This window comes from Setaria viridis, chromosome 2, assembly GCF_005286985.2.
Source record: "Setaria viridis chromosome 2, Setaria_viridis_v4.0, whole genome shotgun sequence".
Lineage (NCBI taxonomy): Eukaryota > Viridiplantae > Streptophyta > Magnoliopsida > Poales > Poaceae > Setaria > Setaria viridis.
Genome location: NC_048264.2, coordinates 27,104,716 through 27,176,090, shown reverse-complemented (window position 1 = coordinate 27,176,090; position 71,375 = coordinate 27,104,716). Strand labels below are relative to the sequence as shown.

Genomic DNA, 71,375 nt, shown 5'->3' with positions numbered 1-71,375 from the left:
CTTGCTTAATTAAGCCATGTTTAAATCCTAAACAAGTCATTAGTACATAAAGAAGAACTTTGACAGTAGTGAAGGCAAGTGAAAGTACACTTTTGCCCCTCACAAGCTATAACACTGTTTGAGCAGTAACCTAAATTTTTGCTTGAAAACATAAACATATGTCCAACTAAGAGTTGTAGAAATCAACTTTCCTAACAACTTTTATTTATGGTGTTCTGCTTGAATCTGAGCAGAAGCCCTTCAAAAACCCAAAGTACAAATCTGCGTCAATTAAAGAAGAACCAGGAAAAATCCCAATTTTGGGGCTCTGTATTTAGAAATTTCTAATATAAACTCAAGCTGAGCTCTATACAAAAGTTTTAGAGCTTTATGCCCTTACCAACTTTGGTTAAAGGAGCAAGGTTGAAATATACACAGAAGGCTTTCAAAATTTGGGTCAAAGTCACCTAGTTTGGTCAACTCAGCCTCTTTTGGCAATCCAGGTTAAGTCTGGAAATCAGCCCAATCTGGCACCTTAGTGCGGGTTTATCTCTCAAAAGTTGAATCACACATCAGAAAAATCCTTTATAAGAGTTTGAGAACGAAGCTTATATAAAAACTTTGTCAATTGGACTCTAGTCCAATTCGCCTCTGAAGCCTTTCAAAATCGAAGCTCAAGTCAGCCAAACACCCAGAAAACAGACAAGCCGCCGTTTTTCTCTAAGTCCTGAAAATCGGCGTTCCTTCAAACTTCGGTGCTTTGCATCTCCAAATTTACTATGATTTTGAACTTGGTCCAATTAACAAAGTTGAACTCCGGTCTGAGGACTACAACTTTTGTAAAGGGGGTTAAGGTCGCGCAGTTCAAGATTTGGGGGATCTAGATGCTTGAAGATAGGCCCAGCAGAAGGATCCCGCGAATCCTTCGGCTTAGAGCGCGCCGTCTCGCCTAGTCGCTGGCCACGACAGGATGGGTCGACGCGCCCCGTTCCCCAGTCGCTTGCGACATCGCCCTGCTGCTCCTCCACCCCGTCTCGTCTTGCCCGAGGCCTCGCCAGCCACGCCAGGTGCTCTTCCCGCAACCCCACCGCCGTCCCGGCCACTCGCAGCCGAAGCCGATTGCCGCCACGCCTGGTGCTGCCTCGTACCCCGTGCACAATCCGCCCCACCAGGATCTTTGGCCGCGTCCCGACGCTCCTCGCCTCTCCCATCAAGACCTGCCAGGCACTCTGCCCACTCGCGCCCCGCAACGCCGCCGCCTCCGCCAACTGCCGCACCGGCCACGACAGCTCCTGCCCCACCTCGCCAGTAGCATGCCCCGGCAAAGCCGCTCGTCCCGCGCACGCTTGCGTTGCTTTGCCTGCACCTATCACCTCGCCTGCCGCGCCCCTCTTTCCCCTCTGTCCACCAGTGGCGTCATCGCCATTAATGGTCGCGACAGCACGCGCCCCGCTCTCCTCTGGCCCACCGGCCAGCCGTGAGCCCCCGGCGCCTATATAAACCCCCACTGGCGCTACCGCGCTCCCCTTCACCTCTCTCCCTACTCTAGCTGACCCTGTCCATACCCTCACCCGCTCGCCAAAGCTCCGCCGCCGCAAGCTCCTCTGCTCCACCTCACGTGCCGCCGCAAGAGCTCACTGTGGAGCTCCCCCTTCCGCTCAACCCCGCACCTCACCGACACCAGCAGCCGCTTCGCCTCCCTCCCCCGCAGCTCTAGAGCCTGCTTGTTGCCCGCGAAGAGCGCCGCCGCCGTCGGAACACCACCGAACTTCACCGCCACCCGAAGCTTTCTGCCCTTCCGCCGTTCCGCCCTGACCGAGCCTCCCCGTCGCCCCCAACTACTTCAAACCAGCCCAAGGTGAGCCCGTAAGCCCTCCCGGCCACTCACCGTTCCAAGGCCGCCGGCGCATCGTCGGGATTTTGCCCACCCGCCGCCGTGCGCCGTCGAGGACCCAATTGCAATTGGGGAAGTTGAATCAAGGGCCTTAGTGCTAAAACTCAGGACCTTTGCGCGATTAAACCCTAGACCTAGGGGTTAGACCGTAAGTCCACCTCAATTTTTTTATATCTGCAGGATATATATTTAACCTTGAAAAATTCACCAAAGTTTGTAGAAAATTCAGAAAAATGTCAAACCAATTTTACTAGGCTCAGAATCAAGAGTAGTTTTTAATAAAAATACTTTTGGCACATGTCACTGCTATAATTAATGTTATGTGTTTTAATTCTTATTTAAGCTATTTAAATCATAAAGTGTTTGTTTTAGACAGTAGAAGCTTGGAAAAGTGATTTGGAGCTCAGCTCAGATGTTTAATCCTCTATTTTAGTTTTACCATGGGAAATCTAAGCTTGTTTTTACCTTTTTGCATAATAATTAAAATAGAACTGAGAAAAATATGAAACCTTTTGGTTTAAGTCAGTGGTGTAATGTAAATTGTGGGAAAAATATGGAAACCACCAGAGATATGAGGCCCTTACCTGTTTAAAATGAATTTCCTCCACCTGGGTTGGCAGAATTGCTGCTCCCATCTCAGTAATCGATGGCGGCAGTTCACCAGAAGAAGAAGATTCAACAATAATCGGCTCTCTGGTAATAGCTGGTAAAGTGGTTGGGCCAGCCTCCTGAAAAGTACAAGGGAAAATACTTGTGAGTATAAAAGAATATTAGATCTAAATGTGGGTCTGGGTCCTCCTACCTCTAGAAATTGCGCAGCCGATGGTTGCTCAAAGGGGATGACCGAGGTGCTTGGAGCATCCTGTGCCAAGAATGAACCGATTTTAGTTAAAAATTGGGAGACTATGTGAAAAGCACGTTCTTTACCTCAATTGGAAGGCTTGCTGGTAGTACAGTGTCTACTTGAGGATCGGTCGATTGAGGAACAGTTTGCTCCGAAATAAGTTGTGCAGCATGATAAGGGGTGAATTTAGTGTTGGCAATACACTTAAAGAAGTCAGAGTAGAGAGATTACCTGTATAGCCTCCACTAGGAGAGATGCAGCTGCCGACCCAACTTTTGATGCCGCTTGGGGATTGATGTTCTGGATCGTTGGCAGGGTGTCTGTTTGGACTGGTGCGGCTGAGGGTTCAGCTGATGTCATGGCCAATTGGTCAGCTGCCTGAGTTATTGCCAATTCGGTGCGGGCACGTACCCTGCGGCTCGTTTTCTTTGTTGTGGACATCTTAAGCTTGTGCTTTAATCAGCCGGTGGCTATATCTTCCATCGATGGAGCATGATAGCCGATAAGAGGGTACGGCGTGTACGGGTGATTAGTCTCTATCGGCTGGCCGCTCCGGCTGTGCATTGGGGGCACGTGGCTATCAGCCTACGCGAAGAAGAGAAGATAGTGATGAAAGTTCTGAGGCATAAAAGTGAAAATGAGGAATCAGCCAAGAAAGTTTTGTTACCTCTGTGTTTGGATCGATGCGAGCACGGTCCAGCTGATTGCAATATACCGCAGGAGCCGCACAGAAAAGGTGTTGTTTCGACTCAGCACACCATAATTTGTATCGCTGAGTAGAGAAGGGTGCTACTAGCCAAGTGCTCAAGTTAATAGTGTTGGAGTCCGGTGTCAGATTACATAATCTATTATATTCAAATCCTCTTGAGACCGGCTCTCAGAATTTCACCCGGCCGACGAAGTAAATTCCAATAGGCATTTGTCCTAGGCCAAATTGTCAGGATGCTACCGACGGGTTGTAGAATTCATACATCGTAGAATCCTTCCCAGTGAAGAAGTTTGCCAGCAGAATTCTAGGTTTGATCAAGATGTCCATAATCCTGTCGTCAAAAGAGTTGGTGTTCGAGTTAAAGCAATCAGGATTTTCAAAAATTGGACTCTCTCTCTGGTATGAGTACCAACTCGTGGTTTCTTCACTGAAGCCGATATAAAAGCATCTGAAGTACTCGGCTGTTCTTGAGGGAGTGAGCTTACTACCTGGAAAAGATGATACGACTTCTTCGAAAGAGGTATAATGGCACCTTGCTGATGGGTCAGTTTCTGATTCAACGTTGGGGAAGGTCTTGGTTTCGATCCGTTCTCTGGAGATTTTGCTCATATATAAATTAAGCCAGAGGTTGATAAACCACCAGGGACTACCAGGGTTCCCAATGGGCTCCCCAAACGATAGCTTCACAGTGATATGATGCATCATATAGTAAACTAACCCCAGCAAATGTTTTCCCAAAGGAACAGTAGCGCCTCTTGCTAGCGCTTTGGCTAAGGCTTGCGTGTTGGAGGTAGGGCCGGCTGATTTGCTGCAGAATAGGTGTTTTTCCAACCACGTCATCAAGAAGGCTCTATGCTCTCTGTTTGTGATGGGCCCAGTCTTTATGTTCTTCTCAATGAAGCCTTTCCATCCGCCGATGGCTTTTGTTTCCAGCCGGTGAGTCGGTTTGATTAGAAGGTCAAAAGGCGTATCGGCGGAGGAGATATCGAGGCCAGTTAGCATCAGAACATCAGCCAAAGTGGGAGTGATCGGACCGTGGCCAAAAAGAAATGCATTAAGGGAGTCGGACTAGAAATAAGATGCCGCAATGAGCAAAGAGTTTTCCCATATGAGATAGGGACATATTTATATACAGTGGCCAATTTTTCCCTCATCCCAAAAGACTCTCTCCAGCCGGGGGTTTCATTCGGCCAAGACCTAAATGTGCCTGTCCAATTATCCAGGTCCATAGTTGATTGTTTAAATGGGATCCTATGTGTTTCCAAATTGATCAGTTCGGTTGGGTCAGGATTCCCCATAGGGCTAAGTTCAATGAGTCCGAGAGTGTCAGCTATGGGGATGGTGATTCTTTGCCTATGTTCCTGAGAAGATATGAGAAAGACTAAGAACAGATCTAAGAATCATGAAACGGTGAAGATTAAAACAGGGAAATGTTTCAGGAGATTTACCTCCGGGATGAAAGCCATGGTGGCTGAAGAGACCGCCATTAGGATTTGAAAGACTGGCGCAATTGATGAAAGCATGGGAGAAGGTCATCAGAATGCACCTGGAGGCAGAACAAGCAGAGGTGTTGGTGTGCGTTGGAAGATAATTCAGCGGAAGGGAAACTTTTTCGCTCGGAGAAGAAGAAGCGGTGGAGGAGATGAGTATTTAGAGGACGGTTCGAGAGAAGGATAAATGCGGAATTTTTACCGCACCGTCCACGCAAATTTCGAAAAGAGTGGTTGACGTGGGCGCTCTGTTCGAAGAAATGCAATCATCAAAGAGAACACTCCGGAGCGAAAAGGGTTTTGCCGCATTTTGTTGCACTTTCTCTGGAGGAAGGAGTTGGAGTTGAGAAAGTTTCAGAGCAAAAGATACGTTTCACTCCGAAACTGGGGGGCATGTGTTGACGCCGGTTTTTAACACGTGTTAAGGTTGGCGTCAAGGAGAAGAAAGAGGTCGATGCGGATAAGCAAGAAGCTACGGCTGGGGGAATCGGCCGATAGAGCTATAATGTTTCGGCCGATTAGGTAAGGGAGTCGATGAAGGCTGGCCGATTGGGAGCCAGAGCAGCTCGACTGATGTGGGCCTAAAATGGGCCAAGGTGGTGACCAGATGAAGATGAGGATTTGCCCATAGAAAAGATGAATAGTTTTCAACTCCAATGCGAGTTGTATCCGTATGTGAATATTTGTTATTTTTGAATTAGAGAGAAAATCATAGTCGGTTAGGAAATCAGTTGTAGCAGGGTATAAATAGGTGTCTCGCAAGGCTTGTAAAACAACACAACATTCATCAATACAAATCTACTTTTTCATGTAACTTTACTTTCAAGTCGGTGACTTCGCCAAATACGTTTTCTTTTCACGAGTTCGTGCGAGTTGGTAGGGCTACATCAACACGATCTCCGGCCAATTTGTAAGTTCTACATATCGAGTAATATCTAAGCTTTAACTTCGAGTGCATCGCTGTTGTTTCATTTAGATTTATTCACCAGTTATAGATATTTACTAGAATTATAGGTTTTACCTGTTATTTTAGTTTTTATCACCAGCTATCTAGCTTGAAACACGCACTGTCGGCTTTGTCAATATTTTGTTCATTATCATACAACCGATTAGATCTGTTCCAAGTGTTGTCGCTGTGGCATTGTTTAGGTTACTCTAGTAGTTTCTTTCACGACTGCTATGTGATCATCGGCTATTTCATAGCCGGTCATCTTTATACTAATTCAGCCAATTCGCTGATACATTCTTCGAAATAGATCGAAACTTCAGCCGATCGAACCTTTAGAATTTAATATATTTCTTTCCTTGTCAATCAACAGGTCAGATTGACTGGCACGCCGCGTGAACCGCACCAGGGCAATAACCCGAACAGGAGTTAAGCAGATTCTCCCCGATCGTGTGTCCTTCGCTGAAGCCGGAGCCATCGTCCGATTTTTAGTGTCAACCAACCCGGGCAAATGTGTCTTTAGTGTCCTATTTTGAAAGCTCCTGGGCTTCATGGTCAGCCAGCGTGGTATCGAGGCCAACCCGATCAAGGTGGACGCGATGAGAAACATGGCAAAACCATCTAACAAGAACGATGTCATGAAGCTTACTAGCATGATGGTGGCTCTCAGTCGCTTCATTAGCAAACTTGGAGAAAAAGGTGTACCCTTCTACAAGTTGCTTAAAAAGGTGGACAAGTTTGAGTAGGACGACGAGGCTAGCAAGGCACTCGAAGAGCTCATGGCTTTCCTCACCACTCCTCCCGTCATGACAGCCCCGGCCGACCAAGAAACTCTGTATCTCTACATCTCTGCAAGAACGCACGCTGTCAGCATCGTGCTAGTTGTGGAACGCCAAGAGCCCGGCCATACACACATGGTGCAATGACCGGTGTATTATGTCAGCGAGGCCCTCAATGACTCCAGGATCCGCTACATGCAGGTTCAGAAATTGCTCTACATAGTTCTGATCTCATCAACAAAGTTGCACCACTACTTCCAGGAGCACAAGATTTGGGTGGTGTCATCATGCCCCATCAGTGAAATCCTCCACAATAGGGGTGTTAACGACCGAGTTGTCAAGTGGTTCATGGAGCTCACCGAGTTCGACCTTGATTTCTGCCCGTGTCATGCGATCAAGTTACAAATCTTGGCCGACTTCATGGCCGAGTGGATGGAGATCTAGAAGCCGTCCTCTCTGGAGCGGCCAGAACACTGGAATATGTACTTTGACAACACCCTCAACCTTGAAGGAGCCAGCGTGGGAGTCCTCTTCATATCCCCCAAAGGTGAACAACTCAAGTACGTGCTCCAGATGCACTACAAGGCTGCCAACAATGGTGCCGAGTATGAAGCTCTCATCCACGGCCTCCGCATCACTGTTTCCCTCGGAATCAAGTGCATCCTTGCTTATGGCGACTCTAAGGTTGCCATCGAGTAAGTTAACAAGAACTGGGACTGCACCAAGGAGACCATGGACGCTTACTGTGTTGAAATCCGCAAACTTGAGGCCCACTTCGATGGTCTTGAGTTCCATAATGTCCCGAGGGATCACAACATCACCGCTGATGTCCTGTCCAAGCTCAGCTCCAAGCGCGCGCAGGTTCCGGCTGCATATTTGTACAAGATCTTCGGAAATATTCTATTAAAATCCTAGACCCAGACTAGGTCAATGATGCTGGCGCTCAGGCCCTAGATGACCCAGCCACTGCTGACATCATGATGATTGAGGTAGAAGAAGACTAATGCCCCCCGTTCATAGCCTTGATCACCAACCAAATGGTGTGAGAGGACAAGATAGAGCATGAAAAATTAGCTCAGCACAGTGCAAACTACATCGTCATCGGCAAGGACCTCTACAGGAAAGCTGCATCCACAAGCATCCTGATGAAGTGCATTCTCTGCAGTGAGGGCCTCGACCTCCTGCATGAGATCCACTCAGGAACATGCAACAATCACACCATCTTGAGCACTTTGGTCGGCAAGGCCTTCTGTTCTGGTTTTTACTGGCCAACGGCGGTAGCCGACGCAAAGGAGCTTGTCCAAAGGTGCAAAGGGTGTCAATTCTTCTCCAAGCAGCAACATCTACCGGCTCAGGCCCTGCACACCACCCCACCATCCTGGCCCCCACATGCTAGGGGCTGGACATGGTCAGACCCTTCAAGATCGCTCCGAACGGCTACACGCACATCTTCGTGGCAGTTAACAAATTCACCAAATGGATTGAGGTCAAGACTGTCACTAGCATCGAGTTGGCTAAAGCCGCTTAGTTCGTGGAGGAAATCACACACCATTTTGGAGTGCCAAACAGAATCATCACCGACCTTGGCAAGCAATTCATAGGCTCCGAGTTCTGGGATTTCTACCAAGACAACCTCATCGATATGTACTACTCCTCAATAACACACCCACACTGCAATGATCAGGTCGAACGTGTGAATGGGATGGTCCTCCAGTCCCTCAAGTCACACATCTTCGATGACACGTCCAAGTACGCACCAAGTGGCTACGCAAGCTAGCCCATATCATTTGGGACCTCCGTACACAGAAGAGCCGGTCTACCAGCTACACCCCTTTATTTATGGTATACGGCTCCAAGGCCGTCGTGCCATCCGATGTGGCCTTTCGCGCTCCACACATCCAGTACTATGAGGAAGGAGAGGCAGAAAAGAATCGGCAGGTTGACATCGACAGCCTTGAAGAGCATCACGTGATGGCCTCATCCAGCATGCACGTCATGAGCAGCAGATACGGCGCTACCACAATCGGAACGTCAGGGAATGATCCTTCAACATTGGTGACCTAGTGCTTCGCTGGGTCCAATCTACCAAGGACATGCACAAGCTGTCCACCCCCTGGGAAGACCCCTTCATCGTCAAATAAGTCATCCATCCTGGCACCTATTGACTACAATGGCCGGACAGCTCCAGCGTCCCCAATTCATGGAACATCGAGCATCTACGACGTTTCTACCCTTAGATCTAAAAAGTTATGTACTCTTTTTTCCCTTTGTTATTGAATAAATAAAACCTCTCAGGTTCTTTGTGTAGCTATTGCCTTACTGTTCTATTTCCCGAGCTGTTCCTAACACTCGAGGGCTGTCCGACCTAGTCAACAGACCGCTCGCTCTCTAGCTTGGGGGCTACCCCCTGGCGCCTACCTCCAGGTCCTGCATCTTTCTCCTCCCCCACTCGAGGCAATACGACTAACTCGTGTAGTCGGTGTCCTAGGTCGCGAAACCTAGACAACCTTATGTTCACCCCTTCTACAAGCTCGAGATCCGATCTTAGCAGGACGCTGGTCAGGCAAGGCTAGGCGCTTAGCGGCTACAAGCCTCAGCTACACGTTGTCCTATCGTATACACCAAGGGAGGGATGGAGACCTTTTTTTCCCCATATATGATTAAGATAATTACATCGCTTGTCTTTCAAGCCAGTTTAATACACCACAAAGCTTAATTTAATAAGTCCAAGTCATTTACAACGCTCTCCGCTACATCTTGATACTGGTCAGCTAGCTCTAGAATCAAGTCCACGTCAAAGTCGGCCACGACTCATGTCGCAGCGCACTCGAAGGGCAGCCGCGGGAAATGTGACACCAACAAAGCGAAGGTGTTCTTGACGTATTCCACTGCAGTGTCCTTCAGCAGTGCCTTGAGCCGACCTAGTGCGGCCTTGAGATGATCTAGCAGTGGTGTTGGCGCGGTTGGGTCGGCGTCCGATTGGACCATGTCCATCACATAGCTGGCCGCCTTCCGCAAATCCTCCAGCTCCACTTCCAGCCCTGCAATCAGATGTTGGTCATTCTGAAGATTACTTACAGCAGCCTCTAAGTAGCACTCGGTTTCCTTGCGTGCGTTGGTCTCATAGGTCAGCTTCTGCATTACTGCATACTCACGGTTGACCGCTGCATCATGCTCTTGCTAGAGGCGCACATTGGAGTCCTCGCACTCCTTGAGGTGTCGCTGGAGGCTCTGCTCCCTCATCGCAGCTTCTGCTTACCCAATCAAGTCTACATTAGCATCACGGTTACAAGGACAAAACTTATTAAAATAGGCCGGCACAGCATACCTCTCATGTGCGAAGCTAGAACATCCTTCTCCAGGTCCTTCTGCAGGAGCTAGTTAGCAGCGTCCTCCCTAGACTTCTTGAGCTCGACCTCAAGGCGCTCCGCCTTTAGGTGATAATGCTTGGCCCGCCGGGTCCCTTTCGCCTTCTTCTGCACACGCGGCAAGACCCTGTTTACATCTCAACATTCAGAGTACTGCACATAAACTGGAATTCAAATACAAGTCGGGTGGCGTACTTACAAACACCAGCTCGCCGACATCCAGGGATGCTTTCCGAAGCTTGAGAAGGTTTCCCTTATAATTTTTTAGGTTTTAATTTGGCATTGTAATTTGGGATGTAATGTGATGTTTACAACTTTACATAATATAGACCATCCTGTTTTTGCAAAAGAGAGTAGGAACTCCTCGTATTTAAAAGGAAGATCCTCTTTGGGGTTGGGGTGGGGGGACGGTCATTATCACAATACTGATTCTTGCGGCACGTGCTATCACGGTTCCTAGCGCGCGACTCAAGCTGCCTGCTGGGGCCAACCACCCACGTGTCTAGTGCTGCAGTTGCGCGGAACGCGCCGCTGCTGGCTGCCTGGCTGGGCGTGTTATTTTCTTTGCTATTTTTTCATCCAATTTTTTTGACACTATCATGTACTCAAGTGAATATTATTTATGCGTGTTATACGTGCATACACTGTTTAAAATACTCTCATAAAATTTATGATAATATTATGCTTATAAGTTGTGTATGTAATAAAAGTTGCGCTATAAAAATTATCATGTAAGTTTCTGTTAGGAAAAAGTTATGTGTATAAATCGTGTGTTTAAGTTACAATCTTCTAAAAATGAAAATTTGAAGTTGTTTTAGAATTTGATGCAAACTTTGTACGCATAAATTTTTCATGCCATCAAAGTCGTGCTAAAAAATTATCTTATAAATTTTTGTTTGTATAAAGTTATATGTATAAGTTATGATATTTTAAAAATGAAAAGTTACGGGAATTAAAACTTTCTAAAAATAGAAAGTTCAAGGAAAGCGAGGTGGGCTGTTGGGGATGGATCGCTAGGAGGCTTTCTAGTGCGCGTGCACTCGTTAGCATGGCACGGTTCATTATTATACATATGCATGATTTGCTTAATGGAGATAGGTTTTCATCATGTATGTGTCACCTCACCATTTGGGCTGACAAGCATCCATGGAGGAGGAGATGGGTAAATTAACTCGCTGGCGTGCATAAATCAAAAGTAGCACTACTTTCCCAACCAATTGATGGTGAGTCCACTATCATCGGATAACTAAGATGATAGTAATTGCTACACCGTCACTAGTGGAAATGTGAGCATTAGTCCCGGTTGGTAAGCCTCGAAAAACCAACCGGAACTAATCATTCGGGACTAAAGGTCCCCCTCTTTAGTCCCGGGTCATTCACCCGGGACTAAAGACATCCTTTAGTCCCAACCGGGACTAAAAGGTTCCAAAAAATAAAAAAAAATAGGCCCCCTGTCCCTGCTCGCGCCGCCATCCCCAGCTCCGCCTCGACCACCGTACCACCTCCTTGAGCTCGAACTCCACCAACTCCTTGAGCTCCAACTCCACCACAGAGATAATCAAAACAATTAACACTTCACAAATTGAAGCAAGAAACATATATGCTCATCTCACATGACCATCACACAAGTGAGAACACACAACCAATCAATTTGCACAAGATCTGATTCACAACACATGAGTTCGATTTGATTCACAACACATGGAGAATTCACCAGCACAATCGCAAATGAATCATTCACAAACATATCACAAACTACAGAATCACTCACAAACAAAACATTCACCAGCTTCTCACACGCAAAAGCTCCCCCGCCTGCCATCTCAACCGCACACGCACCGGCGGCGCCGGTGGGCCACACATCGGTGGCAGCTAGCGCCCTGGGGCCCTGACATTGTAGGTACGCTGAGCGTCCTGGAGAGTCATCATTGAAGCTTGACCTGCAAAAAGAGATGCATACATTATGTAGCATATTTGTTGATTTTGAAGATACTATCAAAATTTTTTCAGTGATGTAAATGTTTTGTGTCCTGCTCTTGTTTTGGCCATATTTCTCCCGAGTGGTTAGCCTGTTACGTTTAGGCTCTCAGTCTCTGTTTAGCCATTGCCACTACGTGTGAGCTCTTTGTCTCGTGTACACGTCCTAGCGTTTAGGCATGATAGAAGATCCGAGGCTTTCACGAATTAAGGCGTGTTCAGCTTGAGTAGATTAGTGACCACTAAGACAAGATAGTAAAAATAAGTAGTCGACATTGTGACAAAAACACTACAAGATTGCGCGTAAAGAAGTCATTGAGACCTTTCTACCTTTTGGCGAGGAGAGCGCGTGTTTCCACACAAAGAATTAGTGCATCCATATGGTGTAGTTGCTGTGAACCTCCAGCACTCAATGCATCAAATCCGTGGCCATAGCCTCCGTAATTCGAGGTAGTAAGCCCGTGGCGGAGCCTCTGAAACACAGTGCTTCAAACCCATGGTTGTAGCCCCCGTAATTTAGTGAACCAAGCCCGTAGATGTCAGTCAACATACCCTAGGAGCAATCAGCGAAGTGTAGCTCTAGAGGGTAAATCCTGTCGAGAGGTGTACACAAATAAGTACTTAGCGCGTTGCCTGCCATGTGGAAAACAAGCTTGAAAAATTTATATGAAATAATTAAAAAAGTGACTTAGCTTGATTCATGGACAATTGTCGATGAAGCCGTGGCGATCGTCGATGAAGCCGCGACGGTTGTTGAAGAAATGACCCGAATTCCCATTTTTGAGAATTCAAGCCTACACACCTCCATGATAGTTCCAGGAAGGCTATCACGTGCAAATCCCTATATCAGATAGTACAAATCCATACCAACATAGAAATATAGAATATCAATAGAGTATCAATATCATAAATATCGAGTATATCACTTCGGCACATACCGATACAAGTCCATCAGGACTAAATCAAGAAAGGTAAAACATCTACGCAGCGGAAACATAAGCTACGGCGAACACTATCTCCAGAGGCAACTTGAGAGAGGGACCATTCCTAGTTTTCCCATCCGTCGTTGTCGAAGTTGGAGTCGGGCTCCGACCTTGAAAAGCCACCATCTACCCAAGAAGCGGGTAGGCCATGTCAACTCCCAAAAGCAGCAAGCCAAGGAAACGGGGGAAATACTACGATATGAATGGATCAACCTATATATGGTTGTAGAGGTATATGCAGCAATAGCAATCATGGAAGCATCAAGTAATACCATCTCCTAGGTCAACACCTCAAATCAAGGAAGTTCGCACAAATCACCAGATCCTTCACCCAAGGACCCATCACCCAAACACACTAGGCGATGTGAGAGCTCCCTTCCCTCACATCTCAACGGCAAACACCAACCTATCTCAAAAAGGGGAGGTAGAAGAGTGAACAAAGTCTAGTTAGAAGTAGCAGTAGTCAACAACATTGTCCATAACCAGTGGACATGGACTATAGCTATAGGTTTATACACTCTGCAGAGGTTGTCCAACTGTACCCGCATGGAGGGAGCCTGAATGGTAGCAATCCGTCCAAACCCCACCTAATAGCTGGAGCCCTAGTAAGTGGATATCACTCTCCTATTTTCTCGAGTCTAGAACCGTCCTCAACTGCAGGGCACGCCGCCACCAGTTGAGGACCTTATAGCTGTGAAACCTATCCACACCGGGCTGCAGTCTGGTTAGAGAAGGTCAACGCCTCGAACTCCTTACACTGATCCTCCAATCTGCATACAGGATGAGCACTATCCACCACTAGTGTCGGACTGAACCCCCGCCCATAACAAGGCGAACGGTATCTACAAAAATATATGTTGTGACTAATGGTAAACTGACTCAGTCCTTAGGCAAACAAGGTACAAGTAAACCACCTGCTCCTCATTAACAAACAAGGTAGCACCATAGGTAGAAGGTGTGGAGATGGGGTGGAGAGAGTTCAGAATGCTCTCTCCAGGCAAGGCACTCCTCAGTACCAACTGCGGCTCGCTCCCGCCAAAATACGTAAAGGAATCACACTCACCCAAAACACACGTGAGAGTGTACAGGAAATCCCATCACCAAAACCATGGCATATGCCCATCCATAACTCAAAATCTTGCATATGGATATAAGTGTGGTGGATTAGCTAGGGGTCTGTACCTAGTCCACAAGTAGGTAACAAGGAAAACAGGATAAACAATTATCAAGGAATGGCTAGAAACATAGGCTATGCAATCTATCATCATCCAAGCATCATAATTAAAGCGCTAGAAACTAAGCATGCATAGGATCTATATGATTGGAAGTGACATGACACCTTGTCCATAGTCACTGGGATCCTCCTCCGTGTAGCCGGGGTCTTGAGAGTCTTCCGAGTCGTAGCTCGGATCTGAACAGAATGAGATACGGCGCAATATAAATTAATCGACATACATCTAGGCAAAAACTCCAAGAAAGCCAAATTTAGAAGATCCAAATAACATCAAACTAGATACAAACAGCACGGGCTCAATTTTGCGAATTTAATGCAACTGGTTTCATATTTCTCGGAGTTCAAATGAACTAGTTATGAATTTTTAAAGATTAAAAGATTTATTTAATTATTTAATTAATTTCAGAAAAACATTTAATTAAGGTGGCATGTGTCAACTCCTGGTTGTGCCATGTGGCAGGACGGGAGGGTGGCACGTGTCGGATGACGTCAGCATGACATCAGTGTTGATCGGGTCAACGGTCAACGCTGTCGGGTCAACGATCAACTAGGCCCCACCGGTCAGCCGGTGGGCCCTACTGGTTTGTGGGCCCTTTTTTCAATCAGTAGGCCCCACGAGTAGGCTCGGCCCATGCCTCATCAGACCACATGGCTCCACGTGGCAGCCACGTGGCAACCCTATTCTACGTGGCACTGCCACGTGGTGCCCACGTGGCGCACACGTGCCCGCATAGGTTAGCTCGGGATCCGTTGTGCCGGCAAGATCCCGGGCACCACGCGTGTGAGGCCTTGCGGGCAGCGTGCGCGATGTCATAGTGGCGGGTGCGTGGTTACCACGCCCACGACGTTGCGACACAGCGTGATGCAGACTAGCGTGCTGCGAGCAGCAGGCGATGCGGCCGGCACGCGGCGAGGCTATGTTACAGGCGGGCTGCACGTGTGCGGTCACGGGATAAACCCCGGCCGTGGCACGTCCGGCTACACACGCGGTGTCCAGGGATCCCAGCGTCGCGGCGAGGGCACGATAGCTTTGGACGGCAGCGGCGGCACCTGCATGGGATGGCGTCATGAAGGCCGAACTGGTGGCAAAGGTGGCAGCTCAATGGCCGGTCTGGCAAGGATATAAGTGGCGCAAAGGCTGGTCTGGCAAGGCAAGGGAGGCAACAGCGCAGCTCACCGAGGGGCAAAGAAGAAGATGGATGCCAGCATGAGGTGGACTTGCGGTACGGCAGTGGCAGCGTCGGTTGCCTCAGCTCCAGCTCCTTGGCGACAGCAGCACTAGCGGTAGCTCCAGCTCCTACTTGTTGCAGCGGCTCCTCCGGTGCGACCTCCTCCTCTTCTCTTCTTCTCCTCTTCTCCCTTCTCTTCTGCACCCTCTTCCTTCCTGGCACGCCAACTATCGGTGTTTAAACCTGACAATCTACCGAGGGGGCACCCGAGGTAGTGTTTTGTGCGTGGGGCTCGCCGAAGACCAGGAATTGGAAGGTGAACTCGAACACACGATTTAGACAGGTTCAAGCCGCTTATATCACGTAATACCCTACATCCTATGTGTTAGTTGGATTGTATTGATTGATTGTGTTTGGACGGGGTCCCTACCTCGCCTTATATTGCCGGGGGCAGGATTACATGTCGATTGTGTTACAAGAGTACTTGTTGGATTCGACTAGAGAGTCCTACTCTAATTGCTATGAGAAGTTTCCTAATCTTCGACTAGTCCTTGTCCTCCACGTACACCATGCCGCCTTGCACCATAGTCTCCATGTTTGAAACGTCTCAGTGTACAGCTCCATATTGTAGGACTCCAAACCTGCCGGTGGGCCCATAGATGTATGGCTGACAAGCCCTCAAGTACTTTTTAGTCAAATGTAGCAGTCCCGAGTACTTCTGTTGACGTCGCCGACTAGTTGGTGGTGCTCTTTTGAGTATTCCATCGGATTGAGTCTTGAATTGTGCTCGAGTACTGCCATGCGGCTAGAAGGTGCTCAAGCCACACTTAACTTAGTCCTGAATCTTGAATCTCCAATCTTCAATTTTATATGGACGTGTGATGAAAATTGTAATTCTTATGTAGTAGCCTTCGAGCCTTAGGTTGAATTGAAGGATCAGGCTGAGCGTCAATCTTGTAATTTCACATCTTTTTTCGCCTTAAAACTCAAAGAATTTTTTTTTGTCCAACGGGCACGTGGCACACAGCCCCCAAGCCATTACACGACTAGTTTGGGTATAAGGGTCATCCACTAGTCAATGTGACCGTTCAGCTTGAGAAATCTTATCTCTTCTGAAATAATTGGAAACCACTCCATCGACAACCAAGGGCTTTAAAAATGGAATATTATCGTAATTCTTGCCGCTAGGTTAACTGTGTCGCGGTTATAAATATCGGAGGAACTTATCCCTTCCATTTACCCGAGCTAGTGCGCCCGTTCATCTTCTCATTGTTGCCCTAGTGCCACCGCTTGCCTTCCCTGAGCATTGTTTCCTAGCGCCGCCGCTTGCCATCCCGGAGCGCCGCCACCCCCCGTTGTTTAGCCTTCCAGCTCATGCACCAGAAGACCATCGGAGCAATGGCGCCCAAGAAAGCATCCTCTAGAAAGGTGGCAGAGACCAAGAAGTGCAAGGCCACCAAGAAGGAGAAGGAGATCCAACTGTCAATGCCCAAGTACGGGAAGACCGACCAAACAGCACTACCGACTCAAGCCTGCACCTGGTAGAAATCTGTCTTGAAAGAGGCGGATGTCCAAGTATTGGTGAATGCGAATCTTCTTTGGGAGAAAGAGTTTGCCGATTGGAGGGAAACAGCCGGCAATCCGTGGCCTCTGGAGAGCTACCCGGATGACAAAGTCATCTTCGCGCACTTCGTTGAGCGCGGACTGGCTCTGCCATCGTCCGACTTCTTCCGGGGTCTTCTGAGGTACTACAATCTGGAGCTAGTCCACCTCAACCCCAATTCTATTTTGCACATTGCTATCTTCATGCACCTCTGTGAGGCCTTGCTAGGCATTCAACCCCACTTCCAGTTATTTCGAAAGTTCTTCAGAGTGAAGCCCCAATGCTGGATGGACCATATAGAAGTAGTCAGAGGGGCGAGGATCTAGCTTCGGGAGCAGTTCAAGAGCCAGTACATTGAGTATGAACTCATAGACTCCCATCCTGGTTGGAAGCAATGGTGGTTCTATATCAGAAATTATGAGCCCGGTCTTCCCAAGGTCACTGGCCACCGTCCAGTGTGGAACAAGCACTGGCTAGCGAGCCGAGTACTGCCAACGGCTTTCAGAAGCTGGATTTAATTGCAAAGGTCACCCACCTCAAGAAGAATGGCCTGACCGGCATTGGTGTGGCCTTCAGTTTCATGAGGAGGCATGTCCTGCCCCTGCAGCTGTGTTGCACGGTAGGGTACAACTACTCGGGTCTCAACGACCTGTCACAGATGATGTCGGAGGAGTTACCCCCTGACGAAGTGCTGGCGCATCTGAAACGCTTCTTCAAATGCGTCAAGGGTATCTCGGTGATCTTGCGAGAGCACTGCGCCGCTAACCCACCGAATCCTTTAAGTACTCGTGGCTTGCAGCCCCCAAGTACTAATTTTGACATTTGTCATTTTGCTGACTAGTATTTTGTTTGCAAAATGAACTAAACTTATATGTCTCCAACCCTCCTCTGCCTGGTGCCTATGTCACGCCCCATAAACAGTCCCTTGTTGCTGTGTAGAGGGTGCTCAGGGAGGAGGAAGAGGAAGAAGAAAGGGAAGATTCACCGGATTGGTCATCCTTCAGCAGCTCTGAATTAGAGGCTGCTAAACAATATGTTGTCAAGCCCTATCTTTTCGACAAGGCGGGGTCATCTTCTAGAATGTCCAAGCGTGCAGTGAAGGACATTCAGGAAGTTGAAATGGCACCACCCCCGAAGAAGACGCGTACTGCCGCCGCCAAACAGGTGGCAAGAAGTCATTAGCCGATGAAGTCCCACCTCTGGTAAGTTTGTTTGACAAGATCCTAAGGATCGAGTACTCCTAATTTGCTTGCTTTACTCTCAACTTTGACTGACATGGCTGATTTGCAGGTAGTTGAGGTGGAGACAGAGGCGGAAGAACCGACTATAGTAGTAGTGTAGCAGAGGCTACCGACTATAGAAGAAGTACCGGCGCCGAGTACCCAAAGGGAGAAGATGGCAACTAAGGCTGGCAAGGATCCAACTATGATCCGGCGAGCCACGCCAAAGAGGCCATCGCCTACCGTCAAGGCACTGCGTCTGTGAGCCGAGCCCTTCATCAAAATAAAGTGGTCGACCTAGTAAGTATCCGTGTACTAAGTGTAATTTGATGTCATTGAGTAGTGTGTTGTGACACTTGTCTTGTTGTAGGAGATCCACCAGCATGGAAACTGAGGTCCCGAGTACCAAGTCTAGTGCTGATGGTAGTTGTCGCTCAGCCCCCGAGCTTGCCTTGGAGCCTGTAGTTCCACTACCAGAGGAGCAGCCTGCGCCCAAAATTGTTCTAGGTGCGGTATCCCTTGTCGCAGCTCTTATGCATGATGTGTTGTCATCGCTTAACATGTCTGCAGTGCCAGGTCCCGTGTTGCCAAAAGCCAATCCCATCGCGGAGAGTACTTTTGTAGTGGTGATGGAGTTGGTAGCCTTGATGCTGGATCCAGAGGCCAAAGTGGAGCCAGAGGCCGAGGTGGAGGTGGCGGCCATTGGTGATGTCAAGTCTGCGCATGTAGCCCCCGAGCAAGAGGCTGGTGTGAAGGCTGCTGGGGCGTTGCAAGTGTTGGCAGTTGACCCGTCGTCAGAGGTGGGGTCGTCGACTAGTCAAAGGGTGACTTCCTCCTTGCCTCCAGAGGTTGGTCCATCGACTAGCCAGGTGATGGTCCCCCTCGGTGCACAGGAGCTCACCAAGGAGAATAAAGGTCTCCAGGGTCGTGCCATGGACTAGCATAACTCGTACTACCGAGTCACGGATGAATATGACAAGGTGACCAAGAAGTACGAGACTCTAGAGCATAAGCTCGAGAAGCAGAAGAAGCTGCGCAAAGACGGGGAGGTCCAACTTGTGGATCTGATGGTGAAACTCCAAGCACAGGAGGCTGAGTTCATGGCCAATGATCTTGCTCTCAAGGAGTTGACAGAAGCCGCTCAGCCCATTGCTAACATGGTGGAGCCTCTGGAGGAAGGTGCGGAGCCTTGTCCCTTGGCAGAAATACTTTAAAGAAGTACCCAAGAAGATCACTGGCTATATGAAGAAGACTGCGGAGTCCATCTCCAAGCAGCTGCTGGCGATGGTGAAGTCGTTCTACCCACGAGCCAACTTGGCTCCTGTGGCAGAAGGCATTGTCGAGGACGGTTCTGATGAGCAGTTCCAGCAGTATCTGGAGGAGAGGAGATGGCTCCTGTTGCTCAAGAAGTAGCCAGCTAGATAGACCTTGAGTATCTGTAAAAAGCAATAAGTTATTGTAATATAAACGAATCATAAATATGAAATGTAAATTATTTTGAAGTCTTGTCGCAATTTTTTTTGCTTATCGACTTGTTTGAATTCTTTTGGTTTAGTGCATCTTGTGAACTACCCTAATAAATGCTCGTGAGGTAGTCATGAGTGTCTGCGCATAAGGCTGCTCTTGTGAGCCTCTTCAAATACACAATGTTGACTATAATAGGGACGCAACCCTTTCTGTGGGGTGCAAGCACTCTAGTATCTGGGTAGTCAAACTCTTTAGGCGAGAAGACTCTTCATGACTTCATCATTTGGATCCTACCTTTGCAACCTCTCTAGGTTGTTTGGTTGGTGTGCTCCGAAGGCCTGGAACTGCAGTCTTGTTTTTACAAGTTGCGACTAGACAGACTTGTCTAGATAAGAACTTGGGTAGTATAGATAACTCCCAAGTTGCTTGATGACTTCTTTTGCGAAGGCCGTCGATGGACAGACTTGTCCAAGGAGCTGACAAGCTCATGATTGTGTGTGTAGGCTTGCTTTGTGCAAGTTGCTGTTGTCCAACGAGTTTGATAACCCGAAAGACAAACGTGCAGACTTGTGAATACAAGTTGCGAGTGGGCAGAGACTAGTCTTTTGCGATAAAAAATAACTTTGTTTTATTAAATTGTAACTATACAACTGTGGTCGAGGGCCAATTTACACGAGTATGTAAACTATGGGTAGAAGCGACACAAGTGTTCAATGTTCCACGAGTTGTCGACTTCTTCACCAGTGAGAGTTTGGAGCCTATACGGTCCAGCTCCAGTGACCTTTGAGATGATGTAAGGACCCTCCCAAGGTGAGTTTAGCTTGTGCAACCCCTTGGTGTCTTGAATACGCTTGAGGACCTTGTCGTTTGTGTTGAACGAACGCTCTTGACGTTGTGATCATGATAGCGGCGAATTCCTTTAAGGTATCTTGCTGACTGGACGTGTCGGTGCGAAATCTGACCGACTAGTAAATACAAGTAGTTTCGTCATGCGTTAGTTCGGATATAGCCTAGCACACAATGAGACAGGATTTATACTGGTTCAGGCAACAGGCCCTACGTCCAGTTTAGGGTCGGTCGGTCGACTGTATTCCTGAGCCTAGGTGATCAAAGTTTGCAGTGGGGGTACAAACGAGTGAGTGGAGAAGGCAGGTGTTCGAGGCTCGGTTGTGCTCTGGTCCGAGTGGAAGAGAGTGACGGGGGCCTTGAATCGTGCGCTATGTGCTGGAGAGAGTTAGAGGGTTTCTGATGTGCTTAGTGTGTGTCTAGGAGAGAGAGGGCCCGCCCCCATTTATAGTCCAAGGGGACGGCCTTACAAGTCAGAGAAAGGGAGAGAGAGTGCACGGGCACTGCCTAGTCTTGTCGTTGCCCACGTCGCTGGGTACTGTATGGCCATCGCCTTCTTTCCCTATTCATGCTCTGTTTGACAGGCAAGTAGCACAGTATCCATCTGACACGGCACGGCAGCACTATGCGATGTGTGCATAGGGCGTGGTAAGGTACGGTCCTCTATATGGTGGTTGACCTAGGTGTTTTCCCTTATCTGCTCCACCTACTCCCCAAGCCCACACTGAGCGGGCATCCCCAGTCGGTTGACCCGGCCGATCCCGACCGTGTTGGTCGGGAGGAGCAGTGTGTGTCAGTTCAGCATACCCCAAGTCGAGGGAACTTGATTGGGGTCGGACTATGGTCCTGGCCCCGACCAGGACTCTTGGTCGGGGCGCTGACTAGGCTTCCTGGTCAAAGGCGCCAATCGGTGGTCGCATCAAGGTCTCAACCTGACATCGCATATCTGGGCTGGCCTAGGCGTGCGTTGTCGCTATGCCTCTTGTTGGGCCGAGCGTTGCGGAAAGGTGGTCCCATTGGGGACCCCAGGTCTATGGACCCGTCAGCAGCCCCGAGCCTCTTTGGGATTTTTTGAAGCCGTGAAGGGGCTGTTGGATTTTGACTAGCAGGTTGCTGCCCTATCAGGAGGGACATACGGGAGCACCATTTGGCTTTGTTTTGAGCCGCATGTGAACACTAGTTCAGGATAAGCTTCATGCACATACCGTACCGTCACCTCATGCCCAGGTACCTTTATTGTGCAGTCACGCATACTGTAATCCTCCTGGACAGTAGCCGACGCCCTGACTATAAATAGGACTGCTTCTGCATCTGGAGTCCTCATGACTCGAGTTATAGCGCTGGTTGGCTTGAGGCTTTTGCTCTTCGCCAGGGGTAGCTTTGGCTATACTTCATGATGCTAGAAGATTTCTCGTAATGGGTGCCCAGATGCTCCTTCCCTTCGTAGTCTCTTCGGGCATGTTCGGGGGCCATGATGCTAGAAGAATTCTCGTAGGGAGAGAGCATCATGCATCCCAACCAGGTCTTGTCCCGGTCGCTGCAGAGGGAGGAGAGAACTTTGTTCAAGCGCAGCTTTCTTGCATGCGCTCTTTCTTCTCCTACCGTTCCAACACTTCTTGCTCCAAGGTGTAGAGCAGTCCTAGGGCTGTTCACGCACGCTTTGCGTGATATTGTAAAAGCCTTTTTTCCGGTGCCCATCGCGCCGTGGAGGTGGGTTGTCATTAGGACTTTGGCATTTTCCCCCTTTGTTTGCGGTGTTGTGTAGGATTGTCGAGTAGGATCAGGCGCCCAGCCCTCGAGGAGAGAACTAGCGAAGGCCGCGAAGGCACGCCCAGTAGATATAGGCGCCCAGCCCCCAAAGGGGGGACTTTGCTGGTAGTCCATCTTCTGCCAGGTTTGCGCGAGCAGACCCAGTGGATCTAGCCCCCGAGCCTACGATCGACTGGGGAGTCAGTCGGAGGCTAAATCTTTCCAAGGTCGCGGACTCCTGTGTCCCCATCAGGTCGGTATGAGGCAATCCCAATTGTGGGTTGGCGCGTCCGTCTGTGCGTGTTCCTAACTGCGACTTGTGTCGCCGGTCGGATTCCCGAGTTGGGATCTGGCGGCCTGAGCCCTCGAGCCCCGTTGGGCTCAGTCGGGGACGGCCTGAGCCCTCGAGCCCCATTGGGCTTAGTCAGGGTCGGTCGCATCTTTTCCTGCGTCACCCCGTCCGCGATTTCCACAACCGGAGGGGTTGAGCTGACGCCACTTGCCTCGATGGCTCGAGTGGTGAGCTCGGTGAGCTCCTAACGGGCATGTCCGAGTGGAATCCGGGTTCATCGTTCATGACAGGGTCGCCATAGCCCTCATGTGGCATTCCACTGCTCCTTGACATGCCTCCTGACAAATGCCCGAGTCGTCTGATCAACTCGGGAGGCCCGTTGGCCTCTCCTTGATGGAGATTCTGTGGGCAACACTCGAGGTTTGGATCAAACAAGAACTTGAGGTGACCCTATCCACTTTTGAGCGGGTCAGGTGGAGGCCGCTAGGGCTCATCTGCTTTTCCCTTGGCTTCATTTGACATGAGGCGACCTCGAGTCCTTTGCGAACCGGCCTTCAAACCTCGATCGGTCGCGGCTTGTTTCAATTAAGCCGGCTATTGCTTTGTGACGCGACGCAAAGCAATGTAATGTGATGATTGAATGTATGAGATGAATGTATCAATGAATGTATGAATGAATGCATGCATGCATGAGATGGATAAATGAAGTGAATGAATGCTCTTGCAATGGGAAAGAAAATGGAGGGTTGGTAAAATTACATTGGTTGGGTTTCTAGGCATCGCCCCTTCCACGGTTTTCGCAATCGGAGGAGTTGAGCCGACGCCACTTACCTCGACGGCTCGAGTGATGCGCTCGGGAAGCTCCTAACGGGGCATGCCTGAGTGGAAGCTGGAAACATCGTTCGTGATGGGGTCAGCGTAGCCTTTGTGTGGCATTCCGTTGCTCCTTACCCGTCTCTCGACAAATGCTCAAGCCGTCTGACCAACTCGAGTGGCCCGTTGGCCTCTTCTCAATGGAGATTCTAATGGTGGTCCCCTCCAAACCCTGCTTGGGAAGGCAGAGGGTCGTTTGAGTCGTGGTTGTGCCTATTTTTGCCTTTTACTAACTTGGCTTCTCGTGCAGCCTTGGAATCGGACTTGGAGACGACCCGAGCAGTGGCCGGTTGGAGTGCGGAGGTGCTGGCCCAGTCCCTGGAGGAGCGAGCCACCCTTGAGGGAGAGCTCAACCAACTCCACAACGTGGTGCAGGTGGTGGTTGCTGAGGTGCTCGGGTCGGGGCCCGAGCACCAGCGTGCCCACCATCCAGCTCGCGAAGATCCCGGTCGAGGTCCGGGCGCTCATCTTTGAAGGTGTGTTCTACCCAGAGGTTTAAACTTGTTGGGTAGAACCATCTTGCGTACTCATTTGGAGAAGGCAGGAAAGCCGTTAGAATCTTCTCCCAGGTAATCAACTTCTGGCTCGCATTCACGGTGACGCCCTTTGATGATGTTACGAGTGTTGCGATTTTGGTTGATCTGCTGACGAGGTCGCGAGGTTGCTCAGATTTCAGGTAGGGCCAACGATGGCCAAGGCCTCCAGAAGGTCTTGTCCGACTACCTTCTGGTCTGCATCGACTTGCTCTGGGGTTCTCGATCCTGAGAACCTCATTTTGACTAGGTCTAGCAGCTTCGTTGCGACTTGGATGCCTGCCACTGCTGCCATGATGGGAAGAGGTGTGTCGAACCAAGTTAATCGGGTTCTGTCAATCGAGTTGTTCATACGCATGCTCTACCAGTAGAGCCAGTTGTCTGATGTACTTCTCATGTGCCATCGCGTGAGTGAGTAGGTCGATGGAGGCGATGGTGGCGAGAGGAGTTTGGTGGTGACGCAATTGAACTACTTCAAATGCGTGATCCAAGTTCATGATCGGTAGGTCAGATGCAAGGCAGCGGTGATGATCTGCTCGTGCCATGTTTCTTGCTCACCGACGTGTCCTTTGACTTTCGGTCTCTTCTCCTTGTACGTTGGCGAAGAGCTCATCAACCGACACATCGTCTAGATGACACTCGCGTCGCGGATTTCTTTCTAGTGGCTCTTCACCATCGCCTCCTTGAGGAGCGACGATGGCAAGTAGTTCCCGCTCTAGGGAAAAATTAGCCGAGCTTGATGTGATAATCTCTATGGGTTCGTCTTCTTCATAGGTAGGAGACAGAGGTGTTCCATCCTAGTATGGAAGGTTGTCGAGGTACGCGACAAGGCGTGACTCGTTGTCCTTGGTGAGGGTAGAGGGTTTCATGATGGACCAGTAGATGAATCTGCCTTGTGGAGTAGATGTGATCACCAGGCCCAACTGTGGACTTGATAAAGGAATCTCCTCGTCCAGATCCAATTAGCAGTCAAGGTCCTCGATTGAATCCGAGTTGAATTGGGATCTAGATAGGGAAGCTTGGTAGACAGTGCCCGTGTTTGGAGTTCGAACAGGAACCGACTTGTATTGTAGACTGATTTGCATCAGGGCTACAGTGCCAGCTCGTGGGAACCAGTCCAACTAATGGGAGAAGTTGAGTTGTACTCAGACTCGTCCCTTGGGCCTCAGAAGAGGTCAAAAATTTTGTTGAATTTTTCTACGAAATCCTCCAAGGCTTGTCAATGGAGGTTAATGTCGTAGTGCTTCTCCTCCAAGACCAGCGCAATGTGGTGGTGGAAGTTCCTAGCGCCATCCGTGACATAGACCCAGGAGCCGAAGAAGAACGTCGTGCCTGCTTCCAATGCGACGGCGGGCTTGATGATGACTGGAGCCATCAAGTTCGCCGGTGGATCTTTAGCGAGATCCCCTATGGCATGCAAACTATCGGTGTTTAGACCCAGCAACCTACCGAGGGGGTACCCGAGGTAGTGTTTTGTGCATGGGGCTCACCGAAGACCAGGAACTCGAAGGTGAACTCGAACACACAATTTAGAAAGGTTCAGGCCACTTATGTCACGTAATACTCTACGTCCTTTGTGTTGGTTGGATTGTATTGATTGATGATGTTTGGAGGGGAACCTGCCTCGCCTTATATTTTCGGGGGTAAGGTTATAGGTCGGTTGTGTTACAAGAGTATTAGTCAGATTCGACTAGAGAGTCCTACTCTAATTGCTATGAGTAGTTTCCTAGTCCTCGACTAGTCCTTGTCCTCCACGTAGACCACACCACCCGGCACTGTAGTCTCCATGTCTGCCATGTCTCAGTGTACAATCCCATATTGTAGGATTGTTCAAACGTGCCGGTGGGTCCATAGATGTATGGCCGACACCCTTCCCTCAACTGGCGGTGGTGTTGGGGAGAAGCCCCGAAGTTTGGATGGGTGGAAGGGGCTGCCGGCTAGGGCTATTTATAGCTCGCAGCTGGGGCTAGGGCAGCGGGTAGCACATCAAGGGCTGCGCACCGTCAATCTTTAACAGGCGCGCCCGAGCATGGCATGGCGGCCATCTAGCGGCTCAGCACTAGGGCTTGGGGGCGCGACGCGGGGGTAAAGCGGGCATTTCCCCATGGCAAAAGGCTCCAAAACGGTTCACGCGCACGAGGAAGAAGATGGGGTTACAAGGTCGGCTGACAGGTGGGGGCCACTTGGTGGTGAGGGAAGAGAGAGGGTGGAGGTGCGGTTGTTGGCGGGCCGGCTGGGTTGGCTAGCGGGGCTGCCTGCTGGGGTGGTTCGCGAGAGAGAGAGAGAGAGAGAGAGAGAGAGAGAGAGAGAGAGAGAGAGAGAGAGAGAGAGAGAGAGATAGCGTAGCGTGCCAGGTCGGTTGGTTGCGGGCTAGCCTGATGGGTTAGTTTAGATTTAGTTTTTTGTTTTTATTTATATTAAGTTTGAATTTTGAATTAGATTCAAAATTCAAACACACTCTTTTGAAATCCAACAAAATTCCAAAAAGAGCTAACTCAAACTAGCACACATGTTTTGAAATTAAATTGAGATTTAATTAGGGAATTTCTAGATGAGAGTAGAATGTGTCTTCCATTTTCAAATAAGCACACATTTCAATCAAAAGTTTTAAATTTTTGAAAATTTCACTCAGTTTAATATTTCAAAATTTTGGAATATTACAGTCTCCCCTCCACCCCATGGGAATCTTGTCCTTGAGATTAAGCTTTGACCTCCGCCTCAAACAAGTGCGAAAACTCCTTCTTAGACCCAACTCTTTCTCCCAAGTTGCCTCTCTCGGTATGGTTGCTCTAGAGAATCTTACAGTAAGGAACAGATGTCCTTCTCGTCTCCTTCTCTGCACGATCCAAAATCTTGATTGGATATTCTGCAGACTCCAAAGTGTCTTGTAGGTCTAAAGCTTCAGTGTAAACTTCCTCCTCGTGAACTCTCAGACAAGTCCTCAACTGTGATAAGTGGAACACCGGGTGTACCCCAGCCATGTTTTCTGGTAGGGCCATCTTGTTAGCGAGATCTCAAATTCGCTTTACCACTTGGTACGGACCCACAAACCTCGGTGCAAGCTTTCCTGTAACTAGAAACCTCTTGGTTCCACGAAGCAGTGAGACCTTGAGATAAACGTGATCCCCAACTTCAAAGGATAAGTCTCTCCTCCTCTTGTCTGCGTAGCTCTTCTGGCGACTCTAAGCAATCCTTAGGTTCTCCCTAACCTTGCTCACGTTCTCTTCAGCCTCCATAATAGTTGTTGGCCCGAAGAGGGTCCTTTCTCCAACCTCAGACCACATCAACGGTGTTCTGCACTTCCTTCCATAGAGGGTCTCAAAGGACGACATCTGAAGACTGGCCTGGTATCCGTTGTTGTAGGAAAACTCAGCAAAAGACAAGCTACTCCCCCAGTCGATGCCATAGGTAAGCACACAAGCTCTGAGCATATCTTTCAAGATTTGGTTCACTCTCTCAATCTGTCCATCGGTCTGGCGGTGAAATGTTGTACTATACTCCAAGGTTGTTCCCATAGCCTTGTGGAAGCTCTTCCAAAACTTGGCAACAAATTGTGGACCCCTGTCGGATACAATACTCTTAGGTGCTCCATGCAGCCTCAAGACATTGTCCACGTCTAGATCTGCGACCTTCTCGGTGTGGTAGTTGCATCGCACGGGTATAAAGTGAGCGACCTTGGTGAGTCTTTCCACAATAACCCAAATTGAGGCGTTCCCCTTCTGAGTCCTGCGCAAGCCCACAATGAAGTCCATGGAGATGTCCTCCCACTTCCAAACCGGTACCTCAAGGGGTTTAAGCAGTCCTGCCGGTCTCTAGTGCTCGGCCTTCACTCATTTGCAAATGTCATAGCAGGCGATGTACTTGGCTATGTCGACTTTCATATCCTTCCACCAGAACCTCTTCTTCAAATCTTAGTACATTTTGTACATCCTGGGTGGATTGAGTACCTAGATTCATGGGCTTCCTTCAGGATGATCTCCCATATAGCTTGATTCTTGGGTACACAAATCCTATCTTTCAGCCAAACGGTGCCTTTGACATCCATTCGGTAATTGGTTGCCTTGCCTTCTTTCATCACCTCCTGTAGGGCCCCAACCTCTGAGCATCGGGCTTGTGCTTGTATGATCTGATCTTCCAGGTCAAAGGTCACTTGTAACTCACACAACTATCCATGCTCAACGATCTCCAACTTAAGCATCTCCATCTCTTCATGCACGGCAGGTTGCTCTTCTTTCACCATCAAGCTGTTGCAGTATGCCTTCCTGCTTAGGGCATCGGCCACCACATTGGCTTTACTGGGATGGTAGTGAATCTCCAACTCATAATCCTTGATTAGCTCCAGCCATCTTCTTTGCCTCATGTTTAGCTCGGATTGAGTGAAGAAGTACTTCAAGCTCTTATGGTTAGTGTAGATCTCAAACTTGTTATTGATCAGGTAGTGCCTCCAAATCTTGAGATCATGAACTATGGCTGCCAACTCCAGGTCGTGCGTCAAGTAGTTCTCCTCATGATTCTTTAGTTGTATAGATGCATAGGCCATGACTTTTCCTTCCTGCATTAACACACATCCTAACCCTTGCTTGGAAGCATCACAGTACACCACAAAGTCCTTCTTAATGTCCGGTAAGGTTAGTACTGGGGTGTTGGTAAGTTTTGAGTTTAACTCCTGAAAGCTCTTCTCACAAGCTTCCGACCACACAAACCTCACATTGTTCTTAAGTAGCTCGGTCATGGGCTTGGCAATCTTGGAAAAGTTCTCAATGAACCTCCGATAGTATCCCGCCAATCCAAGGAAACTCCTGATCTCTGACACGTTGCGAGGCTGCTCCCACTCTGTGACTGCCTCAATCTTAGCGGGGTCAACAGCTACTCCCTTAGCCGACAACACGTGCCTAGGAAGGCAACTTCCTCCATCCAAAACTCACACTTGCTAAACTTAGCATAAAGCCGGTGTTGTTGTAACCTCTCTAGAACGATCCGAAGGTATTCCTCATGCTCTTCTACTATTTCTGAGTAGATCACAATGTCGTCAATGAAAACTAACACAAACTTATCCAACTCCTCCATAAAGACCTTGTTCATCACGTTCATGAAGTACGTTGGTGTGTTGGTCAAACTGAAGGAAGCCACGGTGAACTCAAACAATCCGTACCGAGTAGTGAAGGCGGTCTTGGATATATGTCACTTTCTCGAATCTTCAGTTGCTGGTATCCTAACCTCAAGTCAATTTTGGAGAAGTACCTAGGTTTTCTGAGCCGGTCAAGCAGGTCATCTATCCATGGCAACAGATACTTGCTCTTGATGGTCATGGAGTTGAGCGTCCGGTAATCCACACACATCCTCATCGAGCCATCATTCTTTCTCACGATCGAGTGAATCCCTGCTGCAACAACTTCTTCAACTGCTTCGTTAGTTCATCTAGCTCGTCGGCTAACATCCTGTACAGCCTCTTTGCTACCGGTCCTACGGCGGGCATAAGCTCAATCATAAACTCAACATCCCGGTCTGGGGTTAATTCTGTCAACTCTTCTGGAAACCCATCTGGGAACTCACACACCATGGGTACTTCCTCCACAGCCTTGGGGTTCAAGTTGCATAGCATAGGGGCTGCCTTGGGGTATAGCAGCTCAAACTGTACTTGAACTCTGCTTGGGTGTTCCAACCTAACAAATCGGGGATTACGCGAGACTAGTCCTTTGTGCTTGGCCATCCAATCCATCCCCAAAATCTCATCAATGCCTGAGGACTTTGGTACTATCAAGTCTACTAGGAATAGCTGCTTCTCAATTATCAACGGAACTACCTTGCACTCAAAGGGTGCTCCTTACTTCTCCCAAGGGGGAGCTGGTTATAATAGGCCTTGGTCGAGGCATAGTAGCGAGAGACCATTATTTCACAAACTTGGTTGAAACATATGAAAACTTGGCACCAGTATCGAACAAAACTGTAGCTTTACCTGGGTCAACAAGGAACCCACCGAGGGCGATGTCTGGGGCTGTCGTAGCATCCTTGGCCATCAGGTGGTTCAGGCGTCCTCGGGTAGGTGCCAGTGTGGTCCTTGCCGGCTCTTCTGCTGGGGTCCTCCGGGTGCTGGTGACTTGGCTGGCGTCTAGTACTGGTTGGTGCGGTTCTGCCTTCTGACTTGAGTCTTTTGCGGACACTCAAACAACTTGTGCCTAGGCTGGTGGCACGAGTAGCAGACAACTAACTTTGTGCCCTCAAGAGCGGTAGACTGCTAGGGCCTTGTCTTCCAAGTGCCGGAACTTCCACTTCCACCTCCTGCATTCCTGTACTATTGTGGTTGAGTAGAGTAGATGCAGGGTTTCTGCTGCTGGAACTGTGGGGGCCCTGTCCCTAGCCTCTGAGATTATTCTAAGTGTCTAAACTGATCCTGGTGCTTCCTCTTGTTTCCTCATACCTCCTCGTACTCAAGTCTCAACTTCTCAACTTGGAGTGCCTTGCTTACTAGAGCGTGTAGGGTAGGACAATTGTGGGCGGACAAATGCATCTCCATGCCTGGAGCCCTTTGCAAAACTAGTACATTTTCTTCTTCTCAGTATTGGAGTCGTCCAGAGTGTACCTCATCAACTCCTGGAACTTGTTGGAGTACTCTTGAACTTTCATGTTACCTATCTTCAGGTTGCGAAACTCGTCTGCCTTCCAGTCCATCACTACCTTAGGGATACAATGGTCGCGAAAAGCTTCAGTGAACTCATCCCAAGTGATGTGCGCTAGGCATGCATGAGATTCACAGAAGCTGTCCCACGAGGTGCGTGCAGTTCCAACCAGCTGGTGGGTGGCAAGCACCACGCATTCCTCGTCAGTGCAGTCTGCCCAAGTCCAGCTTCTTCTCAATCTCTCTCAACCAGTCACCTACGTCTAGAGGGTTATCTGAGTTATCGAACGTGGGTGAACGGAGCTTGATGAAGCCCTCTACCTTCTTCTGCAAAGACTCAACTGGGGCCTTCCTACGGTGTTCTCCTAGCTGGTTGTAGTGGAGCAAAATGTTGGTCATAGTCTGCATCAGCTGAGTCTGAACGGCCATCACCTCTGCAAGGTTGGGTAGAGGCGGAGCCTGCTGGTCCTCTGCCCCTCCAACGTTCACGTTCTGCTCCTGCTCCTCATAGTCCTCTTGGTGAACCTCCCCTTCTGCGTCAGCTTGGTTTCCCTGTCCGTCCATCCCTAGTACACAGCCTCCACGCCCTCCGCGGCAGCCTCCACGTTGTCCGCCTCAGAGAGCATGACCTCCACGGTGACCACGACCTCTACTGGGGTTAGGTCTGTCTTTGTTGGCTGCCTCTTCAAAATGGTGCAGCAACCATCCCAACCTCCTCAAACCGGACATCTGTTCCAGATGAGATCGGATCAGCGGTTATTCTTAAGAGATTAGATAGGGTTATTGAATTATTAAAGGAGTATCTAACTAAAACACGCAAAGAATTTCACACCAGCAATAACAAGCATAAGAACCACTCAAACCATGAAACTCCATATCACTCATGCAATGGCACTATACAAAAGAGGTGTATCTCGAGGTCTACTCTAGAAACCTTCAAGATTACATAAGAATCATCATACTACTACATCGAGAATCATGGGATGGTAGTCTCTGATGCTATTGCATCATAGAGAGTCTAACTCAAACCTAGCACTACTCAGATCAGAAGCAGTCCACACAGTCGGAGTACTGGAAGTCGTTGTCATCCACGTCTCCGGGGTGGTACTCTGATGTAGGGGCGTAGAACAGACCCGACTCATCATTTGAGTACACTAGCAGCTCAAGTGATGCTCCTCAGTATAGCTAGGTGAGCATAGATAGTGCCTTGGTCATCTCCTCAATAGCAACTTTGGCTGGTGGAGACTTCACCTAAGTGTATAGTCTGGTCGGTGGTAGCTCGAAGCTCTCCAAATGGGGCTCCCTCCTGTGCTTTGTTGGGACCTACACACTCAGCTCTTCCAGCTCCATCACCCTCCTACAGTCTGAGCGCTCCCACGCTAGTTGAAACCCCTCGGCCATGTCTCTGTCATGGTAGCAACGTGCTCCAAGGTGAACCAAGTTGTAGTAGTTCTGGTGCAGGTGCTGGTGGAACTTCTCAATAATACCATCCTTGGCGATCAGTGCGGCATCCAAGGTATTAGTCAGCTTCACCTTCTTCTTGAGTAGGGCGACCTTTTCCTCTATCACCTTGTCCTTGGCCCTCAGCTCCTCCTCCATCTGAAAAATTTGCGCCTCAAGCGTGGCAATCCTCAGCGAGTCTCTCTCAGAGCGGGTGACCTGAGCCGTGTCCACTTCGCACAGCAGGCGATGGTTCCTCCGATTCATGGAAGTCGAACTGCACTCGAGTCCCAGTACCTTACCCTCGAGAGCTGCATTGGCAGTGATACAGTTGTCCCACCACTTGCGAAGTATCTCCACCTCACCATCAATCCATAACAGTGCTAGGTCCTGAGTGTGGATGCAGCGAGAGGCTACATGAAACTTCTCATCAGGCTCAGCATAAGCATCCTCGTAGTATCGATGGGCTGCACTCTCAAAGTCCCTCGGTCCGCGGTAGGCCCTGGGTAGGCAACTATAGGAGGTCTTGACCAACTTCTCATGGAGCTGTGCATGTACCTCACGCATGGCTCTCCTGGCGGCAGTCTAGTGAGCCTCTGTCACTGACATCTCAAACGCGTGCACCATGACCTCCTCAAACTCTGGTACCTTGGGGTCGGTGGGCACAGTTAGCTTCACCTCGGTAGGCACAGTGTCCACAACACCCTTCATGCAGCCCTCGTAGCACACGTTCTAGGTGCAGACTCCAGCTCCCTCCAGGCACTCGTTGAGCAGAGCGCAAAAGCCTCCAAAGCACACCCTGCTTCTAGCAGACGGGTACCACTCCTCAGTCGACATCTGTAAAACATTGTTAGGGTTGTTAGTAAGTCAGGTAAGTTAGAGAAATCAAGTTAATAATAATAATTACTCAAGGAGTTGTATAATAGTCAAGGGTATATATACTCATTTCAAGGATAGTTTAGGCTTCCTAGACTAACGTCCATTGCTAGGGATCGTCCTACGGTCAAGTATGGCTCTGATACCAGCTAAAATGACATGAACCCAATTTTGAGAATTCAAGTCTATGCACCTCCGTGATAGTCCCAAGAAGGCTATCATGTGTGAATCTGTATCTCAGATAGTACAAATCCATACCAACATAGAAATATAGAATAGCAATAGAGTATCAATATCATAAATATCAAGTACATCACTTTGGCACATGTTAGTACAAGTCCATCAGGACTATATCAAGAAAGGTAAAACATCTACACAGCGGAAACATAAGCTATAGTGAACACCATCTCTCGAGGCGACTTGAGCGAGGGACCATCCCTAGTCTTCCCATCCGTCGTTGTCGAAGTTGTAGTCGGGCTCCGACCCTGAAAAACCACCATCTACCCGAAAAGTGGGTAGGCCATGTCAACTCCTAAAAGCAGCAAGCTAAGGAAAAGGGGGGAATATTACTATATGCATGGATCAACCTATATATAGCTGTAGAGGTATATGTAGCAGCAGCAGCAATCAAGGAAGCATCAAAGCAGTACCATCTCCGAGGTCAACACCTCACATCAAGGAAGTCGGCACAAATCACCGAATCCTTCACCCAAGGACCCAGCACCCAAACACACTAGGCGATGTGAGAGCTACCTCCCCTCACATCTCAATGGCAAACACCGTCCTATCTCAAAAAGGGGAGGTAGAAGAGTGAACAAAGTCTAGTTAGAAGTAGCGATAGTCAACAGCACTGTCCATAACTAGTGGACACAGACTATAGCTATAGGTTTATACACTCTGCAGAGGTTGTACAACTGTACCTCCACAGATGGATCCTGAACAGTAGTGATCCGTCCAAACCCTACCTAATAGCTGGAGCCCTAGTAACTGGATAGCACTCTCCTGTTTCCTCGAGTCTGGAACCATCCTCAACTGCAGGGCACGCCATCACCAGTTGAAGACCTCGAAGCCATGAAACCTACCCACACCGGGGTGCAGTCTGGTAAGAGCAGGTCAATACCTCGAACTCCTTACACTGATCCTCCAATCCTCCTACAGGCTAAGCACTATCCACCACTAGTCTCGGACCGAACCCTGCCCATAACAAGGAGAACGGTATGTACAAAAATAGATGCTATGATTGGTGGTAAACTGACTCAGTCCTTAGGGGACGAGAGCGAGCACTCAACTCCGCAAGTATGTGTCGAAGCACTTGCAACGTACAAGTACGCCACCTGCTCCTCAATAACAAACAAGGTACCCACCACAAGTACAAGGGGTGGAGAGAGTTCAGAATGCTCTCTCCTAGCAAGGCACTCCTCAGTACCAATTGTGGCTCGCTCCCGCCAAAATACGTCAAGAAATCACACTCACCCAAAACACATGCGAGAGTGTACAAGGAATCCCATCATCAAAAACATGCATATGGATATAAGTGTGGTGGACTAGCTAGTCTACTAGTAGGTAACAACGAAAACAAGATAAACCATTATCAAGGCATGGCCAGAAATATAGGCTATGCAATCTATCATCATCCAAGCATCATAAATAAAGCGCTAGCAACTAAGCATGCATAGGATCTATATGATTGGAACTGACATGACACCTTCTTTGTAGTTGTTGTGATCCTCCTCAGTGTCGTCGGGGTCTTGAGAGTCTTCTGGGTCATAGCTCGGGTCTGAACAAAACAAGATACAGTGCAATATAAATTAATAGTCATTACACTAGGAAAAAATCCAAGAAATCAAAATTTAGAAGATCCAAATAACATCAAACTAGCTACAAACAACATGGGCTTGATTTTATGAATTTAATGCAACTAGTTTCATAATTTTTGGAGTTCAAATGAATTAGTTATGAATTTTTAAAGAATAAAGGATTTATTTAATTACTTAATTAATTTCGAAAAAACATAAAATTGAGGTGACACGTGTCAGCTGACATCAGCGTTGATTGATCAACTGTCAGTGTTGACCCGATCAACGTTCAACATTGACCAGTCAGCGTTGATCGATCAACTGTCAGTGTTGACCCGATCAACGTTCAACATTGACCAGTCAGTGGTCAACTAGGCCCCACCGGTCAGCCAGTGGGCCCCACCAATTAGTGGGCCCCTTTGTAAGTCAGAGGGCCCCATGAGTGGGCCTGGCCCATACCACGTCAGCGTCACGTGCCACCACGTCGCAGCCATGTGGCCACCCTATTCTACGTGGCGCACACATGGCCGCACAGTTTAGCCCGCGATCCATTGTGCCAGCCGGATCCCGTGTGGCCGTGCTGATGGCGCACGCTGATTGGCTGCAGGTCGAGTGGCGGCACACGCACTGTCGCAGTGGCGGGCGCGTGGTGACCGCGCCTATGCCACCACGACACGGCGCGATGTCGCTACATGACGTAGACTAGTGTGTTGTGAGCGGCAGGCGACATGGCCAGCGCAGAGCGGCGGCGCGCGGCGAGAATGCGGTGCAGGCGGGCTGCACATGCGTGGTCATGGGGTAAACCCCGGCCGCGACACGATCGGCTATGCGCGCAATATCCTAGGATCCTAGGGCCACGGCGAGGGCATGGCGGCGGTGGCAGCTGCACAAGATGGCAGCACGAAGGATGGAACTGCAGCAAAGGTGGTAGCTCGACAGCTGGTCTGGCAAGGATATAAGCAGCACAAAGGCCGGTCTGGCAAGGCAAGGGAGGCAGCAGCGCAGCTCACCGAGGGGAGAGGGAGAAGATGGACATCAGCGCGGGGTGGACTTGCGGTACGGCAGCAACAACGTCGGTTCCCTCAACTCTGGCTCCTTGGCAACGGCAACACCAGCGGCAGCTCCGGCTCCTCCTTGGCGCGACGGCTCCTTCGGCATGGCCTCCTCCTCCTCCTCTTCTCTCCTTCTCCTCTTCTCCCTTCTCTTCTCCTCCCCTCTTCCTTCCTCCTCTTCCCTCAACTTGCGGTGGTGTTGGGGAGAAGCCCCGAAGCTTGGATGGACGGAAGGGGCTACCGGCCAGGGCTATTTATAGCTCACAGCCGGGGCTAGGGCAGCACATCAAGGGCTGCGAGCCATCGATCCTCGGAAGGCGCACCCGGGCTTGGCGTGGCGGTCATCTAGCAACTCGACGCTAGGGTTTGGGTACAGCGCAGGGGTAAAGTGGGCATTTCCCCACGACGGAAGGCTTCGGAAGGGTTCACATGCGCACGTGACACGAGGAAGAAGATGGGGGTACATGGTCGGCTGACAAGCGGGGGCCACTTGGCAGTGAGGGAAGGGAGACGGGAGAGGGTGTGGCTGTTGGCGGGCTGGCTAGGTTGGCTAGCTGGGCTACCTGCTGGGTTGGTTTGGGAGAGAGAGATGGGATAGCGGGCCAGGTCGGTTGGTTGCGGGCCGGCTTGGTGGGTTAGTTTAGATTTGGTTTTTGGTTTTTATTTGTATTTAGTTTGATTTTTGAATTAGATTCAAAATTCAAACACACTCATTGTGAAATCCAACAAAATTCCAAAAAGAGCCAACTCAAACTAGCACACATGTTTTGAAATTAAATTGAGATTTAATTAGGGAATTTCTAGATGAGAATAGAATTTGTATTCCATTTTGAAATAAGCACACAATTCAATCAAAATTTTTAAATTTTTGAAAATTTCACTCAGTTTAATATTTCAAAATTTTGGAATATTATAATTGGTGAAACTGACTAGTCAGAGTTGATTCCGACTCCTTATCGATGGTGCGCCCCGACTAGTTTCTAGTCAAGATGGGTAGTCAAAGTAGTTGTCGGCGAGTCGATGCAGCCGGATGTCAATGCAATAGTACTCTCCTACATCTTCTATGTATGTTAGCTATGAAGATCTTGAAGTCTTGATGTGTATAGCAATGTGTACATGTAGCGGAACTCCAATTTCTTGGTAGAACTCCTTGTGTGCGTGCAGCCATATTCACCAATTGCTTCTCACGGGAGACAACGAGCCGCAAAAGTAATCTATACTCCGTCTCGATGCGTGTGTTGCAATAGGGCTATTCTTTCCCTCTAGACATCGAACAACAGCAGCATGAAATTTTTTCTCGACTTGGACATCAGAAAAGTCCTTGACTTTGCTTTGGATTGGATGTGCGTGTTTGGTTGCTTGCTATCGTCAGCAGCAGCAGGTGGCCACTTTGAGCAATTCTTTTCTGCTTCCGATTCTGACTCGACATCTTCGACTTGGATTAATTTTCTGCTTCGGATTCTGACTCGACATCTTCGACTTGGATTAATGCACCGTGTCGCGCAAAAACCCAAATCACCTTGGATTCGACGGAGGAGCGCATTGAACTGCAATTCGATTACCCTGAAACGAAAACCATGTTGCGCTGAGTATATTGATTTTGATGATGAGGCCCTTCAAGCTCGCCCGATGATCTCGACGATCACCCCTACCTGGCACACCAGATGTCGGTGTTTTATACCCGGCAACCTACCAAGGGGTATCTTGAGGTAGTAGATTCGTTGGTGGGGGATCGCCGGACCTGGAACTCGAAGGTAAAAGCGAGGATACAAGACATAGATTTATACAGGTTTGGGCCACTAGAATAGCGTATTACCCTATGTCCTGTTTGGTGGAGCATATTGCACCCAATGTTTGGTGGAGTATATTGCGCCCTGCGCTTGGGTGTTGTTTGGTGTTGGTTATGGTCCTGCTGATATAGGGACCCCTGCCCTCCTTTATATACTCCAGGGGGCGGGATTACTAGTCGGTTACAAGATAGAAGTCCTAATAGGATTACACGGTATGGGTCATAGTAGAGTTACAGGGGAATGTAGTAGGAGTCCGTCTTCTTCCTTCCTTGCGGGTACTGGGGGTCTATCCCTGACACCTCCTTGACCACAACCCAATATGAGTACCGAAAATATTTTAACGAAGATTCAAAAGATTAATCAGTGCCTTTTCAAGAAAATCAAGACCTGGAGGCATCCACCACCACATGGAATAAAAAGCGAAAGAAACAGAGGCTAGAAGGGGCCAGGCCAATCGACCTGGACACCCTCAGGCCGATCGGCTTGGGGTGTTTTCCCCTTTGCCACCTCTAAAATTTGGCGTGGAAGTTACTCTAGAGGAATAAATTAACTTTTTGCGAAAGATGGAAGATTTTGGAACTTACATCAGCAGTTTATCATTCTTCCTTTTCATGCTCGAGGACGAGCATTGTCTAAGCATGGGGGGAGAGTCATCGCATTATCTCTAACTACCGCTGAGTAAGTATTATGCTGCCAAGAGTTCTGAGGAGCAAAAACAAAAAAATATATGGAAAAAGATCGAGAGAAAGAAAAAGAAAAAATGAGAAGAAGAGAAACAAAGTACTCCTCAGTTGTTTGAGCTTCATAAAAGTCCCCAGTGCTTTCAAGATTAAGGATTATTCCATACTCATTTTCCAACCATGTGCAATCCGATTACGAGAACTTCATTTGTGTCTCGCGATCACCCTTTGCTCTTGCACATATCCACTATCTAAATGTGTGTGTTCATTCTCTCCCTCTCCATAGGCAATTATTTTCCAGGACCTTTTGGACAAGTCTCAGTAAAATCCATCAGAAGTATTTATTATTTTGATAATATCCTGATTATAATATATTTTTAGCTAGGACTATCATTTCCAAAGATCTGATAAAGCCTTACAAATTTCATATCAATGATGATAGGTTGGATAAAGTTCTAGCATAAGTTTGAGAGACTTGATGAGCTGAGAGAACATGAGCATTTGCATTGAAGTTTAAATTGTTGATCTCAGTTCAGTCTCATTTTGAAAAAGTTTTGTTGAAAATCTTATGAGATTTGTTTAAATTAGAGAGCAAAAGAATCAATTTATTGTGGGATGTGCTTAAATGATATCTAATCTCCATATTAGAAAAGTCTAGCTACAACTTGAATATCAATTGAAAAATCCAATGATACCATTATGTTTTCTTGTGTGTGATCAAGTGCAGGATTGAACACCGAAAGGCAACACTAATTTCTATTGAAGACTTACTCGAGGATGACAAAGGTTTAAGCATGGGGGATTGTTGACGCTCATTATTGACACATTTTTACCCCTATTTGTCTTCAATAATAACATTAATTTAATACCTAAACTATTGATCACACCAAGTAAACCGGTCATTTTCACATGTGCAAGATATTTTGGAGGATATTCTATTTTTGCAGGAAATTGGATCTAAAGGTATATTTTTGGATAAAGCCTAAAACAAGCAACAAACTAGATGAAAACGAAGGCCACCTGCCCAGGAAGGGCCCAGGCTAATCGGCCTATAGGAGACTAGGCCGATCGGCCCAGGGTCTCCTGGCCCCCTCTCGAGCTCACTTTTACCAAGCAATCCTCCAAGATGACTTAAGGGCTAAGTTTGTGAAGATATGACAAGGATCAATTTGGGATCAAAGAGGATCAAGCGGAGATTTGGAAAGTTATCAAAGATCAATCTCATCCTGAAGCTACCGACGTGTCAGGCCCACATGCAAGTGAAAATAAGGCTTCAGAACATCTAACAAGACTTGGGGACGAAGCAGAACGCGAGGGGCCAAACGAAAGGCCCTAGCCGATCAGCCTGGATCCACCCAGGCTGATTGGCCTAGGGAGTTTCCTTCACCCCCTCGCCTTCCAATTTTTGTCACGCACTCTCCGGACTATAAATACTCCAAAAATATACTTAGCCCCATATCCAAGACGACGCTCGATGTGAAGCAGCAGACAAGCAGAAGGAGCTTGAGGGACACCACTTCGAAGAGCCGAGGGCCATGCAGTTGTCTAGGGATTAGCATAGCTAAGCCTTGGCCGGCGTGATCACTCTGCGAGGAAGATCCACATCGGAGTTTTGGAGCTAGAAGTCATCAAGATCAAGGTAGGATCCCAGTGGTGATTTTGTGATGTACAATCATTCATGGTGAAGTAATAGATGTGTCCATATTCTTAGCGATCTAAGTATCTCCTTCTATGGTTTTATTCTCTTTTGGGTTTGCTTGGTTTTCAATCTATGAATCGATGATAGATTACTTAGGGTGTTACTGTGGTCATGGTGATCGGATTTGCATGTCTGATCTACCCATGAGTAGAACATATTCTTTTGATCATGCTCTTAACCTGCTTGTGCTGATAGATGTGATCATAACAGGATCTTTCTTTTGTAAGGTGGGGGGTTTCGGGAGCCTCGACCACCGTACCACCTCCTTGAGCTCCAACTCCGCCACAAAGACAATCAAAACAATTAACACTTGATAAATTGAAGCAAGAAACATAAATGCTCATCTAACATGACCATCACACAAGTGAGACACACAACCAATCAGTTCGCACAAAGATCTGATTCACAACACATGAGTTCGATTTGATTCACAACACATGGAGGATTCACCAGCACAATCGCAAATGAATCGTTCACAAACAAATCACAAACTACAGAATCACTCACAAACGAAACATTCATTGGCTTCTCGTATCCAAAAGCTCCCCCGCTTGCCATCTCACCCGCACGTGCGCCGGCAGCGGCCGGCGGGCCACGCGCCATTGGCGGCCAGCACCCTAGGGCCCGGCCAGGGAGGCCCCGCGCATCGGGGGCCAGCGGCCAGGGGGCAAGCCGGGGAGGCCCCACGGCAGCCGGCGACTAGGGGGGCGGCTAGGGAGGGCCGCACGTCGGCGGTCAGGCGGCCTGGCCGGGGAGGCCCCGCGCCGGCGGTAGACACTGGAGGGAGGAGAGAGGAGGAGAGGGAGGAGAGGAAGCGGTGGAGGGTGAGAGAGGCCGGTGGTGGGTTGGGAAAGAGGATAAGGTAGTGGTGATAAATTAAAGGCCAATGCGGAGAGAGTCCATCGGGGGAATAAAAAAAGAGGATATAGTCCTGGTTGTTGGTTTCAACTGGGACTAAAGGATTCTTTAGTCCCTATTGGAAACACCAATCGGGACTAAATGAGTGACCTTTAGTCCCGGTTGGTAACACCAACCGGGACTAAATACTCCACCAAATTCCCTCGTTGTTCCTAGCCATTACAACCGGGACTAATAGGGACTCTTTAATCCGGAGCTGATTTTTGGATAAGACTAAAGCTCCTTTAGTCCTGAGTCCAAAAACGACTGAGACTTTTCTAGCTGGATGGAAGTTCATTTCTCTACTTAGTGTGTAGTAGCGGGTAGTCCTTTGGGTAGTCTTTTATGTGAAAGAGGAGACCTGCCTTGACCTCCGGAGGCAGGATACCAGCAGTAGGTGCAGAATGAAGCCACTATACACCAATCTCTGAAGATGACCAAAGCTAACCAATCCGAATTCCTGCCCACCCTCCATCTTCCGAGACATTGGCCGGCCAATATGATTGCAAGCACGACGCATGGCCATCCTCTCCATCTCCGACGTGGAATCCAACTCGATCCTCACCTCATGATCACGCGTCCATCACAGATATATAGATTCCACTTTGCTAGCTACTCCGACGGGCGACGACGGCCGGCTTCACCAGCCAGAGCAGCTAGCTAGTGTGGAGGTGGCTCCGATCCCTTTCGTGGCTTGGCTCCAAAGCCGCACACAAAGCGCGCGCACAACGAACATTATCCTCAAAATGGTAAAAATGCGTGCGTCGCTATACTGGAATGCTGCTGCGTTATCCAAGATTCCATCTATCGCCTTGCTGATTATTGGTGGCTTCACCTTTCGATGTGGTACACCGGCTAGTGTTGGTGCAAAGCTGGGTCACCTCACCATCAGGCTCAGCTTTGAATCAAATCGGTAAACAGTGTGAATTAAAATATCAGAGTATTCTTAATCCCACTGGGTCGAGCGACGAAAAGGACCTGGCGTTGGAACACTCGCACGTATGTCTATCGGAATTTTGTCAAGTGCCACTGATATTTTGATATGTTATTAGTAGGACGTAGGGCAGCTCTGATAATTGCATCCAGATTTGCCGGACCCAGATTGTTTGTAGGTGCTGGTTGCGACTTGCTTTCTGAACAAAGATCACAGTTCCTACGTGTACCTGATGCTAGCCTGCTGGTAAAAGGTAATACGAGCACCTCTCTTTCTCTCGTTAGTTCTTCTTTTGCTTAAAAAGAGAAACTTTACTCCTTTTTTGATCGCTCTTCTAGTAGTTCACCTGTCATTTGTTGGCAAAGATCAGGGCTAATGATTGTTGCTTGGGTTGAAGCTTAGTGTCGTTGGGAAGAACGACCATACTGATTACTGAATCAATGTAAATATGGACTCAATTGGCTTTGGTATTTATTGCTATTGGCATTGAACAATCATTGCAGTGGACGGTGCAGTGCTCAGTGCGAAATTCTGACAGGTTTTGGCATCCAAGAAACTGTTCAGGTACGAGGTTCCTGACCATGATATATAACTTGATGGGGGGAGCCTTTATGTGGGAATTATTCGCGGGTGGGTGGAGGCGAGACCTTGTTTTGTCGATCTCGTGGTTTGGATCGGTGGAGATCAGTGCATGTCTCCAAGGACTGAAGAGTCCAGTCAAAATGATGCAGCTAGCTTAGCTGAAGCCGGCTCTGAACGGACTGAAAACATTTTGGATATGGCGCTACAGGTTCGGTGAAAACCACTGCCTAGTTGCATGCAAACGTGCCGTGTTTTTACTTTTTGTTAGGATAAAAAGTTGTTAGCAGGTGGCTACTGAACGAAGCGAACGACGACAGTGACAGAAGTCTCGTCCTGTTGATCATAGATGGATGCAAACAAATTAGTGGTCAGCGAACTGAACAAGCAGTTCCTACGCAGACCGTACGCGATGAATTGAAGCTTCACTCGCGCACATATAATAAGTAGGCAAAGACTGATGGCACTTGGACCATGAGTCCATGACAGATATTGGCAACAAGACAAAAACGAGTACACGTCGGATCCATCGGAGAAAGGCAGGACCGCAGTGTTCCGACCATGTGAGCAAGGTGCTAGCTGTCCTAACAACAAGGCCAATTATGTACTTTGGCAGATCGGTGCTAATTAGCCCTGCACCAAATAATCATTTCTCTGGCGCACCTAAAAAAAGATGACCAATAGATGCAAGCAAAACAACCACATGTATATATGCACCATGCATGCACATGGTTGTTAGAATCTCGATTACATTGAACATTCTCTGTTGGAATGATTTTATGACCCAAGTTAACTGAACTCATTCTATGGTTCTTGTCAGAAGAACCTTGGATTGTAACAACGATTCAATGATTTGCCTTATAAACGTAGAGAACATGTAATTTTAACAACTATTATTATGCATGCATGCATCCATAGTCCACAACTCCACATTATCATTCAGAGAAACTGATGAAGGGATTGGAACGCGACCCTCATAACTTGCTCTTGGTTACTTGATTCTTCTCCTCTTGTATATATAGCATTAGCTACATAATGTACATGCTCGTTATACAGCCCTTAGGGCCCCCGGGGGGAAAAAAGAAGGGAGAGGAAAACAGAGAAGTCGCACTCAACGAGACGGTACAAAGTACAAACAGTGCTAGATCCGATATCTACTGGCACAAAGCACCATCTCGCAATCAGCTTTGCATCCGCCGCCCGCATTGTCCACGGTCACAAGAACCAGCCGCGTGCGTCGTGTCATTGCAGACTCATGAGCCTGGCCCTAGACCTGGAGAGGCGCTTCCACTCCACGAGGCGCAGCAGGAACTCCATCACCTCGGCCGGCTCCTGGAGCGAGTAGTTGGCGCTCGTCTCCTTGGGGTGCTTGGACACCAGGATCCCCACGCCCTGCCCCCGCCGCCGGAGGACCTTGAAGGCGTCCTCGTCGGTGCGGTCGTCGCCGATGTAGACGGGCAGGACGTTGGTGCAGTCGGCGAAGCCGAGCGACTCGAGCAGGAACTCGAGGGCCTTGCCCTTGTCCCACTTGATGGTGGGCCGCACCTCCAGCACCATCCGCCCTAGCGTCAGCCGCAGCTTGGGGTACTCCCGCAGCACGCCCTTCACCGCCTCCGAGACCTCGCCCCACATCTGCATAGATGTCGACGACGACAACGGCCCGTGAGTGATCAGCAGGACGGTGGATTATTAGGTAGTGATCGCCGACGTGCGTGCGCAGGTGAAAGAGCTTTATGCGTGGATTTTGGATCGGAGTTGCCATTTGCCAGAGATGATAATGCAGTGGGGGTGGGGTCTCCATGAAAAAGCTGAAAACGGCAGGATGGGATGAGAAAGCGACGGCCATTTGCGGCCACGCACGCAACGAACCTTTTCGTCGACGCATCTGAAGTGGACGGACACGCAGAACTTGTTGTTCTCCACCTTGGCCCCGGGGATGCAGCGCGTCGTCTCGGCAAGGCGCTCGTGCACCTCCTCTATCATGGGCAGGAACTCGCTCGCCGGTTGGAACAGGACTCCTTTCGCCTGCTTGTTCGTTGTAATGGCAAAAAAAAGCGGCTTTAGATCAACCGGCTGATGAGGCAGCGAAAGGTTGTCAACAAGGGATAGATGGAGCGAGTGGTCACCTTGGCCTTTGCGTGCCGGGAAGAGGCCTTGGCCGGGCCCTTTATGTCCATGCCGTGGCTGCCGGCGTAGTACAGCTCCGCCAGCTTCACGAACTCAAACACCTTGTCTCGGCACCGGCCGCTCACGATCGCCGTCGGGAAGTGCTTGGCGACGCTGCGCACGGCCATCCGCATCTGATCGGCGCGCGGTCACAATCAACACATACGTGTGAGCAGAGAGGCGCGCGTAGTAATTATTGTTAACAGGGAAGATACATGTAGTGATGGTGCCGAGCACGCAACGCCGAGCTCGATCAGTGCACAGTGCTCACCGTCTCGCTCATGAAGGCGGCGTCGGGGTCGTCCACGATGGGCGACAGGGTGCCGTCGTAGTCCAGGAACATCACGATGCGCTTGCCCTCGGAAGCCGCCACGATCTGCTCGAACTTGCCAAGCGCCGACGGGTGCCGCACCATCCAGGCGGCGCGCTCGTCGTCCACGCCGGCGGCGAGCGCGGCGGCCGCCTTGGCGTGCGTGGGCGACGACGCGCGCATCGACTCGACGCCCCAGGCGCCGCCCAGCAGCCCCGCCCCGGCGCCGAGCTCCACCTGCAGGCACTTGCGCCGCACGGCGGCGGCGATCCCGGCGCCGCGCGGTGGCGGGTACGGGAACAGCGTCCCGGGGCAGGGGCACGCCGACTGCGCCGGCGCCGCCGAGACGCCCACCTCCGAAACTCCCACACTCGGCTTCGCCATCGCTCGAACTCACGTCCTAATCGATCTACAGATGGAACAAGAATCCTGACCAAGCAGTGACTGGAAGAGAAGATCGTCGGGAGAGATGATTGGTGTGGGCGGTGAGGAGGCGGGAGCCGGCTATTTATAGCTGCGGCTGTGTGGAGGGAGGCGGCTGGCGTGGGCCACTGCGGCCGGCCGGGGGTGCCTTGGACGCGTCCGCCGTCGCTCGGCCCAGCTCGACGCCAGGTGGCCCGCGCGTGCGCGTACCGGGCCCGCGCGTGCGCGTACCGGGCCCGCCGCGGCGCGTACGTGTGGGCCTCCTGCGCGTGACACCTTGGCGTTTCCTTCCGTCTTCCACGCACAACAAAGCTCTTCTTCAGTCTTCACTCGTAACGCTAGCTGTTTGTTCTTGTGTACATCCAGCTTTACAGCCTCGTTTTGTCCCGGTGGTGGGCTGAAACTCGTGCGATATCGATTCTGCGAAACACGCGAGGTTTCCTGCTCAATGTTTCAATCTGAAACCGTAGTTTTCAGTGGGTTACTTTTGGAGGAAAAGAAAAGATTATCATCAGCACCTTGAAAACGGTAACAATTCACTACTCCTTTTGATACCAAATACGGGTTCATTTGGATCTAGCATAAAAATTAAAAAATTAAGGTACAAGTAAAATTACGCCAAAAAAGGTACAAGTAAAATTCATTAGCAGTTCTCAAGTTTGTTCATTAGTGTCACCTATAACACTGCAAGATTTTGGCTTTCAAAAATACGATATCATCTAATGACATTTGACTTCAAGAATGATACAATTACATTTTGTTGTTTTATAGGCTAACTATATTATTTAAGTGTTGCATCTAAGTAACCAATAACAAGTTGATGAAAACATGTGGAGATAAAATACATGCAACTATGCAAGTTTCACTTAATTTTCAACGTGTTGGAAATAATAAGTACTAGTTTCATCTTGATAAAACTGCTCCCATCCTTTTTTTTTTCTAAATGACTGCTCCCATCCCTTTTTTCATAAATGTTTTGCCATGCCGTCATATTAGCTAAGCTGAACCTTATTTAATTGGAACGAAACATTTATGAAAAGTTGAAAACACCCATTGAGAAATACCTTAGTAATTTGCAGATCTGGAACACCATACTTGTTAATTACACCACTTAACATGCAAAAATCATTAATTAATACAATGGTGTATGTTGGGACTTATTAGAGGATGACATGTGGGTTTCACGGGATTTTTGTTGTTGGATGACATGGATGCCACACAAGATCAGCACCAATTGGAGATGATTGGATCTTGGGTGAACCATTTATTAGGTTAGGGACCTAGATATAAAGATAATACTTTAGGGACCTAGGGACCTAATTGATACCCTGGACAAATTTAGGGAAAGTCGGTGCACTTTATTCTATGGAATATAACCCTAGTATTACATAGGGCTGAACACTTTTTTTTTTGCCAAACCACGTAAACCTTCATGCTAAGTCATCAGATGTCTTAATGCACGACCAACTAAGTAATAGGGTCACTGACTGTTTGATAGGGTCACTTATTGTTTGAATGGCTCCACAAAACAGCGGTTGATCGAGATATCCATTATACACGAGTTTGTATTACAGTAATGATGGGTTAATCCTGGTTATCTTTTTGTTGTCTACCTCTTTGATAACGAGGTGCTTGTAGCAACTTCATTAATCTTGATATCTACATGTACATACCAGTCTTTTGTATACGTGCGCGCGCACGCTGTGGTGGTGCTAGGTATTATGACTGTGTTTATATAAAAACATTTCTAAAAAGTATTGGGTGAAAATACTTACATCGAGATTGATTGGATGTATTTAAATAAGGCAGTTATGGAAGAATGAAACAAACATGTATTGGATTTGCGGTGGACTTAATATTTAGTCTATAGACACACATTTGGGACCAGCGAGGGAATACCTTTTTAAAGTAAACGGATCGGACCAAGTTGAGTTCGAACTGGCGTTGAATTTTATTCGAGAATATAAAATATCAATGATTTTGGTATTCCATTCGAACATGGTCCAACCTTTCTGTTTGATTTGCCTGTTTTCTATATTCGATCGAGCATGGTCCATCCGCCTTTAGTCGTCGTTTAATTTGGCCTGTATGCAACAACTTATAGTACTAGCATATTGTCTAGCAAGTATATCATATTTCGTAGGTCGATCGGTACCATGGTTGGGTTTGTTGGAGTGAACCATATTCATCGGTAACCCGGCCCCGCGGTGCATGCATCTCGGCGAGGCCGGGGCGCCAATTGGCCGACCGGTCCAGCCGAGGGAAAAGGACGCGACCTGCAGCCTGCCCGGTGGCTGCCCTGCCCTCGACCGTGCCAGGAGCCAAGAGCCCCTTTCCACGTCGAAGCTGCGCGGATCGGAGGAGTTGGTGCGCGCGCGCATCGGTCGCATGATGATTAGGTGCCCCCCGGGCCAAATAATTTAGCGGCAGGGGCACATGTTCCCGTCGTTTTCCGCCGCTGCCGAGGGGCGGGGGCGCGCACGCGGTCGGGGGCACCAACGAAAAACCGCGCCGGCCGAGCAAAACCGTGCGCCGAGATGGCGGCGAAACCAGCTGCCGCCATGTTGACATACACACCGTCGGTGCAGTGGCGGCCTGGCAGGGACCCGTCGGCCTTATTAGCGTATCCTATCGGCACCCGCGGTTCCGCGGAGCTGAGGTTTGTCAGCGCGCATGCGGCCAAGCATCTCTCTAGAGGAAGGTGCCAACGTAGGACGACACGAAACAACAGGGCCCGCCTGGCTCAACTACGAGCACCATCTATTTATGAATTCATACTATATTGATAAAATGTCCTTGTGCATATGCGTGGCTTCCGTCCACAAGGACAATATAATTCCTTTGTTTCTTAAACACAGTAGACACATGGTTTTTAATACTACGTACACACTGTATCCTATTAGCACTTTCGAGATGCCTCGTTGTTTCATAGACTTAACCTACACAGGTAGTTTTCACTAAAAAAATCAAATTAGATGCGCCTAGTTACTCGACAGATACTTTCCAAAAGGAAAAATTCTTGACAGGTTTCGATCATTGTGCTACCAAACGACATGATTTTTTAATATCTTGCAATTTGCAATAAACCGGAAGATGAGATTTGAAAGAAAAATGTAATCGTTTCCAACCAGGTTCTCAAAAAATAAGATATCTTACGCACGAGAAGAATCTGTACCAATAGAATCTATCACTCTATCGCCATACTTATGCACTTCAGGTTCCTTAGCTAGGTGGCGAGTAGTAATTCTTTTCATGTTTTGGGTGCCAATAATAACGCAAATTGCCAGAATAAGAATCCTGTTACTGATTCTCTCGACCATTTTTCCCCATAGAGAAACCAGCCAGTTGAAGCGCCTCTGTCTGTACTGGACTGAATTAATCTCGTACTCGGGTGCTTGTATGAAGGGGCGGATCCAGCGGTAGGTCGGGAGGGGCTCGAGCCTCCCTACCGCCGTGAATCCCATGGAGCCCTCCTACAAATTTGAGGAGGAAGAAGAAGGAACGGAGAGGAACGAGGAAGATGAAAAGGAGAGCCCCCACCCCACCACTTCAATCCTGCCTTCGCCACCGCGCCACTGCCGGTACGGTGGGCGGAAAGGAGCTCATCGTTCATGCAAGTTGCTCCGGCAGATTTGTCGCAGTATAAAGTTCAGATTTGATAGAGCTGTTTTTTCACCAATTCAAAGAGGCAGATTCCGCCAAGTGGACTAGATGTCGTAGCTGTAGCTACAGACCTATAGCTGGGCTTTGGCCACCGGCGTCCTCTGCTCACATGCAAGGCTCGATCGACCGATCACTGGAGTTTAGGTAGCCGGTCGCGAATGAAACTGCCCGGCTGAGGGGCGGCGGCTGCCACTGGTGGCTGCAGGCCAAAAAGACGGAAGAAAAGGCAGAACCTTGCGTTCACTGTTCAGCGCGACCACCGCCGCCGGTGTCGGGTGGTCGGCCGACGTGAAGGGTCCAAAGCAGAGCAGCGTACAGTACTGATCAATTCCATTATTGGGACATTGGTCACATAATCAAAATGCATGATGCATGGTCATGCGAGCTCTCAAGACCAGAAACAACGATCAATGTAATGGAGTGCATGCATCCTACTAGTACAGAAACACATGAAGATCTATTTTGTGTGCGTTACATGCACACCTGAAACCTGATTTATTAGCTCTTTATTATGGGTACTGCGGGACACAAGTAGCGTCAATTTGACTGACGGTGGCCTGAATCTCTCTCCGTTCGACTCGTGTCCAAAACCATCATCCGCCTTCAGCCTTGTGTCTAAAACAAATCTATGATATCTAGTTTAAACCGGAAAGATAATTACACAGCTACATGTTGGCAGTCTTATAAACCACTTTTTTTAGAACGTGAAGCAGAGGGTAAGAGATCATTGTTTCATAAAGTAATTGTCTTATAAACTAAACTTTAGAAGTATGAGGCAACACTTGTGATAGATTACAACAATTGAGAGTTACAGTGTGTGTGCGAGAGAGAGAAACTCTGACCGTCTCAAGACTAAATATGGATATGTGCTAACTACTGTGTGTGAGAGAGAGTAAACTGTTTATGCTTAATTAGAAGATGGGGTATTAACTAATGTCCTTGCCCAAAGTGTAGTGAACAGGGAATATCCGATTTGCACATTCTTATCATCACCTTTTTGTCTCCTACAAGCAAAGGGAGCATTAATCCCCACGCAAGAAAAAGGAGCATTGATCAACGTAGAACATTTTTAGATGCAACGACGCAGAACCTTAGTCCTAAACAAATCTGGTCTCATATGATTGGTGCCACTGTGCTTCCTAGACTTCTAAACTTTTCGCGACCTATAGCAAGGGATCTCCATAAACGCATTTACTCGTTCCCAAATCTTCATGATTCCTAGCTTTAACGAAAGAAAGAGGAGAGTAGCCGTGCAACTTGTACTTCGTCCAATGTATGTTCGAGTAGTAGCAACTAGCAAGTTGCAAGTGGGAATAACACAAAAGGGTACCACCACCGAACACTAGCTATAAACAGATCGTGTATATATACTCCACGCTCTATGGGACATAGATTATTAAGATAGGTGCAAATGATAGCACCTATAAATTATAATAGGTGGCCATAAAGCCACAAACTCCCATATTGGTCACAAAATCTTGTAACAGAATGCTAACTTGCTCAATACGTACGTACTCCCTCCGTACTGGTATTAGAAGTCATTTAGGACATGATTGTGCATACCAAGGAGTCATTAATTAGGGGTAAGTTCTTCCTGTCTACCCCTATTAAATGCAATTCCGGTATGTTTCATACGAGAAACAAACCAACGGTGGATTGGACGTGCACGCTGGTGCCTGGGCACGTCTTTTTCCGTTTTTCCGTCGATGGCGCGCTTCGTTTTTTCGCGTTTTGTTGAACGCGCGCTGGACGCCTAGCTGCACGCTCGCTGGACGTTTTGCCACGCCAAGTTCGTATTTATACACCCGGCCGGCTGCAAATTAACAAGCACAAACAAAACACCCGCACAAATGGCCAACTCACTTGCTACCTTCGATCTAAACGTGCCTGTACCGGAAGCTGGAGAAGGCAACACTAGGTTAGACCTCAACGAGCCTGTACTGGAGGATGATAATGACATCGGTAAGTTCTTTTCGACTGAGCCTGTACTGGAGGATGATAATGGTTTTTTTTGAAATAGAACATGTTGCCGAGGCTAATGTTCAAGTGCACCACCGAAGGAAAGAGATGTCAGAAGATTTGAGAAAGCAAGTTTATCAAGCGTTGTTGGCTAGAAGCAATAACGGGATACTCCACAAGAAAGATACCCAGATTATTGCTGATCGATTTGATCTACACCTTCGGACAGTTCAACACATATGGAGGAGAGGTAAAACACAACTTGCAAACTCCATCCCGGTTGTGGTCTCTAGTTTAAAAAAGAGTAGAGTTGGTCGTAAGGCAATTCCTATTGATTTGGAAACCTTGCGTGACATTCCTCTGAAGGAGAGGATGACCATACAAGATGTTTGTGCCAAACTAAACATTAGCAAATGGAAGGTGCAAAGGTATTTGAGAAGAGGTTTGCTAAGGCGCCATTCTAGTAGCATCAAGCCCTATCTCACTGAAGGTAATAAAAAGACTAGGTTAAAGTGGTGTATTGACATGATTGAGAGGGGGTTGAGTGGTGATCCAAGGTTTAAGGATCTTTTTGACTTTGTCTTCATTGATGAAAAATGGTTCTACCTCACCCAAAAATCTGAAAAGTATTACTTGCTCCCCGAAGAAGACGATCCACATAGGACTTGTAAGAACAAAAACTACATCCCTAAGCTCATGTTTTTGTGTGTTTGTGCTCAACCGAGGTTTAGAGATGGGGAGTGCATTTTTTATGGTAGAATTGGATGTTTTCATCTTGTCACTTATGAACCGGCTCAAAGAAGTAATGCAATAACCGGCCGTGTCCGTGGAGATATGGTTATGAAGCCCATTACAAGTATCACAAGAGATGTCATTAGAGAATTCATGATTAACCAAGTCTTGCCGGCTATTAGAGACAAGTGGCCAAGAGAAGATGTGGGCAATCCTATTTTCATTCAACAAGACAATGCACCTTCACATTTAAAGTTGGATGATCCATTGTTTTGTGAGCATGCAAAGAGAGATGGTTTTGATATTCAGCTCATTTCTCAACCACCAAATTCTCCTGATTTCAACATTTTGGACTTGGGATTTTTTCAAGCAATTCAAGCAATTCAATACAAAAAGAATGCAAAAACTATTCAAGACCTAGTTCCAGCCGTGCAACAGGTAGTGTTCACACATGATTGATCAAATTGTTCACACATTTTTCATCATTCCAACAACTAATTTCATCACTGATTTTTGTAGGCAATCATGGATTATTGTCCACGTAAAGCAAACCACATCTTTGTAACACTACAAACTGTTTTAATAGAAGCAATGAAGAAGAAAGGCAACAACAACTTCAAGATCCCTCACATGAAAAACGAGATATTAGAAAGACAAGGGCGCCAGCCAACTTCTATCTCGTGCCCACCATCCTTGCTAGATGAAGCTAAGATTACACTTGCTACATTGTAGAGAGAAAAAGCTACTAATTAGATATTGGAAGCTTTAGAACGTTGCTGTGTTCTTCATTAGTATAGACATTGTTGCTGTTATTTTCCTTGCAAGAATTAACTAATTAGAAGTAAAGCTTGTTATCTTACCGTTGTTGTGCCGTCATCCTTCCTGGCAGCGAGCTCACGTTCGCACTTCTCGTCGAGCATCTTGAGCACTTGTGGATCAAACTTGATATTGTTGCCATGCATCACGACTTTGTCCAGATCGGGGATGAAAACCTTGCAGTCGAACTCGTCGAGGCAGTAAAGCATGGCGAGGAGCATGTATTCCAAGTGCACGAGACCGCAGCGAGAGCATGGCCAGAAACGCGAGTGTGCATGATCCCACGCTTGGCGGGTCCTCATGGACGAGATGACAGTGAGCGCAAACAAAAGCGCCCGGCGGCAACGCATGCTCCGACTCCGGTGCCATGGAGTCCGGCACAAACTCGAGGGACTCCGGCACCATCTCGGAGTCCAGTGGGGAGGAGTCGTCCTTGGGCGCCACCTCCGACTCCGGCGGGATGGAGTCCTGCAGCTCAACGAGAAGATCCAGAGCCACGGACTCCGGCGCGATGACCATCGAGTCTGGCGACAAGGAGGCCACGGCGAGTGGCGATTCTGAGTCCAGGGCGAGCGGCAAGTCGGAGTCCATGGCGAGGACATAGAGAGGTGTGGCATCTCGACCGAAGAGAGGCAACAGGCGAGGAAGGAAGGCGAGGCGTGCGGCGTTAATTACATCGGGGAACGAAGCGTGCGGCGTGGCGCAATTACTCCGTGTGCAGCGTGGCGCAAGTACGTAGGGGCAAAGAAGTCCAAGACCCACGCCTCGCCACACGGACGACTTCTAATCTGCTCTGGCTGACGGAGCGCAGGACGACTTCTAATATTAACCCGGAGGAGTACATGCCAGGAGCAAATTAATAGAGTTAAATACACCCTAGGCATGACAAGTTGTATAGTAGCCACTAGGTGGAGGCATGGAGCATTGCCATATGGGCCAACTACGCATCCAAGCAAGAATTATGAATGTGTTGGTTTACTTTTGCAAAATGATTGTTCCCCCTTCCATATCCATTGATCTATATATAGTACCATCTCTCATCGTGCTTGCCGACTCTTCTGATCGGATGGCTGACAGTGGCGTTGCATCCATTCAATGACGTGGACGACCTTCTTAGCAATGCGCTCTTGTGGTGCTGGTTTTCAAATAGTTCCTTGATAGACAGCGATTCATCGCCATGCAAAGCTTTAGTACTAACAATCAATCGGTCATTTTCATGGTATAAGAAAAAGTATGCACGCATATGCGATCAATCTACTACTTCTTAATCCCCCTGAAATGGGCGGTTTGCCATTATCCATGAAAAATGCTTCTAACAGGGAAAGTAATAATAATCAGTGCCCCGATTCCTCAATAAAAAAATGCCTCAGCTCACAATTCAGGTTATGTCCTTCCATCCATTCCATTGAGTACAATGTTTATCATTCTTAGAAATATAGGCACTGCATTATTGAGGCTCTCGGGTATTCTGACAGAAACAAAATATCCCGAAGGGAATTGTGAAACTTGTTTTCTCTTTATCATCGATTTTCATCCTTGGCGGTAGCCAAAATAAAACAACCTAAGAGATTGGGCATTTCACAACAAACTGCTGAGTCGATGGGCATTTCGATTCTTGGCAAGGGGTAATCGTCATTCAGGCATGCTTTTTTGTTTTGAAAAGTTGGTTCTTTTTAACTAAGGTGAAACATCATATTACGAGCCACTTGTTAAATAAATTATGCATCCCCTATAAACTGCAATTATGTTTCTTGCCACATGTGTATATACTTGGGTTCATAGTCTGCAAGCTCCTTTAATTTGCAACATCTAATTACGACCCTTTGTATGTACAAATGATATGAATATTTCAATGCCCCGGAATCAGAATATGGAACTTTTGCAGGACTAATAATAAATATTTTGGTGTGATCAATGGACAATGCTTGCTGTTTTGCTGGTCTAGTGATGCTGTCTTGCTTATGTACGTCTGCTTTCAAAACAGATTTGTATTTTAGATTTGGCAAAATGGTTTATCACTTCCAAATGCATATATGGATGTATGATAAATTCATTCCTCTACAAACACCAGACTACTAGGGCTCTGTTTGTTTGAGCTTCCTATCAGTTTCTCAACGTGAAAAGTTAGAAGCTCAAACAAACAGGAAATTTCCCGTGCAGCTTTTGAAAAGCCAGAAGCTCAGAAAAGCTGAGTTTATATGGGAAGCTGAAAAGCTCAGTTTTTTAAGCTTTTCGTAGCTTTTTGAGTTCAAAAAGCTAAACACATCTTCTAAATGCTAGTGTTGGCTTTTCAGAATAAAAAAACCAGCAGCAACTTTTCAAAAAAGCTCAAAAGCTGCGGCTCAAACAAACAGGCTCTAAAGCCATTTCAAGAGCTTTGAACATATATTATCTGCAGTAACCTCATGTATTCACTCAGCCTTTGAAAATTCTCAAGACTACTACCTGCTTCTCATGCTGCCCTTAATTTGTTCCCGTTTGAGAGCTTCACAGGGGGCTCATATTTGGAAAAAAAATATATTTGAGAGCTTCACAGGGGGGCTCATATTTGGAAAAATTCTGATATAACAAGGTAGGTATGCTGGTTTTTTCCAACGACCTGCGTTTCTAGTTTTTTTTTAGGGCGACCTGTGTTTCTAGTTCGATACGGATGATGTTCGCTGTATATCCACACAGCAGCAGCCGGCTGCCTCCGCCGACCCACTGGTCATTTGGGTTTAGCACAACTCACAGGCCACAGCGCACAGGCCTAATGAGCCCACAGGCCACAGCGCAGCAGAGCGCTTGGCGTATGATACTTTGAGCCCAGGCAGCCCAGAACATTTGGAAAATCCGACCAGTTTTGCTGAAGAAAAGACTCCAGGCCCGCACTTGACCACGCTACTGCTAGCACATGCCTGTTCGCTTCAGCTTATTCAGCCGGCTTATCAGCCACCAAACAGTATTTTCCTCTCACAACAAATCAGCCGTTGCAGCTTTTCAGCCGGCTTATAAGCTGAAGCGAACAGGAGAATTCCGTTCCTCCACTAAAACAACAACAACAAATAAGTCTGCTCATCTCGAAAGGGAAGAAACTGATTGATGATGATTCGCCAAGCAGAGAGGGACGTGCAGATTTTGCCGTGATTCTGGCAAAAGCTGAAACAAGTGTTGCAATTGCAAGCTTTGGCGGACAAGATTGGCCTGCTTAGGTCCAAGTGGAGATAATGATAGTACTACAGGATAACCAAAATTAAACCCGGATTAGAGCCTGATAGACCACTTTCAACGCAATATACAGTTATGCTCACTGCATGGCAACAGAAGAATATAAATGAAAAACAAGTTGTGCACCAGCTACTAGTGGCATAAAATAGGGCATCCATCCTTCCCGTTCGGGCTCCTTCACTCGTTTCTTACCCTTTTCGGCTGCTTGCTTGTTTAGTTCGTGGACTATGGTCACGGGGCGTCGCCGCCATGGCTTTTTTTTTGATAAAGGAACCGCCATGACTTCGATAAGATCGCGGTGGGGGCACTGGCATTTCATCGCCCAATTTTGTTAAGAGCCTCGTCATCCCCCGGCGTGGTGAAAGTGAAAGTGAAACAACGACGAACTCGGCACTGATTTCTCGAGGTGGCCTACCTGCAGCTGCAGCAGCTCTTGAGTCTTGGCAGCAAAACGCGTGCTCAAAAGGGGAGGCATTTGACAGGTAAGTGGGGCCAGGGCTAGGTAAGATAGGACCCACATGGTGGTGAGTACCGGTAGCGGCATCATCAGTGGCTTTTGTCCAGTGGGTTGGTGTGCCTGCCTTTCGCAATTAACAAGGCGCAGGCAGCAGCCCCGCTGCTACTACCAGGCTAGCGGAGGGGGCACCGGCTCAGCCAAGTTGCCACGGACGGACGAGACCTCTCGCCTGGGGCGCGAGGACAGCGCTGCCACTGTGCGCCGCTCCGCCGTTGGCGCCACTGCCAGGTAGAGAATATGTAAATTCGGATACTTAAAATTTGTTTCAGTACAGGAGAGAAGGTTTTCAAAAAAAATTTGTGCTCTTCTCCAGCAGAATAGCTAAAACTGGATACATATAAATCTTCCAGGGTCTAATTGGTAGGTGGGGATCATTCTTAAGGACTAATCCGCAACTGATCAAGAGCCCTCTATCTTCTCACTGCAGTCCATCCTCTCCCTAGCTTTTTCGCCGAATCGACCTTCTTTAATGCTGAATCGGCGGAGGGCGTGCGCATCTACACTCGTCAACCCCTCGCAGCGCCCGTCCCCAGGGAGATGCTCGCACACCCGCGTGCGGCAGAGCTCAGCCTCCCGCGGCAGTGCACGCTCGCTTGCATGTGACGGCACGCAGCTCACGCAGCAGAGCCCGAACCCGGTGGTGGTGCTCACCCGACCGCGTGCGCCGGTGCCCGCCCACGCAGCGGAGCCCAGACCTAGCAACAGTGCTCACTTGGCCCCGCGCACGGGTGCCCTCCTCCTCACCCACGTTGAGGCCAGACCGGCATATCTCATCGGCGCAGCGGCGCTCCCCCACCCAGATGCGGGCTTCGTGGAGCTACCGTGCGGAGGAGTGTGCTCCCGCGGAGTTGCTCGTGCGGAGAAGCACTCGCTCGCCCATATGCTGGCTGGTGGAGCTGCTCATGCGGCGCCGCTGGGCCGGCGGAGCTCACCCGCCCCTCATCAATGCCCACCCTTGGTCGAATCGACCTCAAAGATGGCGGAATAGAGCATGGAGATGGAGCGCGGGGAGGACAGCGGCGACCGGAGGTGGGGATGATGTGGTGGCGCTGCGGCGGAGGAGACGGAGACGGCACGAAAGCTTCCGACGGAAGCGATTAGTTTCTCCTGTTATTGAAAGAAAAATTTAGCAATCCTGAAGTTGGATATCTATATACAAATTTGTATATAGGAGAGAGAAATTTAGGTTATAGTTTAAAAATTTTAGGTATAGCAAACTATATATGTATGTTGTTGGCTGCTGGAGCAAGTTTTTAGATATGTATATTTGTATATAGGAGAGAGAAATTTAGATTATAATTTAAAAATTTTAGGTATAGCAAACTATATATGTACGCTGCTGGAACAAGTTTTTGTGTTTTTAGGTACTGTGGTAGTTTACTACTCACCACATGCCAAAAGCAACGGGAAAAGCAAGCGAGGCAGGCACGGCAAAGCGTTCCGGGGCACCGGTGCTCTGTTCCTGCCTGCGGCTTTTCCATCCACGCCCTTTTGACCCCTTCTCCTGCCTCCCTCTCCCTCGACGTACTGTGGAGGAGTAGTGTGTACAATCAGAGGGAGAGATTGCGCTGTTCCTCTAGTCTGTCTAGTCGTATCGCACGCGCCGGCGGGCGGCGACGGAGAGGAGGCGGCACTGGCACGGCACGCGCGGGGCCCGGTGGTCCGGAGCGTTCCAACGTGTCACGTCGCGAGACGGGGCCACCGCTATCCGTCCGTCCCTTTGTTTGGTGGCTTCGGCAACTTGTTGGCGGCATTGATGGCTGCACACTGCGCCGTTCGTGCCCCGTCCCGCCGATCGCGTGCACGCGGAGCCCACGCGGTTTCGCCGCTCGCCTCCGCGGTAGCAGCAGCTAGGAAGGTTTAACATTCTGTGGCGGGAAATTACTCCCGCGCCTCGGGTCGCACCCTGTTCCCATCCGCCCGCCATCGTCTACGTTTCAAAAGTTGAACGGCCCAGGGTGTAAAGTTGAACAGCCTAACCTAACCCAGATCATTTGATTTGCCAGCTACCGAGCTACGATTGCAGTAGATTACGGCATTACGCTGCAGCCTGCCGCCACTCCCAGAGACGGAGCGACGCAGCTTTCCTCTACGGTCCGCCCGCCTTCAAATCACGCTTGGGTTGGGAATTGGGATAGGATAGGATGCCGCGACGCGAGATCCGTCGCATGTGGAGCGGATCCGCCGGAGAAAGGACGCGTCACATACGACATAACCTCACCCCGCCCGTAGTACTCGGGACTTCCGGGGCGCGTACGTGACGACGATTGAAAGCTCACGTCCCCTGATCGACCTGACCGGTCCACGAGCGCTGTCACTCTCGGATCGCGGTCGCGACGGGAAAAAATCGCGCCACCGCGAAGCTTCGCGCCGTCGGCTAGCGTACGACGCCGGAGCGTCCACACTTCCGTGATGTGGGGGTATGGACTACGTGCACCCACACGTTGGGCGATGTGGAGGTGAGGTGCGGTCGTCTGCGTTTGTTTTTGTGTTTCGAGTGAGCTGAATTGTCGCGCAACTGACCGAGCATATACTGATATACTGCTGCTGGTCTAGGACCATCCGTCATCAGATCACGCGCTAGGTGAAGGTGAACCAAGGCTGATGGAGACTCTCCTCCTTTGCTTCTTGATGATGCCAGTTCATGAGTTGTGCAAGCCGTAGTGTGCAGTTCACTTGAATCACACACCTCGCGTGGGTACATCGATGTTGGATGGATGATACGCAAGCGATTATTGAGCAAGGAGGAATTTGTGTTAGTGAGCAAGATTCCTTACACTAAGATGGACGCAGACGGTTTGCCTGCTTGATTAGCTACTGCTGCTCTCGGCAAAATTAGCAGACAGACTGCTCGTCGAAGTGTGAAGGAGACTTTCCTGGCTTCATCGTGGCCAGTTCATGATTCAAGCAGCCTGGAACTTTTGGTTCACTCATGGCCAGTTCATGATTCAAGCAGCCTGCGTTCGACCTATGATACTCAACCACTGCATCATAGTTTTGCGTGTTATACAACCATAGGATGATAAGAAAAGGCAGTTTCTGCGTTCATCAGCATTGTAGTATGTGCCTATGGCAACCTCATTGGATCCTGCTGTGGCTTTTTGGCACCAATACCTCTCAGGATTATAATCAAATCAGTTTATCATTTTTGCGAAGTGCGGAGTAGTACTATCATCGATCGTAAATCAACACCACCCATGGAACAAGCACTAAGATTGCACAACGCGAAGTTTTTTACAACAAGATAATATAGCACTAACAATAGTAGTTCATCAGATTACAAGTCCTCGACCCAGCGAGCTGATTTTACATCATACTAGTAATATCACATCACACCCTGCTGTTCTTACAACCTGTAGAGCAGCACCATCTACCAAGAAACAAAAGCTAGAACAATGGACACTTCACCGGCCGGAGCCACTGACCAGTGGCCGACCGACCACCGGGAGACGCCGGACACAAAAACGCCGGCCTCCCATCGGTTGGTTCTCCCCTCCGGGGACCAAACGCTAACAGACATCTACAACTGACTGACATGAGTACACCCGAAACGAATTCTGAAACATCTACACAAAACGAACGGGATTAGAGGTAATAATCCACTAATGCCCGCGCGAGATGTCAAAAATCCCATCTGCGCGACGGCCGTTAAGCTTCTGCTGCTGTAGTAGTAGTAGGAGCCAAGAAGGAATGGCGGGTGGTTAATTGGCGGCGAGGAGGGAGTCCCAGTCGATCTCGTACGACGGGTACTTGGTGAGGGCGAAGCCGGCGGCCTCGTCCCACGGTGCCTCGCTGAAGTCCAGCTGCTGCATCTCCGGCACCGTCGACTCGGGCGAGGCGGACGGCGACGGGGACGGACACGAGGACTCGGCGGCGGACTCGAGGCAGGACGAGGTCGCGTCGTCGGAGGACGGCGATGAGCAATTGCTGGTGGGGGCGGAGGATGACGTGGCGGCTGCGGCGGACTTCTTGGCGCCCTTCTTGGATGCGGCGATGTTCTGGCAGAGCTGCTGGAGCTTGGCGTCGACGGAGACGTGGAGCGGGCCGCGGGAGGCGGCGTTGTCGGGGAAGTTGAGGCGCGCCGCGTCGCCGCGGAGGCGGTAGGCGGCCTGGTCGTAGGCGAGCGCTGCCTCCTCGGCGGTGTCGAAGGTGCCGAGCCAGAGGCGGGTGCGGTTGCGCGGGAGGCGGATCTCCGCCACCCACTTGCCCCAGTGCCGCTGCCGCACGCCGCGGTACAGCTTCTGCGGCCGCGGCGGGGTCGGGGCCGCCGCAGACGCCGACGAGACCTTCATGGGCTGGGCCCGCGGGCCCAGGACGGAGGACTGCGCCTGGCGCTGCAGGTGGAGGCGGGCCTGGATGTACTGCATCTGGGCCGGGCTCAGCTGGCCCGCCCCCTCGGCTCCGGCGGCGAACGGGTACCCGCCACCGTAGGCGGCGGCGTGGTGGAAGGAGAAGGGAGAGGTGGGACTGAGAGGGTGGTGGTGTTGGAGAAGCGGACTGGACCCGTGAGGAGCAGAGGCATCCCGGATAAAAGGCTCGAGAGCTCTCATCAGCTCCTCCCCGGACAGATCTATAGCGGCAGCCATCTAGACTTTAGTAGTAGACCTGAAGAAAACTCTTTTTTTGTTTTTTTTTCTTTCTAGCAAACCAAGAACAAATCAGGCAGAACCCAACAGCCACAGTAAAAAACAGATGGCTCTGATGGTAGATCTGCGCACGGACTTGCACAAGGGAGGTGTGGAAAAAGAACCCCTCTTGGCTACCAAACTAGCAACCTAGACTGCTAAAAACCAAGCTGAAGAAGAAATAGCAGATCTGAAGCCCAGGATCTAAAACGTCCCGGGTCTCTCGCTGTCTGCTCGAGGAAGACGAAACCAAGAAGAACAAGGAGAGGAGGAAGAGGGTCAGGAGAGTGAACTTTACCTGCGACGCGCGAGAACTCGCTCAGATCTAAGCTTACCTCGCTCGAACTCACTGGAACGGTGGTGGGTGGGCGCTGGATGGATGGGGATTGGGTAGGCGGATTTTGGCTGTGGACGAGCGGAGATGGGATGGCTGGTGGTGGCTTGGGAGTGTTGGTGGGGCGGGGAGGAGGAAAGGAGGGGCAAGGAGCTCTTTTATAGCCAGGCTGCCTCGCTCGCCATTTCCCCATTTGATTACCACGCTAATCCACGGTGTCATCGACGTGGCAAGGTAATTTTGGAGCGATGAGCTGGGATTACTTCGCGCTTACTCCTCCGATAAGCCCTTTTCTTTCTTTTTTTTGCGGGTATCCGATAAGCCCTTTTCAGGGGGCGTGTCAGCGACGATGATGGCTGAGCCAGCCGTGTCACTGGCCAGTAGGCCCCGGACCCGCGGGCTCCACGCGGTGGCATAATTGCACGGGCGCTGCTGCGTCGGGTGTGATCGGATGCGTCGAGCTCGAGCTGCGACGGGAGCGCTGTCGCGATCAGCTCTTCTGACCATTAGGGGAGCGCCACGTAAGGGTGCTACTGGCACGTATGATACGGCTCGATCGCTTGGTGTCGGTGAGGTATACGTGGCAGGAATCTGTTGGGTGAGCTGGTGTTTGGTGTTAGACGGCAAGCAGCCAAGGACCTGCCTCGAATATGCGAGAACCGATTTTTTTCTCCTCCCTCTCTAAACAACTCGTCAGCAAGTTGTGAAGGCGTTTCTATTTGTATATGAAAAATCCCTGGGGGCAGATGAATTGCTCGCGAGTTTTGTTTTCTCAGTTCTCAGCTAAACGTGAATTTGTTTCTTCTCTTTCGCGTGGAATTCAGGGCTCCCGTAGGATTTATTGGACAGCTACTCGAGCGGTTTCGGAGAAGCTGCGCCAAACACCCTTCCAAAAAAACGGCTTCTTTCGCGAAGCACTCGTGAAGCCATTCTCCATTTTTTACTAGCGAGGAGAATCGAAAAAACCAGCTCCCCATGGCTTCCTCTCCGTCCGCGCCCCACTCATTACGAAACTACCCCTGGATTTCACGGTAAGTTACAGCTAAATTGCCACTGCCTCCTTCCAATCGATACGGTGTCCTCATCCCGAACCGCTACTCCATCCGCTTCTCTCCCTCTTTCTCACGGTCTGGTGGTGGCGGGCGAAATGGATGAGGGGGATGCAGCTGCACCGCTTGGAAAAGGGGCTCCGACGGTTGAAAGGGGCAGATCTGGTGGTGGGCTCCAGGATGCGGCCGGCGAATGGGCCAGCGGCGCCCCGTTCGTGTGGCCGAGAGGCTCGCCGACAGGTCCCCTAGGCTCCCTCCTGGCCGCCGTGGGAGTGCCTCCCGGTGTGATGGCAGGCGCATGGCCCGGACTCCCCGGTGCGCCTGGAGACGCAGCAACCGCAGGGGGGGATGGTGCTGCCAGACTGGTCCGGACCGGACCGGCCACGCTACCGCGTCGTGGGGTGGCGTCCCAGCCGCGGCGAGCCTAGTCGCCGGCACGTGGCCCAGCCCGATGGCGGCTGGAAGCACAGCCATGCCCATAGGCGTTGGCATGCCTGGGCATGGAGGATGGCCAGAGTGGTGGGTCGGAGCAGCAGTCGCGGCTCTTGGGCCGGATTGGCTCCGTGCCGATGATGGCACTTCCGGCATCGTCACCGAAGCGTCGGCAGCGGGCACCAACGAGACGGCTTCACAGGAGGTTCGTGCTGATGAACGTGTGACGAGCAGCTGCCGGTTCAGGCCCAGCTCTGGTCCGGTTCGGGGCTCGTCAACTCGTCGGTGAAGCAAATAAAGAAGCAAATGATGATAGTTGTCGCAACCAGGTGTCTCCATAACTTCATTCGTGAAAACCAGGCACAAGATAAGGATTTCCACGAATGCGATCGGAATGCTGATTATATGCCCACTATACCTTCAAGATATAGGAAGCACTGTGTCTTTCAAGATGATGGAGATACATCCAATACGGAAACTGATGATTGGACCATGGATAAATTCCGAGATGATCTTGCTAGAGCAATCTTCCTTTCTAGAGCAATCTTCCTTTCTAGATCATCTTGAGCATGTCAGTTAGCTTATATGGTTGCATGCTATGTAAGGATCATGGCTACTTTTATAATTATTAGCTTGTATGGTTGCATGCCATCTAAGGATTATGCCTCCTTTTGTAATTACAGGCGCACGAATTCTTTTAGTTTATATTCATAATTTCTATTGAACTCAAATTAGCAAACGGCCAGGAAGAGTCACGCGGATGGATTGCGATGGCGTGGAGAAATAGAAAAAACAAAGAGAAAAAAAGGAATGGGAGGATGAGGACCGGATTAAGGAAAAGCAAAAGTTAAAGAAGAAAAATAATCCTTTTTATTATTGCTTAAACAATAATCCTTTTATTTTTTTTTAAATTTCTAATGAACTTAAATTTATAAACAAATGTTAAGCATTCTATTCATCTATTCAAACAATCCATATAGTCAAGGGTATATATGACATTTGACTTATCACAACCATTCCTAAAGGCATAGGAGAAGCCGTTTTGCTAAACACTTTCCAAAACGACTTTAGTTCTACCTCCACCGGAGCAGCCACAGCCGCAGCCGTTTCGGCCACGGCTGCAACCCTGCTAAACGGGTCCTGTACCGCAAGTTAGGGGGTGTTTGAATACTAGGTGCTAAACTTTAGCAATATCACATCGGATGTTCGGATGCTAATTAGAAGGACTAAACATGAACTAATTACAAAACTAATTGCAGAACCCTGTGCTAATTCGCGAGACGAATCTATTAAGCCTAATTAATCCATCATTAGCAAATGGTTACTGTAGCACCACATTATCAAATCATGGACTAATTAGGCTTAATAGATTCGGCTCACGAATTAGACTCCATCTGTGTAATTAGTTTTGTAATTAGTCGATGTTTAATACTTCTAATTAATATCCAAACATTCGATGTGACAGGCGCTAAACTTTAGCACGGGTATCCAAACACCCCCTTAGTTCACCTGTGCTACACCGCTACTTGCTTTGCAAACTCGTGGTGCGCCAAGAACCATGCGTGCCGGCGAAACAGTCCAGGGCGTCATATAAAAATCTCGTGAAAATTCCAAAAAAGCAAAACAAATTTCATCGCTTTTGCAACACATATTGTGCGTGTTCAGCCGTTGGCCTGGCACATGCCGGCATCATGGCGACTTGGTCCGCCGTCGTCCTCACCGCACATCCTTCTCGTGCCGTATGGCGCCGTAGCTGTTGCTCTACGTGACGCCATTACCGCCGCTACGGTCACGCCCGATGCGGGTGCGTCTTTGCAATGTCACGCAACGCAACCCTCCCTGGCCCTGGGTTCACAAATTGTGCGTGTGTGGACGCGTGCTAGCTCGGAAAGACTACTACTACCTTTTTCCATGGCCCAGGAGTCCAGGACCCAGGTGGAAAACCAAGTGCTGCTACCAATTGGCAGCTGGGCGTCGTCGTCTTCAGCTTTTCGAAAGAAGGGTTGAGAGCGGTTGTTGAGGCTGGTCAACGATCATAAGCTAGTAGGAGTAGGACTCGGAAGCACGATCGACCGAGTTGTAGGAATCGCCCCCATGTGCGGTGCACTTCTTCTTGTTGCCTCCCGAAATGCAGGGGGGTTGACCAAACCTCTAGAGATCTGCAAGAGAGCAAATTGAGCTTCCAAAAAGAATCAGAGCCAGGTGCAGCTTAGCTGGAGCTAACATCAGATCCAGATCACAGTTCTGATTAACAATTGCTTCGTGTACAGCCATGCAGCTCTCTGCTTGTCTCTCGCGGATTGCAAGGGTGTTGACCAAACGCATCTAGATCCACGACGAGCAGCAACGTACTTGACCCTCAAAAAGAAGCTGGAACGGACAAGGCGCAAGCTACTTGACCCTCACAATCAAATCCAGCTCTGACCTTCACGAGTTAAGCAATCACGCCTAGTTTTTTTTAAGGCAAATTAAGTACTAAAGCAAAACGAATATTATTGGTAACACTAGAATTTTGCTAGTAGCATCCATCAGGCAAACCCACATGCCGGATGCCGGCGGCAGCTGCACCGGTCACCGGTGGTCTCGAGAGGTGGTTGGGAGCGGGTAGCAGGCAGCAGCAAAGCTGCGTGCGCCTTCAATGAGCTAGTGGCAGTTGCCCCCGGTGCTGCGCCGAGAAGGGGCCTGCCTCGTCAGTTGGGGTCCCGCCCCGGCCGTATGCGCGCCCATCTCGGCGCCGGAGACCATGGGCTGCTCCGCGCGTCGCAAGCCATGTGCGCGGGCGCGGCGTCCTGTGGGTGCTGGCCGAGGACCGAGGCCACATGCGCGCTGCTGCACTCCTCCATGGCCGCTGGGCTCGCCATGTGACGCTGCCGCTGCTGCCGCTGACTGGATCGTGCAGCAGCAGCGCGGGCGCACTAGCGATCTGCGTTGCCGTCGCGGGTTCGTGATTGCTCCTAGGATTCGCGGCTCCTTTTTGGGCGTTTGTAGCCTGAACCTGCGTTCCTGTACCATGCGCGGGGTGTTCGGTTCGAGAGGCCTCGGCGCTGTGCGTGCCGCCGAGTTCGTTCCTTCTGATCGACGACGCCATGAGCCCTCGGTTTGGATTTTTCGAACCAGATCCTATCCGACCCGCATCCTCGGCAGGCGGCAGCAGCCCTGAAGCGGGGAACCGATCCTCTGCATACTGTAGTTGAAACTACACCAGAGGGACGTTCCTTGTCACTGGAAATCCAGCGCGGCGTTGCCGCACAACTTTTGAGCTGGCCAATCGGGATCATTCATTATCCAATAATTTATGCATGTTGTAATATATATAATGTGTTCACCAAAAATAAAAGTAAGTGACATACCAATTACAAAACTTCATAATTAAAACATCAGGTCTACTAAAAAAATACATTAATGGAAGTGACGGTTTTAGCGAAGAACATATAACGCTTCCCCATTTTCATATGTCGGAGCGAGAACTGAGCTTGGTATTATTGAGGTGCATTTCCATTGTTCTTCCAAAGCTCACACTTTGCAGACTCAGCAATACTCGTACGACAACAAAAATGTATTGATAAACGGAAATGCTAGGACTCTTACGTCCGGATGGAGTAAAAAAATCGGACGCGTCGCTATCATCGCCCACCGCGCCTCCTGCCCACGTGCTGACGTGCCCCTATCTCCCGTCCCTTCTTTACCACGGGTCCCACCACAAACCTTATCCCCTCCCTTCCAGCACTTTCTTCTCCACGGTGCGTGTGTCCCAATCTCCTCCGTCCGCTCACCTCCCCCACACGAATCCACCCACCCCGCTCCGCGCGCTGCTCCACGGCTGGGGCTGCGGCGGTGCTGGCACCGGCTCCCCATTCCTCCCCGCGGTTCGCTTCCGCACGCTCGAGGTCCCGACGCTCGCGTCCCCTGCCCCGGACCCCGCCAGTATCAGACCCCGTGTGCGCATGGCTGCGGCGCGTGCAGGAGGCGCAGGACGAGATGGCGTCCATCTAGGCGCGGCACGATGGTGGGTAGCTCTACGTGGTCCACCTGGTGCACTACCTCTTCCTCCCCGGCCCCAGTCGCCGGGCTGGCTGAGTAGCAGCTCAAGGCGCTGCGCGCGCTCCGGGATCAGGGCGCGGCGATCCTGGAGGCCGCGCTAGCCACGCCACAGGTGCCGCCGCCGTTGCTCTGCAACCCCAAGGACCAGGACGGGCTCCCCATGGAGGTGGGGCCCTCGAGGGCCTACCTCAACGAGGCGCTCCGCTTCCTCGATGACTGTGACGCCGCGCTCGGCGCCTGGGCGCCAGCGGCGTGGGCAAGACGACGGTGCTCAAGCTGGTGCGCGAGGTCTGCGCCTCGTCGTGCACTTCGATCACGTCCTGCTCGTCGCGGCCTCCTGGGATTGCACGATGGCCAAGCTCCAGAGGGAGGTGGTGTCCGTGCTTAGGCTCCAGAGGGACTACACGGTGGTTAGGCTCTCTCTCCCCCCATATGTTGCAATTGTATGATTCAATTGTTTCAGACGTTTCAAAGGTGTGTAGCAGTTGAATCATATGGATGTTGTAAAAGTAGATCAAGAGATGTTGCACATGTTGCATATGTTGCAAGTGTTTCAGAAGCATGTTGTAAGAGTTTTGTCTGAATGTTTCATTTGTTCCCAGAAGTATTGTTGCAAGCGTTTGATCTGAATGTTGCATATGTTGCAACAATATGTTTTAAAATGTTTCATCTGTTTCAGTCTTCTGTTGTGTTTTCAGGTTGCAAGTTGCAAATGTTCTATCTGGATGTTGCATATATTTCACATATATGTTGCAACTGTATGTTCCAGATGTTTCATCTGTTTTCATGTTGCACGTGTTGATTTTTGATGTTTCGATAGTTATTTTTCAATGTTGCGACGGAGCGTCCGATAAAAAAATTTATCGGACGTCCAGACGCTAGCACGTCCGATTGATAAATTAAAAATGATACTTGTGAAAGATGGTACAGAAAATGGTTTTGAGGACACATGTCTCAAAACGCATTGTGTTCCTAGGAGATACTAGTACTGGGAAAATAAGGAGGCTGATAGTCTGATACTGTGAAGTGGTACTCAAGTCGATAGGATTGAGCGCATACCATGGGAGGGCCTATGAGTGATCCATGCATTCAGTCAGGCTGACTCTCTCGTGTGGGACTCCCTCCAGCTGAACTCGTCTTGCTGGGACAACAATCAAGGCACATACGTGCAGAACATACAGGTAGCTTCACCTGAAACTCTCTCTTTGTTAGAAATTGAAACAATGAGAGCTCAGCAACTGTCCCAGGGAGCAAAAATGTTTGGCCGATAATGGCAAGGCGCGCACCCAATCAGACTCAACCCCAACGGGGAATCCAAATGGGTGCACACACTGAGGGGGTGTACCTCTGCTAAACTTTAGCACCTATCACATCGGATGTTTGGATACTAATTAGGAGTATTAAACATAATCTAATTACAAAACTAATTGCACAGATAGAGTCTAATTCGCAAGACGAATCTATTAAACCTAATTAGTCCATGATTTGATAATGTGGTGCTACAGTAACCATTTGCTAATGATGGATTAATTAGCCTTAATAGATTTGTCTCACGAATTAGACTCCATCCGTGTAATTAGTTTTGTAATTAGCTCATGTTTAGTCCTCCTAATTAGCATCCAAACATCCAATGTGACCCTGCTAAAATTTAGCATTTCGTATCCAAACACCCCCTAAGCCCGAATTGGCCGAGATAAGGAGACATGGCGAGCATAGGGGGAATCAGGTCGGCACGTGGTCAGTTTACAGGAAGTTCCAGGCGTCTGGAGCACATTTGTAGGTAGTCTTTCTTGAATCAAGCACAAGCACATGACAAAGCATTTTTTAATCACACGGTGTAGATGCAGACGCTCGCATACACGTACGCATACTTATCCCTACGAACATACGCACGCAACCTTACCCCTATGAGCACATCTGAAAGACTGAGCCGGCAAAATCCTCAAGATCACCATTGGTGCCTCGCTATCGACGGGTACGTCGCCTAGTGTCACACCCGGTTTTAAAGGCAAAACCAGATGAATGAATTACATATGCGCTAGGATCAAGTTTCACACATGCAACGACTTCAGTAAATAACATAGATAGTGTCAAAATGTAAAGAGAGAGTATTATTATATGACTGAAAGTCTTTAATTGGAATAGCAAAACGAGTCTTTATTCTAGCATTGGAACTCCAACGATGACGATGACTCCACAAGCAGTTGACTGGTGGCACATGTACACCTAGAACTCCTCAAAATCTTTAGGAACCTACTCAAAGTTGATTTGGTTTGAGCAGCGGTTTTAGCAAAGGTGAGTACACTTATGGTTGGTACTCAGCAAGCGTGAAGAATGTGTAGTGTAAGGCTATCCAAGGATAGGCTATGGTTTAATAGTATCTCAACATTTTATTTGGTTGGTCAATTTTATTAGCAATTACTAAGTATATGTTTATACCATCCACATTAAGCATGATCATAAATAAAGATAACAACAATAAATAAGATCAATTTAATTCAACTTCTGATAAATTACTCATGTGAGGGTCCAGACCGCTCTTGACCGTGAGCACGGCTATTATAATAGTTTTACACTGTGCAGAGATTGTACATTTTTACCCACAAGTCGTGTAAAAGTTCAAGAGAACTTTAGACCCAACCATGCTGTGCGGGCCAAGCATAATACCACACTTCCGATGTGTGATTGCATAGGGACGCTACGAGACTTTTACAAAGATTCCCTAGTAAGTAGTAACCCGCTAAGGTTTCAGGTCGAAGCAGAGTATAAACCTCTCTCAAGACTGCGAAGCTACCATAGAGCAAATTAGCCTGAGGGCCGGGCTATACCCCATCAACGTCTCCCCTTTTGTCCTTTTGGTAAGATTACCCCAGACTAGAGTCTCTAATTAATTAGCCAAGACCAGAGCCATGCAGTTCTTTTGGTTGCAGTGTTTTCCCAGATGGTTCTCCATATTCCAATTAAGCATGGTGATCTTGTAATAATGGAAGGTATAGTATAATAAAAGAAGTTTAAACATTGGTTCATTAATACAACCATACACAGTTAGAGCAACTAAGCAAGAACTACCCAATATTAAAGTAACCCAGGTTGATCAAGGTGTAGGGATAAAACTAGGCACACCTTAAATAGGACCCATCATGTTTGTATACTTAAAGGGCATAGCATATGTGTAATGAACATGAAAGTAAAGGTTGCATAGGATCAAATTATGATCAAGGGCACGACTTGCCTTCCTGAACTTGCTCTTATTGCTCAAAGTCTTTAAATCCTTGCTCTTCGAATCCCTCGAACAACACTCCTTCTATGTGTATCAGGTAAGTACATACAAGCAAACAAAGGACTAAAGTAAGAAAATATTACATCAAGCAGTAACAACAGAGCAAAAAAAGACCATAAAACTAATCTATGCATCAACACAAACCCATAGGCGCAAGAATCGCTTAAAATGGATCTAAAACGCTAAAGATATGAGCTACACAAGGTTCAGGAGCTTAACTGTGAGAAAACTAAACTTCCAGGAGCTAAACTTAAAGAAACCAAGGGCTATAACCTAATTAAGCTTATAAACTGAAGGGCTAACGCGTGAAAAGACCAACCAGGATGGTAGACGAGATTTTATAAAAGAACAGGGGCTAAAACAGAAGAAAAAGGACTTAGATTGAAATACTTTGAACTGGATGGATCTCATGTGTGAAAAGGGAAAATAGCGAGGGTCTTTTTTGCAAAAGCGACACGCGCAGCTCGGTTGACTGGTATTGACTCCGGATGCAGATCGGACGACTGGTGGCGGTGAATGCGGCAGCGCTGCAGGGATCCTCACCGGAATCAAGCGTAACTCGAGTGGTGGTCCACGATCTTTGACGGGGATGGGCTCCGGATGAAGCTGGTGTCACATCAAACCGATCTAGGTGGTTCTCGCGGTGGCTGAGGTGACGACGGCGCGAGGCGACTTGGCGGAACGGCTCGGTGCGGCGGCGGTAAACTCCGGTGAGTTCACGCGCGCGAAGGAAGGCACGGGAGTGCACGAGATCTTCACGGGCGGCTTCCTCACCTCCTCGCAGTGCTCCGGGCGGTGACCTCAACGACGGGAAGGTGGCGGTGGCAGAAAATGATAGCGGCGGGTTCGAGCTCGGGCGCCGGCTAGGGTTGCGGCGCTGGAGCTCAAGAGCGAGGGCGCTAGGGTTGGTAAGGGGCTTCGAGGCATCGCGGCGGCTTTCATAGGCCGGGAGGTGGACGCGGAGCGGCATGAACTCGAGCTCGAGTCCGGCTCGGGCGCGGGCGAGAGCAAGAGGAGGGGGATGACATGTGGGGTCCAGGCGTCAGCGGGAGGGACGGACGTGGTGCGGCTGGGCTGCGGAGATGGCGTGGGAGCTGGGCCGAGCTGGGCTAGCCTATCTTGCGGGGTGCTGTTGCGGGCTGGGCCGAAAAGAAAGATCGAGCCAAAAGAAGAAGAAGAAAAGAGAAAGAAAAAGAAAAGCTTTCCTATTGTTCAAAAGGATTCAAACATGAATTCAAATTCAAACAACCAAAATCAATGCACCAGCATGAATGCAACAATGAACTCCTATGATTCATTAACTTGTTTTTGAAAAGATTTAAATGCCTAAAAAATTAAATAAACCTTAGAAAATCCTTAAATCCTTAAACAAAAGTAATTAAATTCTAGAAAATTCTAGCAAATTTTATTAATTGCAAAAGTTGAAAATTAGGGTGTTACAAATTTTCCGCCTTCAGTTCGAGACTGTGAATATATTGTTGCTATTTTAGATGCCACTAACTTTCCT

The 71,375-nt window shown here is 49.0% G+C and overlaps 2 protein-coding genes and 2 long non-coding RNA genes across 4 annotated transcripts; 1 reads left to right on the top strand and 3 right to left on the bottom strand.

The window, feature by feature from the left end:
- Window positions 1-43,295: 43,295 nt before the first annotated feature.
- On the bottom strand, window positions 43,296-45,277 carry LOC117846290 (probable trehalose-phosphate phosphatase 7). The gene is made up of 4 exons (XM_034727431.2): window positions 44,752-45,277; window positions 44,441-44,614; window positions 44,184-44,339; window positions 43,296-43,946 (listed from the first exon to the last, which is right to left on the bottom strand). The coding sequence occupies exons 1-4, from the start codon at window positions 45,172-45,174 to the stop codon at window positions 43,557-43,559; spliced, it is 1,143 nt and encodes a 380-aa protein (XP_034583322.1). The 5' UTR covers window positions 45,175-45,277; the 3' UTR covers window positions 43,296-43,556.
- A 10,624-nt stretch (window positions 45,278-55,901) lies between these two features.
- Window positions 55,902-57,430, top strand: LOC117842894 (uncharacterized). Its single transcript, XR_004637579.2, has 2 exons — window positions 55,902-56,335; window positions 56,535-57,430. It is a non-coding gene; the product is annotated as an uncharacterized lncRNA (long non-coding RNA).
- On the bottom strand, window positions 56,344-58,494 carry LOC117842896 (uncharacterized). The gene is made up of 2 exons (XR_004637580.2): window positions 57,496-58,494; window positions 56,344-57,214 (listed from the first exon to the last, which is right to left on the bottom strand). It is a non-coding gene; the product is annotated as an uncharacterized lncRNA (long non-coding RNA).
- A 1,153-nt stretch (window positions 58,495-59,647) lies between these two features.
- LOC117845026 (ethylene-responsive transcription factor RAP2-13) lies at window positions 59,648-61,214 on the bottom strand. Its single transcript, XM_034725898.2, has one exon. The coding sequence runs from the start codon at window positions 60,691-60,693 to the stop codon at window positions 59,809-59,811; it is 885 nt and encodes a 294-aa protein (XP_034581789.1). The 5' UTR covers window positions 60,694-61,214; the 3' UTR covers window positions 59,648-59,808.
- Between the last annotated feature and the right edge of the window lie 10,161 nt (window positions 61,215-71,375).

Excerpts from the sequence above, each read along its gene's own strand:
- LOC117846290 (XM_034727431.2), bottom strand. The coding sequence starts at position 45,174 with ATGGCGAAGCCGAGTGTGGGAGTTTCGGAGGTGGGCGTCTCGGCGGCG. Across the intron at positions 44,615-44,751 it reads CCGCCTTCATGAGCGAGACG|ATGCGGATGGCCGTGCGCAG; the intron begins GTGAGCACTGTG and ends CGCGCCGATCAG. Across the intron at positions 44,340-44,440 it reads CCCGGCACGCAAAGGCCAAG|GCGAAAGGAGTCCTGTTCCA; the intron begins GTGACCACTCGC and ends ACGAACAAGCAG.
- LOC117845026 (XM_034725898.2), bottom strand. The coding sequence starts at position 60,693 with ATGGCTGCCGCTATAGATCTGTCCGGGGAGGAGCTGATGAGAGCTCTC.